General features: G+C 36.7%; 3 protein-coding genes across 3 annotated transcripts; 1 reads left to right on the top strand and 2 right to left on the bottom strand.

The window, feature by feature from the left end:
• Positions 1 to 35034: 35034 nt before the first annotated feature.
• Positions 35035 to 36000, bottom strand: LOC100762534 (olfactory receptor 4C15). Its single transcript, XM_027421098.1, has one exon. It carries the CDS (start codon positions 35968 to 35970, stop codon positions 35035 to 35037), a length of 936 nt encoding a protein of 311 aa, XP_027276899.1. The 5' UTR covers positions 35971 to 36000.
• Positions 36001 to 50804: 14804 nt separating this feature from the next.
• LOC100762238 (olfactory receptor 4C15-like) lies at positions 50805 to 51728 on the top strand. The gene has a single exon (XM_027421097.1). It carries the CDS (start codon positions 50805 to 50807, stop codon positions 51726 to 51728), a length of 924 nt encoding a protein of 307 aa, XP_027276898.1.
• Positions 51729 to 61644: 9916 nt separating this feature from the next.
• Positions 61645 to 62583, bottom strand: LOC100772650 (olfactory receptor 4C15). The gene has a single exon (XM_027421096.1). The coding sequence runs from the start codon at positions 62578 to 62580 to the stop codon at positions 61645 to 61647; it is 936 nt and encodes a 311-aa protein (XP_027276897.1). The 5' UTR covers positions 62581 to 62583.
• Between the last annotated feature and the right edge of the window lie 9506 nt (positions 62584 to 72089).

The following is a 72089-nucleotide window of genomic DNA, read 5'->3' as shown; positions in this document are numbered from 1 at the left end:
TTGAAGGCAGATTTTCCACAGAGTACTGGGTCAAAAATTTTTATTGTTGCATTCCAGAGGGAATTTTTAACACATGATGATATAATGAATCAATCTTTTAAAATAATTAGTCCCTAAAGTTATCATAGTTTTACAGAAGAGACCTGAGTGATATTTTAAGTTCAACTTTGAGTTCTACTTATCCCACAAGAACATCAATGTAACCTTCATCTCACCTGAGAAACAGATGGAAACCAAGGTGTCGGGTTAGAAGCTTCACACACACACACACACACACACACACACACACACACACACACCAGAGACACAAGTCAATGATTAAAAAAAGAGAGTAGAAAATAAGAAACAATTTTATCAGTGAAAGAAGCAGTGGATAGTGAAAGAATATCACCGTTCAGACCAGTGCCTTAAGCTGCTATTCAGTGTGTGAGTAGATAAGCTTTGGAGCTCCTATAATATAATTTGTTTTCTCCTTTTATTTTGTCTTTAATTGTTATGCAATATGTATTTGACCATGTTTTCCATCAATAAACTGCTTCCAGATGCTTTCCAATACCCTACCCAGTCAACTTCATATTCTCTTTCAACAATAACCAAAAACCAAACAACAACCAAAAAATCAACAATATTAAAATTGTCAAAAAAAAACCCCAAATCCTCCCTAATATATATATATTGTGTGTGTGTGTGTGTTAGCCAAAGTTCCTGGAAATGAGGAGTGTGGTGTTGATACATAACTTATTGGAGTAAAATGATTATTCCTTTGCCAGTTGGTATTAATTTTATATAGTTTCTTGATTAGGGGTGGGAAGAAGTATTCATTCTTTCTTCTCATTTTTGAAACCTCATCTGGCCTGAACTTGTGTAGGTCCTATGTACTCTCATACAGTCTCTTTGCATTCATATGTGGATCTATTCTGTAGTTTTAGAAAGACACCATTTCTTTGGATTCTTCAACCATCTCTGGCACCTAAAATTTTTCCACCTCCTTTTCCATATTAATCTCTGACCCTTGAGAGTTGATGTTTGATGAAGGCATTCCATTTATGACTAAGTGCTCAAATTTTTTTACCATCTGAATTTTTTCAGTTGTGTGTCTCTGTGTTAATTAGCATCCACTGCAAAACATAGTTTCTTTGATGAGGGTTGAGCAAGGCAATATCTATGAGTATCATAGTGGGTAGGTCATCAGGAGTGATTTTATTGCTTTTTCTTGATCTAATTTTGTACCTTTCATTTGTATTAACAATTCATATCAGTAAAAATCATTTACAGAACAAATTTAATGACAAATTTTCTTTCACGAAATATTATTTGATTATTTTATATAACTATTAAAATTATATTTTTAATTTACACAGTTGTTCCATAATGTAAAAATTAACAACAGCATTCTAAATACAAGAAACTACAGTCCATAGGCATAAGCAGTTACTCTTATTGTATATTTATGCAGCTTAGTACTTAGACATCCACTAATGATTAGTGGGCTGTGATTTTCTCTTTCCATGCATTTTGCTTTCTTTGACGAAAATGAAAACTGGAGAATTGTAGAAAGTAATAGTGATTATAAAAAATTTATTTCTAGTAGGTAAGAAATGGTTATCTCAGGCTTAATAATTACAAGGCAATGAAACAGATGTCACTGAGTCAATGAGACTCAGGTCACTACATTATACACAAATGAAAATATTCAGCAGATAGATTACTACATTTAAAGTTTTGAGTTCCTGCTGGTGAGATGGTTTAGCACACAAAATAACTTGCCACAAAGATTGACAATGTCAGTTTGATATAGGAGATAGGATCCATATAGGATAAGGAATGAATTATCTCCTGAAAAGTCCGCCATTGACTCCATTGACATCTATGCAATTTTTGTGATCAATCCCCACTCTCTCAAATACACACACACACACACACACACACACACACACACACACACACGCGCGCGTGCCTATAAATAAATGTTAAATTATTTAAAGTATAGATTTCCAAGCAATGATGAATAACTTCATTTGGATATTACTTTTAAAATCATACTTTAAATAATTAAACTGAGTGAAGTCTCAAAGAAGACAGTTAAGGAATGAGTGAATCAACAATGATCTATAAGGTTTCACCAATATTAAAGCAATTCCCAATGGAGCATAAGAATGTTTTGTTGAAGAGTAAAGAAAAAAATCATGCTGGGATAATGCAGTTGTTGAAATATCCTCATGATACACTATGTTCTTTCTCAGGAAAAGTGTAGATGGCAGTATCAATAAAGAAAATAGGTTTAGTTAAATCTTTGAGGTCATTTGTTGCTTTCCTATACATTTTTTTAAAAACATTTTTGAAGCTATGTCCAGACTGCTTAAGGATGTTGATAATACAATTTGATAGAACTCTCTCAATCGATCCTGATTGTTCATACCTAACAATATTTTCATTTTAATAATTTGGATAAATGAAATCTTTTAGGACTGTTTTCACTATTTATCCTGCTATGTTTTTATTGTTTTAAAACAATTCACCATTTTTTAAATTCATTTTATATGTTCTCCCTCCCTTCCCTCCTCCTGCTCCCCCCTGCCACTGCCTCCTCAACCGACCTCCCATTCATTCCTCAGAAAGGGTGAGGCCTCCCTTGGGGAGTCAACAAAAACTTGCATATTAAGTGGAGGTAGGATGAAGCCCTTCCTCACTGCTTCAAGTTTCAGCAAAGCATCCCATAATAGAAAATGGGATCCAAAAAGCCAGCTCATGCACCAGGGATAGATTCTGGTACCATTGCCAGGGACACCACAAACAGACCAAGCTACACAACTGTCACACATATGCAGAGGGTCTGGTTTGTCTGCATGCAGGCTCCACAGTTGTCTGTCTAGAATCCATGAGTGCCTGTCAGATATTTCTGTGGGTTTCCCCACCATAATCTTGAAGCCTCTTATATACTTCCTCCTCCCGCTATTCTGTGGCCTGGTGTTTGGCTGTTGATCTCTGCAGTCAAACTGCAGAGTTACTGTCAGTTACTGGATGAAGGTTTTATGATGACAGTTAGGGTTGTCACCTATCTGATTAGAGGGGAAGAACAATTCTGGCCTCCTCTCCACTATTGCTACTAGTCTTAGTTAGGATCATTATTGTGGATTCTTAAAAAAGCCTTTGACAAAATTCAACACCCTTTCATGTAAAGGTCTTTGAGAGATTAGGGATACAAGGAACATACCAAAACATAGCAAAGGCAATATAAAGCAAGCTGACAGCCAACATCAAATTAAACTGAGAGAAACTGAAAGCAATTCCACCAAAAGCAGAAACAAGAAAAGGCTATCCACTCTTTCCATATCTATTCAATATAGTATTCAAAATTCTAGGTAGAACAATAAGAAAACAAAAAGAGATCAAGGGGATACAAATTGGAAAGGAAGAATTCAAAATTTTGCTATTTGCAGATGATGTGGTAGTATACATGATTGACCCCAAAAATTGTATTAGGGAACTCCCACAGCTGATAAGCACTTTCCACAAATGTGATGTGATACAAGAATAGCAAATAAACAACAACAACAAATAGTAGTCCTGCAAGGCGCTGGTGGTGCATTCCTTTAATCCCAGCACTTGGGAGGCATGCACAGGTGGATCTCTTTGAGTTTCAGGTCGGCCTGCTCTATAGAATGAGTTCCAGGACAGGCTGCAAAGCTACAGAGATACCCTGTCTCAATACAAACAAACAAACAAACAAACAAAAAACCCAGCTAAGAAATAAATCAGAGAAATACCACACTTTAAAATAGCCACAAATAATATAAAATTGGGGGTAAATCTAACAATGAAAGACATGTATGATAAGATCTTTAAGTCTTTGAAGAAAGAAATGAAAGAACGTAACAGAAAGGGGGAAGATATCACATGCTCCTGTATAGGTAGGATCAACATATCAAAAGCAATCTACAGATTCAATTAAATCCCCATCAAAATCCCAACACAGTTCTTCACAGACTTCAAAAGAACAATACTCAACTTCATATGGAAAAACAAAAAAACCCAGGATAGGTTAAAAAAAATCCTGTATAATAAAGGAACTTGTGGAGGCATCACCATATCAGACTTCAATCTCAACTACAGAGCTCTAGAAAAAAAAAAAAAAAAAAAAAAAAAACAGTCTGGTATAGGCATAAAAACAGACCTACGGACCAATGGAATTGAATTTTAGACATTAACATCAATCCACATACCTATTAACACATGCTTTTTGAAAAAGAATACAAAATGGTAAAATGGACAAAAGAAATTATCTTCAGCAAGTGGTGTTGTCCTAAGTGGTTGTCAACATGTAGCAGATTAAAAATAAATCCATATCTATCACCATGCACAAACTCAAGTCCAAGTGGATCAATCGCCCATTATGCTGTTGATAAAAATTTGATTACTATGAACACTACAGTCATAAACATTTTAAAGCATATGTCTTTGGAGTGCAATTCCTAAACTGCAATAGATGGCAATGCTTAACAGTCTGATGATATTACATATTTTATATGTAGTCAAGGAAATTTTGTCTACGGACAACAGAGAAAAAGAGCAGAGATATTTGTAATCCCACTTGGCAACCTGTGTACTATGAGAAAATGAGTGATGTAATGAATACTCTGTTATGTTCTTGTTCTTTTAAATAAGTAAATAGATGAATTTAAAATCCATAGCAATCTTGAATTTATATTTTCAGACGTCAACAGAAATACTTTTGAAATACTTCTTAAGCACTAAAACAGACTAATGTCCTTGTAAAATATAATTAATTTGAGATGCAAAACCTTACTATTATTCATTAGAATATTGATATATCTGATCTGGAAAGTTAAATTTGTTTATATTTTTATTATAATGTGTAACTTAAAACATTTATTTCATAATTTCCTTATATTTATAAAAATGCATTAATTATAGATGACTTGCCAAGCCTACCAGAAATATAAAAATAGTTCTTTCTTTCCTATGATGTCACCTCAGAACTTAAATTAGATAAACAGATGAACCTCCTAATTGTATATTTAATAGACCTGATACCTTCTAAAGTCAGATTCTGCATGCAGTTTTTAAATGTAAGAAAATGTTTAGAATGTGAAATTAGGACATCCATAACAAATGAATTATTTTCAGTGTATATCATAATTTAAAAATCACTACTTCACAGATAATTAGAGATGAGTAGGTATATGCCCATTACTTCTCAGTGATATTATTTATTTGGGCTGTAAATTGTATGCAGGGGATGCTCATGAAGATGCATTTTTAAAATTAATCTCCTGCACAGAAATCTTAGAATGTGTGGTCTGTTTCAGGCATATGCAGAATAGAAGGTACAGAGCAACCCCAGAGATGCCTAGCACAGTGTGGTCAGTATCTCCTTCCCACATGGTCTCTTGATCTCCAGGGCTGATGCAATGCTTTAATTGTTTGCAATACTTGTTGCCAAAGTCATTTCTACACTAACAGGCCTGTTGTTTATCAACTCCCCAGTGATGGATTCTAGCAACCAATAGATTTGGCAAGAAGTTTCAGTTGGGCTACTGAAAATGACTCTTGCAAACAGGGCCCAAATCCCCAAACATAACAGAAGCTTCTCTGAGCTCATTATGTTGGCAGCCTTGTGTAACGTTTTGGTCTCCAGTGTCCTGCCTGGTCAAGATCTCTCATTAAAGCAGTTTACTGGTTTCCTTTCTTCTCATCCATGAATCCATGCCAACCCAGCTTTTACAATAACTAGTTCCTGATATGGCTCTTTTCCCTTCCCCTCATTCAGAGCATGGCACATCACTACCCTCATTAAAAAACTATATGTTCCTAGAAAGTTCCTATATTTATATCCAAGGCACCTAAGAACATCTCATGATTTGTACACATTTTTTTCCTTAAACTTGAGGTTTTATTGAAATTCTCTAAATAGTGATGTCATGAAGTTTAGCCTCAGCCAATTACCAATCTTAACTTCAAAATTTGATGGTGTGAAATTGAAATGACTACATGAATAGAGCAAAGGATTACCAGCCTACAATCCACACCACCAGAGAAGCTAAGAAACAAGGATGACCCTAAGAGAGACATACAAAATCCCCCAGAGAAGAGGAAAGGGTCAAGATCTCATGAGCAAATTGGAAGCATATGGGGGATGGGAGAAGGAATTAAGAGAAGGGGAAAAGAGGAGGGGAGAGGAGGACAGGAGGAAGCAGGAAGATTGAGTCAGGGGAAATATATGGGAGAGCAAGAAAAGTGGTACCATAATAGAGGGAGCCATTATAGGTCTAAAGAGAAATCTGACACTAGGGAAATGTCCAGAAATCTACAAGGATAACCTCAACTAACAATGTAAGCAATAGTGGAAAGGCTACATTAAATGCTCTTCTCCAATAATGAGATAGATGACTACATTATATGCCATCCTAGTGACTTCAAACAGTAGTTGATGGAAGCAGAAGGAGACACCCTCAGCTAAAACACTGAGCTGAACTCCTGGACCCCAGACTGATATCTAGGAAACCAGCATATAGCTGACCCAGCCCCCCTGAATCTGGGTGCCAGTTAGGAGGACTGAGCAGTCTATGGGGCCTCTGGTAGTGGATCAGTATTTAACTCTAGTGTACAAATGAACTTTTGGAGCCTGCTCCACATAGAGTGATATTCTCTCAGTCTAGACATCTGAGGGAGGGACTTGGCTCTACTCAAAATGATGTGACAGACTTTGAAGATTCCCCCATGGAAGGCCTCACCCTCCCTTCAGAGCAGAATGTAGATGAGATTGGGTGTCAGTGGAGGACAGATGAGGAAGAAAGGGGGAGGGAACTGGGATTGACATGTAAAACAAGACTGTTTCTAATTTAAATAAAACATTGTATATAAAAAAGAAATACCTACATGACTGTCATTTCTTCTACCTCTGTATCCCAACAATGCAACTGCATATGTTACTATAATTTCCAAGCTCCACAATTATACTATTTACCCTAGTCCTAAAGATTTTATTTGTTTTCAATCTATAAATATGTATTTTCAAATATTTAACCACAATCTGCATGTAACTTGAATATAGGTCTTATTTTTATATTTTCTAAATGTGCTTTTATATCAAGCATTAACTGGATTTATATTCTGGCAGTGATAATTAATAATAGTAATAATAACAACAACAATAATAATAATAGTAATAATACAACTTGATTTCTAACATTCAAGCATAATCAAGGCAAGCATAACAGTTTTGACATTGAATCAGATCAGGGTCAAATATTAATAAAGTCACAAGCAAATGGAAATTGTATCACCCTCCTTTTTTTTCAGTTTTTAAAGAATGAAAAGCAATGGAATACTTTTTATGCTCCTTTAACAAGATAAGTAATAAAATATCCTAGTGAAACAATGACAGTATTGTGATACTGGTCTGTATTAAAGTTTGGACCAGGAGTGCCCTCTAGAATGCCTTGCTAAAGGTTGGTGAGTCTAATGGGGAATGTCATAACTTTCCGATAGTAAGTCTTACATTCTTGAAGGAATTTGCTTCATACATGTGTACTTTTGAAGTAAATATGGGGATTTTTCCTTTCTCTTCACATTTCAAGAAGTAAATAAACCCTCTATATTAATGCTTTCAAGGTAATTTACTGTTCTGCTATATGACCAAAGAAACAGATCCAAGGAATCATGAAAGGCAACCTGTAAAATTATGAATAAATGTAAACCTTTCTTCTGATTAAGTTGTTTACATCAGATATTTTGTGAATGTAATGCAAATTTAACTAACATATATATTTACCCATATATATGCATGTGCAGACATATATAATCCCTGAAGGGACATATAATTTATACTGTATCAAGACTTTGTTTTGGTTTTGATAAAGAATGAGAGTATTAAAAGGGAACTATTATTCTCCCAATAATATTATGTAAAAATATTTCCAGAGTGGACTAGAGAAAACACAAAGAATAAAAAAAAGTATTGTTCATTTCCTACTTATACCACACAAATGAATGGAAAGAAGAAAACCATATTATCATCTCATTAGCTGCACCAAAGACCTTAGGCAAAATCCAACAGTTTCATAATAAAAGTACTGGACAGATTACATATACAAGGGATATACCCAAACATAATAAAGGCAGGCTACACCAAGCCTATAGCCAACATCAAATTAAATGGAGAGAAACCCAAATTTATTCCACTAAAATCAGAGCAAGACAAGGTTGCCCACTCTCTCCATATATATTCAATATAATATTTAATGTTTTAGTTAGATTAACCAGTCAGCTTAATGAGATAAAGGGGAACAAATGGGAAAGGAAGAAGTCACGTGTCATTATTTGTAGATGATATGATAGTATATATAAGTTACCTGAGAAATTCGACAAAGGAACTCCCACAGCTGATAAACACTTTTAGCAAAGTAGCTAGATACAAGAATAACTAACAAAAATCATTATACCTCTTATAGAGATGACAGACAGAGAAAGAAATCAGGGAACCACTAACTTTCACAATATCCCCAAATGACATACAATATTTGGCATAACTCTAATCAACAAGAGAAAGACTTGTATACAATAAAACCTTCAAGTCACTGAAGAAAATATATGAAGATGGAAAGTTCTCCCATACTCAATGATCAGAAGGATTACCATAGTAAAAACTAATCAAAGCAATCTAGTCTCAATGCTATCTCCATCAAAATTACACCACAATTTTTCAACCTTGAAAGGACAATTCTCACCTTCACATGGGCAAACACAAAATTCAGGGTACTTAAAACTAGTCTGAACAAAACAAACAACAACAAAACTGCCAGAGGCTGCTCCATCACCACACCCTCAGACCTGTAATCTACAAGTCCCATGCTTCCCCAACCTCACTCATCCTTCCCTGTCTGCTGACCTGTCCCATACCAAGGTGAGTGAACCTCTGCTCTTCCCCAACTCCTGTCCAAAACCCTATTCACCCTGATCTCTCTAGGCCTGCACCTGCTTGGAGTATACCCACCCAGCCAGAGAGGAGCTCCCTGAGTCTGGAAACACCCCACTCTTCTGTCCTGCTCTGGGGACCTGACCCCTACCTAGGCCTAACCCCTTCAGAGTGAGTAGAAAACCGGGAGAGGCAAGACCATCCAGAGCTTTGGACATTGAAGTCCTGGCCCACACAAACCAATGGGTCACAAGAGGAGATAGAGAGACCCCACCTGCACACACTGGAAGAAAATATGTGAAGAAGACAGAATAAGAACTCACTCAACAACATAAAGACCAATATGACACCACCAGAATCTAGGAACACCACACCAGCAAGATCTGAAAAGCTCAACACAAAAGATGAAGAAGAGATAGACATCAAAAATTATCTCGGGAAGATGATAGAAACCTTTAAAGAGGAAACAAGAAAATCCCTTAAAGAAATAAAAGAAAAAGCAAGAAAAAATTACATGAAATGGAGAAAAAAACAAACCAAAAAATTCAAGAAATAAACAAATCTCTTAAAGAATCTAAAGAAACCCAAGAAAAAAACCAACCAGACAAATGAAGGAAGCACTCAAAACAGTTCAAGGCATGAAAGCTGAAAGAGACACAATAAAGAAAACACATAATGAGGTAATGCTGGAAAAAGAAATGCTCAATAAATGATCAGGAACTAAAGATATGAGTATAACCAATAGAATATAAGAGATGGAAGAGAGAATCTCAGTTATTGAAGACTCACTAGAGAATATACATTCATCGATCAAAGAAAACTCAAATCCAACAAATCCCTAACACAAAATATCCAGGAAATATGGGACACCGTTAAAAGACCAAACCTAAGAGTAATAGGTCTAGAAGAAGGTGAAGAAACACTACTCAAAGGTACAGAAAACATATTCAACAAACTCATAGAAGAAAACATCCCCAACCTACAGAAGGAAATGCCTATGAAAGTACAAGAAGCTTACAGAACACTAGACAGACTGGGGAGCAAAAAGAATTCCCCCTTTTTGATAATTGATAATATTATCAATTGATTATAAATTGATAATATTATCAATTATTTGATAATAATCAAAACACCAAATCTACAAAATAAAGAGAACATATTAAGAGCAGCAAAGGAAAAAGGCCAAGTAACATATAAAGGCAGACCTAACAGAATCACACCCTACTTCTCAATGGAAACTCTGAAAGCCAGAAGGTCTTTGATAGATATCCTACAAGCACTAAGGGAGCATGGATGTCAGCCCAGACTACTGTATCAAGCAAAACTTTCAATCACTAAAGATGGAGAAAACAAGATATCCCATGACAAAAACAGATTTAAACAATACATATCCACAAATCCAGCACTACAGAAGGTTCTGGAAAGAAAACTCCAACCCAATGAATATAACTACACTCACAAAAACATAGGCAAGAGATAATCCAATTTTACCAAACATGAAAAGAAACAGGAGGACGAAATCCACACACAATGACACCACCAACAATAAATCCAAAACAAACAAGAACCAACAATCAATGGACATTAATATCCATAAATGTCAATGGTCTTAACTTACCCATAAAAAGATATAGACTAAAAGAATGCATACTAAGACAGAATCTATCCTTCTGCTGTTTACAAGAAACACACCTCAATTTCAAAGACAGGTAGAATATAACTTCTTTCAGCGCCACATGGAACCTTCTCTAAAATTGACCACATAGTTGGCTGCAAAACAAAACTCCACAGTTACAAAGAATTGAAATAACCCACTGTATCTTATCAGATCACCATGCTTTAAATCTAGAATACAACAGAAATACAAATTGCAGAAAACCTACATATTCATGAAAATTGAATAACACCCAATTGCCCCATTACTGGGTTGAGGAAGAAATATAAAAATGAAATTAAAGACTTCATAGAATTTAATCCCACACTTATGGGATGCTCTGAAAGCAGCACTAAGAGGAAAGTTCATAGCACTAAGTGCCCACATGAAGAAAACTCACCAAGGAGGAGTAGACACCAGGAAATAATCAAACTGAGGGCTGAAACCATAGAAGTAGAATCTAGGAAAACATTACAAAGAATTGATGAAACAAAGAGTTGGTTCTTTGAGAAGATCAACAAGATAGCCAAACCTCCATAAAAACTAACCAAAAGGCAGAGAGAGAGAGAGAGAGAGAGAGAGAGAGAGAGAGAGAGAGAGAGAGAGCATGTTAATTAACAAAATCAGAAACAAATGGGGGGATATAACAATGGACACTGAAAATCCAGAGAATCTTCAGGTCATACTTTGAAAACCTGTACTCCACAAAATTCAATAATCTAAAGGAAATGGACAGTTTTCTGGATAGATATCACTTACCAAAATTAAACCAAGAACAGATGAGCAGTTTAAATCAACCTATAACCCCTAATGAAATTGAAACAGTCATCAAAAGCCTCCCAAACAAAAAAAGCCCAGGGCCAGATGGATTCATTGCAGAATTCTACCAGAAATTCAAAGAAGAGCTAATACCAGTATTCCTCAAACTGTTCCACACAATAGAAGCAGAAGGGACATTGCCAAACTCTTTTTACGAGGCTATAATCACTTTGATACCCAAGCCACACAAAGATACAACTAAGAAAGAGAAATACAGACCAATATCCCTCATGAACATCGATGCAAAAATACTCAATAAAATATTGGCAAATCGAATCCAAGAACACATCAGAATAAACACCCACCATGATCAAGTAGACTTCATCCCAGGGATGCAAGGATGGTTGAATATATGAAAATCCATCAATGTAATCCACCATGTAACAAACTGAAAAAGAAAAACCTCATGATCATCTCACTAGATGCTGAAAAGGCCTTTGACAAAATCCAACATCCCTTCATGATAAAGATGTTGGAGAGAACAGGAATAACAGGAGCATTTCTAAACATGATAAATGCAATATATACCAAACCAATAGCCAACATCAAACTAAATGGAGAGAAGCTCAAAGAAAATCCTTTAAAATCAGGGAGAAGAAAAGGCTGTCCACTCTCTCCATATCTCTTCAATATTGTAGTTGAAATTCTAGCTAGAGCAATAAGACAAGAGAAGGGGATCAAAGGGATACAAATTGGAAAGGAAGAAGTCAAACTTTCACTATTTGCAGATGATATGATAGTCTACATAAGTGACCTGAAAAACTCTACCAAGAGACTCCTACAGTGGATAAACACCTTCAGCAACGTAGCAGGATACAAAATTAACTAAAACAAAATCAGTAACCCTACTATATACAGATGATAAATCCAATGAGAAAGAAATCAGGGAAATATCACCCTTCACAATATCCACAAGCAACATAAAATATTTTGGGGTGACACTAACCAAAAAAGTGAAAGACCTGTACAGTAAGAACTTTGAAACTTTAAAGAAAGAAATTAAAGAAGATAACAGAAAATGGAAAAATCTCCCATGCTCTTGGATAGGTAGAATCAACATAGTAAAAATGGCAAACTTCTCAAAATTAATCTACAGATTCAACAGAATCCCCATCAAAATCCCTACACAGTTCTTCACAGACATTGAAAGAGCAATACTCAACACTATATGGAAAAATAAAAAACCCAGGATACCCAAAATAGCTCTGTACAATAAAGGATCTTCTGGAGGCATCACCATCCCTGACTTCAAGATCTATTATAGAGCCATAGTTCTGAAAACAGCTTGGTATTGTCACAAAAATAGACAGATAGATGAATGGAATTGAATTGAAAACCCTGATATTAACCCACAGATCTACGAACACCTTGTTTTTGACAAAGATGCTAAATCTATACAGTGGAAAAAAGATAGCATCTTCAACAAATGGTGCTGGCACAACTATATTCAGACATGCAGAAGATTGCCAATAGAGCCACACCTGTCACCATGCACATAATTTAAGTGCAAACGGATCAGAGATCTCACCATAAAGTCAGCCACAATGAATCTTCTAGAAGAGAAAGTTGGAGTTATCCTTGAACAAATTGGCACAGGAGACCTCTTCCTGAACATTACACCAGTAGCACAGACACTGAGGTCTGCAATTAATAAATGGGACCTCCTGAAGCTGAGAAGCTTCTGCAAGGCAAAGGACACAGTCAGTAAGACAAAATGACCACCCACAGAATGGGAAAAGATCTTCACTGACCCCACATCCAACAGAGGGCTGATTTCCAAAATATACCAGGACTCAAGAAGCTAGCCACCAAAACACCAAACAATGAAATTAAAAAGTGGGGTGCAGAACTAAATAGAGAATTCTCAATAGAGGAATCTGAAATGGCTGAAAGACACTTAAGAAAGTACTCAAAATCCTAGGCCATCAGAGAAATGCAACTCAAAACAACTCTCAGATACCACCTCACACCTGTCAGAATAGCTAAACTCAAAAATACCAATGATGATCTATGCTGGAGAGGATGTGGAGAAAAAGCAACACTCCTCCATTGCTTGTGGGAGTGTGAACTTGTAAGACCACTCTGGAAATAAGTATGGTGGTTGCTCAGAAAAATGGGAATCAGTCTACCTCAAGATCCAGCAATTCCTCTCTTGGATATATACCCAAATAATACACGTTCATACAACAAGGACATGTGTTCAACCATGTTCATAGCAGCATTTTTGCAATAACCAGAACCTGGAAGCAGCCTAGATGCCCCTCAAATGAAGAATGGTTTGAGAAAATGTGGTACATTTATACAATGGAGTACTACACAGCAGAAAAAAGCTATGGAATCTTGAAATTTACAGGCAATTGGATGGAACTAGAAGAAACCACCCTGAGTGAGGTAACCCAGTCACAAAAAGACAAACATGGTATGTACTCACTCATATATGAATTTTAGACATAGAGCAAAGGAGTACCAGCCTATAATCCTCTTCACCAAAGAAACTAGGAAACATGAAGGACTCTAAGGGATAAATGAATGGACCCCAGGAATGGGAAGGGGCAGGAACCACTGAGCTAATGGGGAGCATGAGGGTAGGGAAGAGGGAACTGCCAGGATGAGAGCAGGAGAAGAGGAGAGGAGAGGAGGAAATGGAGGAGCAGAAATATTGAGTTGGGGGAAGAATAGAGGAGAGAGAGCAGGATGAGAGATACCATATTAGAGGCAGCCATTATAGGTCCAAGGAGAGATCTGGCACTAGGGAAATTTCCACAGACCTACAAGGATGACACGAAATGACAATCTAGGCAGTGGTGGAGAGGATAATCTAAATGCCCTCCCCCTAAAATGAGATTGATGACTACATTTATGCGATCCTAGAGCCCTCTTCCAATGACTGATGGAAACAGAGACAGACATCCGCAGATATACACTGAACTGAACTCTGGAACTTAGTTGAAGAGAGGGAGGAATGAAGACCAAAGGGGTTGGTACTAGGTTGGAGAAACCCAGAGAAACAGCTGGCCTGAACAAGGGGGAGCACATCGACCTTAGATGCTGTCTGGGAGGCCAGTACAGGACGGATCCAGACCCCTGAACATAGACGTCAATGAGGAGGCCTCTGCACTCCAGGGGGCCCCTGGTAGTGGATTAGTATTTTTCCCTGGTGTAAGAAGGGACTTTGAGAGCCCATCCAGCATGAAGGGATACACTCTTGGCCTGGACACATGAGGAAGGGCCCGTGCCCAGCCCATGATGATGTGGTGGATTTGAGGGTCCTACCCTGCCTGGGAACTGGAGAGTGGATGAGTGGGGGGGGTAGGTTGGGAGGGGTGAGGAGGGATGGGGGAGAGGGAGATATGATTGACCTGTGAAACAAGTTTGTCCTAATTTGAACTAATAAAAAATTTAAAAAATAAACTCCCTGACACACAGACAACAATTGCAAGGATCTGCCCAAGAGAGGATCCCTGAGACCCAGACTCAGACTGTAAAGATTGGACCTAGAGCCTGTACCAATTAGGAGAAGAAATGGGTAGGCACCAAAGGAAGAATACATTCAATAATATAGTAGTCCTAAAACAGGAAGAACTGAACATAATAATCCAGGTGAAACAGAAGAAAACAACCCTAAATTTAGCTTTATGTAGATGATAGAGACACAGAGACAATGAAAAAATTCCCTTAAAAATGGAGGAAAAGACAAACAAAAAATTGGAAGAAATCAGTAAATCTCTTAAATAAACCCAATTAATTTTTTTTTGGTGAAGCAAAGGTGAAGCAAAGAGTTCAAACAGTTCAAATTTGAAAATTTAAATGGATGCAATAAATAAAACACAAACTGAGAGAATTTTAGAAAGGGAAAACCAGAGTAAAAGAACAGGAAGTAGAGATACAAGCATAACCAACAGACTGCAAGAGATGGAAGAGAGAATATCAGGAGTTGAAGATATAATAGAGGAAATAGACTCTGGCAAAGAAAATGTTAAATCCAAAAAATTCTTAACACAAATCCAAGAAATCTGGGACACCATGAAATGACTAAACCTAAGAAAAATAGGGATAGAAGAAGGAGAAGTTCAACTCAAAGGCAAGAAAATAAATCCAACAAAATAATGCAAGAAAACATTCCCAACCTAAAAATGGATATGCCCATGAAGGTACAAAAAGCTTACAGAAAACCAAATATATTGAACCAAAAAAAGAAGTCTACTGGCCATATAATAATCAAAACACTAAACACACAGAATAAAGAAAGAATATTAAGAGTTGCAAAAGAAAAAGGCCAAATAACTTATCAAGGCAGACCATTACACCAGACTTCTCAATGGAAATGATGAAAGCAAGAAGGCCTTGGACAGATGTGATGCAGACACTAGGAGACTATGGATGCCACCACAGACTACTACACGCAGCAAAACTTTCAACCACCATAGACATAGAAAACAAGATATTCCATGACAAAACCAGATTTAAAAATACCTATGTACAAATCCAGCCTTACAGAAAGTACTAGAAGGAAAACTCCAACCCACATAAGATAGCTGCACCCATGAAAACATAGGCAATAAATAATTTCACACCAGCAAACCCCAAAGAAAGGAAACACACAAGCACTGCCACCAAAAAAATAACAGGAATTAACAATCACTAGTCAATAATATTTCTTAATGTCAATGTATTCAAGTCACCTATAAAAAGACTCAGGCTAACAGAGTAGCTATGAAAATAGGACCCATCCTTCTGCTTCATACAAGAAACACACCTCAGCTTCAAAGACAGACATTGGCTCAGAGAAATTGTCTGGGAAAAATTAACAAATCAAAGGGATCTAAGAAACAAGCTCTTGTAGATATCCTAATATCTAACAAAGTGGACTTCAAACTAAAGCCATTCAAAAGAGATGGAAGAGCTCAATTCACACTCCTCACAGGAAACAATCATCAAGACAAAGTTTCAATTCTAAATATCTGTGCCCCAAATGCAAGAACACCTACATATGTCATAGAAACATTACCAAAGCTTAAATTGCACACAAAACCACACATACAAATAGTAGGAGACTTAACACCCCCCCCCCAACTGTCACCAATGGACAGGTCTTCCAGACAAAAATTAACAGAGAAATAAGAAAACTAACAGATGTCATGACTCAAATGGACTTAACAGACATCTACAGAACATTCCACTCACAACAAAAGAATCTGCCTTCTTCTCAGCACCTCATGGAACCCTCTCTAAAACTGACCACATTCTGGGTAACAAAGCAAACCTCAACAAATACAGAAAAAATTGGGATAATCCCCTTTATCTTAGGGGATCATCATGGTTTAACATTAGAATTCAACAACACTATTTGCAGAGAGGCTACAAACTCATGGAAATTGCACAATGACCCACTGATTCACACCTAGGTCAAGGAAAAAAGAAAGAAAGAAATTAAAGACCTCCTGGAATTCAACAAAAATGAAAGTACAACATGCACAAATATATGGGACACTACGTAAGCAGTGCTAAGATAAAAAATTATAGCAGTATCCACATAAAGAAAATGGAGAAATCTCACAATAGTAACTTAATAGGACACCTGAAACTCTTGAAAAGAAAGAAGCAGACTCACCCAGGAGGAGGAGATGTCAACAACAACAACAAAAAATTGGGCTGAAATCAATAAAATAGAAACAAAGAAAACAATACAAAGAATAAATTAAACAAAGATGGTTCTTTTAGAAAATCTACAGGATAGACAAACTTTTATCCAAACTAACCAAAAAAGCAGAGAGAATATCAAAATTACAGAATCAGAAATGAATAGAGATACATAGCAACAGACACTGAGTAAATTCAGAGAATTATTAGGTCATATTTTGAAAACTTGTACTGCACAAAATTGGAAAATCTAAATGAAATGGATAATTTTCTAAATAGGTAACTCATACCAAAATTAAGTCAATACCAGTTAAATAAATTAAATAGACCTATAACACATAAGGAAAAAGAAGCAGTCACTCCAAGCCCAGGATCTGATGGTTTCAGTGCAGAATCCTACCAGAACTTCAAAGCATCGCTAAAATCTATACTCCTCAATTTGTTCCATACAATAGAGACAGAAAGAACATTGCCAAGCTGTTTTTGCAAGGATACAGTGAATCCTGATACACAAACCACATGAAGACTCAACTAAGAAAGAGAATTACAAACTAATTCCTCATGAACATTGGAGCAAAAACACTCAATAAAATAATGTCAAGCTGAATTCAAGAACACATAAAAAAATCATCCACCATGATCAAGCAGGCTTCATCCTAGAGATTCAATGATGTTTCAATATGCAAAAATCTGTCAATGTAATCCACAATATAAATAAACTGAAAGAGAAAAAACTATATGATCATCTTATTAGATGCTGAGAAAGCCTTCAACAAATAAATTAACTTCACAATAAAGGTCTTGGAGAGATCAGGGACACAAGGAACATTTCTAAACATAATAAAAATAATATACAGCAAGTCAACAGCCAAAATCAAATTAAAGGGAGAGAAACTCATATCAATTCCATTAAAATCATGAAAAGATAATCCTGTTCACCCTCTTCATATCTATTCAATACACTACTTGAAGTTCTAGGTAAAGCAATAAGTCAACACAAGGAGATCAAGGGGATACAAATTGAAAAGGAAGAAGTCAAACTTTTGCTAATTGCTAATACTAATATGATATATACGAATATGATAGTATTGTGACAAAATTTCTACCAGGGAACTCCTACAACTGGTAAATACCTTCAATAATGTGACAGGATAAAAGATTAACTAAAAAAATCTCAGTAGCCCTCCTATACATAAATGACAAATGGGTTGAGAAAGAAATCAGAGAAACATCACCCTCTACAATAGCCAGAAATAACAAAATACCATGGGATAACTCTAACCTGTTTGACAAGAACTTTAAGCCTCTGAAGAAAGTGAAAAACCTGTTTGACAAGAACTTTAAGCCTCTGAAGAAAGAAATTGAACAAGATACCAGAAAATGGCAAAATCTCCCATGCTCTTGGAGAGGTAGTATCAATATAGTAAACATGTCAATACTAACAAAAGTAATCTACAGATTCAATGCAGTCCCCATCAAAATTCCAGCACAATTCTTCACAGACCTTGAAAGAATAATAATCAACTTACATGCAAAAGAAAAAGCCTGGGATAGCCAAAATAATTCTACTTCTATTTCAAGTCATCGCCATTCTTCTATAGAGCCATAGTAATAAAAATAGCTTGGTATTGCCATAAAAATGGACAGTTGAACAATTGGAATTGAATTGAAGAACCTGATATCAATTCACACAACTATGAACACCTGAATTTGACAAAGAAGCCAAAATTATACAAGGGAAATAAGAAAGCATATTCAACAAATTGTGCTGGCATAAATGGATGTCAACTTGTAGAAGAATGCAAATAGATCCATATCTGCCAGCATGCACAAAACTCAAGTCCAAATGGTTCAAGGACGTCACATAAATCCAGCCACACTGAACTTCATAGAAGGCAAAGTGGGAAGTCGTCTTGAATACATGGGCACTGGAGAACACTTCCTTAATATAATGCCAATAACATAGAAACTGAGTGAAACCATCAATAAATGTGACTTCCTGATTCTGAGAAGCTTCTGTAAGTCAAAGGACATGGTCAATAAGACAAAATGGCAACCTACAGAATAGGAAATATCTTCATCAACAACCCCCACCCCCATCTGAAAGAGGGATAATCTCTAAAATATATAAAGAACTCAATAAATTAGACATCTAACTAACAAATAAACCAATAAAAATTATGTTACAGATCTAAACAGAGAATTCTTAAAAGAAGAACCTCAAATGGCTGAAAGACAATTGAGGAATTGCTCAACATCCTAGCCATCAGGGAAATACAAATCAAAACGACTCTGAGATATCATTTTACACCATTCAGAGGGCTTAGATCAAAATCAACAATGATAACTTATACTGGAGAGGATGCAGAGTTAGGGGAACACTCCTCCATTGCTGATAGGAGTGCAAACTTGTGCAGACACTTTGGAAATAAGTATGGTGATTTCTCAGAAAATTGGGAAGCACTCTACCTCAAGATCCAGCAATACCACTCTTGGGCATATACCCAAATGATGCACTCTCAAACCCCAGGACATTAGCTCAACTGTGTTCATAGTAGCACTGTAGCACACAGGAGCCAGTCAAAGATGGTGCTGAGGGGAAGTCAGATTGGTGAGTCCTGAGTTGTTTACAAAAAAAAGGTAATTGGTTGCCTAGATTGAACCAGATGAGGTTACTGCATAAACAGCTCATGTTCACTAGGTAAAGCCTAGGTTTTCTAGGTGCATGATAGGCTGACCTGTTTTCCCACTCTCTGGTCTTTTCCTTTAAATGATGCCTGCTGTGTGGTAATGAACAAGTTCCTGCTTGACTAGACTCCCTGCTGCATCTGATTGTCTCAAGGAGGCTGGGAAAGGGCAATCAGTGCACTTACTCTTCCTCAGACCCACCTCAACCTTCCATGGTTGGGCTAAACCCTGCATCTGTTGCTCAAATCTGGGGAACAAAGGACCTAAATCTTGGCTGAGGCCAAGCAGTCTCTCAGGGTAAGTGTGACCCTCAGTATGGGTAACTCTATTTTCAGTAAGAATGGAGAAAGCCTGGGGAGGTCTGCCAAAGATGAAGTTGAGGAGGAATGGGCCAAACCATCCACCCCAGATAACTCCAGAACCATGCCTTATGCTTGAAGGAATGAGGAGACTGGGTCCCCCTATACCTCCCTCAGGGAAAATCCACAGGACCTGGACCCCTATGATTGACAGGACAATGGCAAGTCAAGACCTGGAGGCATGGTTTATGCAGAGGCCTACCTAATTAAGGAGGGACAGGAGTATGCAACAAGGCCCCCCAAGCCTGCTTGGCAAACTTGGCCATTGGACAGGCAGGCCTCTAGACTGGTATCCTCGGAAGGCCATGGATCTTGAACTCCCAAAGGCTGTGGCAGAAGATGGCCCTAATTCCCCTTGGGCACAGACCCTGTTGCACGACATTGCCTACCACCCATGCATCTCTAAGGGCTTGCTGGATGTGGCTAAAGCAATCATCCCTAGTTCTCAGTTTATCAAATGGTGTGCCTTTTATAAGGTGGAATGTAGGGTATAAGCTGAGGCAAATAGACAAGCTCACCCTGCCATCTCTATTACCTATTCTATGCTGTCGGGAATGGAAGATGATTACTCTACTAGGGTTTATCAAGCAGGGATCCCTGAGCAATATTGGGCTCAGGTGAGGCAGGCTGGGTTAAACACCTGGGCTAAACTGGATGATGGGCCTACTGAGTCCCCCATAGCTAGGGTGAGGCAGAAGCCTGGTGAGCCTTTGCCAGAGATTATAGACCAGGTCCAACAGAGTGTTCAGTGCAAGCTGCTAGTTGAAGACCTCAGAGAACAATTTATCAAACTGCTGGTATGGGAAGGGATAAATGGGGACCAGAGAATGGCCTGCACAGGATTAAAAGACAGTTCCCTGACAATATTGGTGGTAGCCTCCCAAGATGCAGGTACCAACAACACCTATCCCAGTCTCTGGACTTGACCTTACAGGCACAGATGACCATGATGACAGAGGCCATCACCCAGGCCCTGGCAACCTAGAATCATGGGTCCATAGGTTGCTGGAAAAAGGGACATGGTTTAGATGTGGGCAGAGAGCATTTAAAAAAAGACTGTCCTTAACACCCTTCCTGCTAACAAGCCAGGAGGGGCTAAGCACCCCTCTACCCTATGCTCTCAGTGCAGGAAGACATACCATTGGATAAAGGACTGTAGATCAAAATTTGAGCTGGAGGGGAAGCCTTTAAACTAGAGTAGGGGCAGCCTCTAGCCCTGTTTTAAAAAAAAAGGCGGGGGAGGACGCCTCTCCAAAGGTAGGATTGGAAGGACTCATACTCCAAAAACACAAGCCTACTGGACTGTCCCACTGATTGAAGGACTTTGTCCAAAAGCAATCATTTTTATAGGCAGTAAGAAGTTTTACTGTTTGGTAGGGGCAGTAAGAAGTTTTACTGTTTGGTAGACACAGGGGCAGACAGGACAGTAATCCGGGAGGAGGAAGTACCTACCACCTTTTAGCTTGCACCTGGAACCTCAGTTTTGGGGATGGGAGGTAACTCCGAATCAAGAGAAACAATGACTTTAATGCATCTGGACTAGCCCAGATGGGGGTCAAGGAACGATACACTCCTTAGTAGTGAAAGGCCTTACTGCTAATTTGCTGGGACAGGACATGCTAGGTCAAATGGATGCTGTTGTGACCACAGATCATTGGGCTTATGAGGATATCCTAGAAGAGAAAGAGGCACAAAGGGTGGGAAAGGACCTAAAGGGGTGACAGAGAAGGATTTTTTTCAACCTCCATGACTACAGGGTTGCGCTTGAGAGGTCTATCTGGGCATCGCCCCAATCATAATGGTCACTGCCCCTTCCCCACATTGCTGCCTATCAGATACTGGGAAAACCCTAATGGGTGGAGCAGTGGCTGCTGAATAAGCCTAAGCTGCTAACACTCCATCAGCTAGTGGATGAACAATTAAGCCTGGCACATATCATCCCTTCTATGTGTCCATGGAACACTCCTGTGTTTGTAGTTCAAAAGGTGTCTGAGGCCTGGTGCATGCTCCAAGATTTGCACAAGATAAGTAAGAAGATGGAACTAGTAGGCAGCCCCTTAAGGGGCATACCCTCAGCTTGCTATTCCAACAGAATATATACTTATGGTATCGATATTAAGGATTGCTTCTTTTCTGTACTGCTACATCCAGAAGATTGTGATAAATTTGCCTTCTCTGTCACTTCACTTAAATATTCCAAACCTGATTAATGTTTTCAATGGGTAGCGCTACCACAGGGAATGACTAGTGGTCTGGCTTTCTGTCAACAGTATCTCACTACTCTCTTAAGGCCTTTGCTAAAGTCAAAGAATTCAATAATATATGCTTATATGAATAATTCAATTTAGGACACTGGGATCCAGAATATCTGAAAGGCTTTGTGACATGGGTGCTCCAATTGCTTAAAAAGGGGACTTTACTGTGGCTCCAGAAAAGGTCCAAAAGGTGCCCCCTTCAAAATATTTGGGTCATGCTTCACACTGACACAGGCTAGACTGCTTAAGCCTGTTCTGGAGGCTCCTGAATCTATGACCATGACATAGCTCCAGATCTTTCTGTGGGAGATTAATTGGCTGAGACCCTGGGTGTCAATGCCCACAGAAGACCTGGTACCCCTTTTGCCATCCTGAAGGATAAGGTGCCTCATGATAGTATAACTATGAAAAAGAAACACCAAGAGATGCTTCTTGTCTTTCAAAAGGCCTTGGACAAATGCTCTCTAAGGAAGTATTCAGTGACTAGGCCTTTGTCACTCTGGCTGTTTTCTGGAGTCTCCATGATTACAGTGGTTCTAACCCAGGAAGGGGAGCCATTGGAATAGATCCATACATCTTTGGGAGAATACCTCAGGTCTACTCTCAAGTAGATCATTTCACTAAAACCATCATAAAGGGCAGTACCCAAGCCCAGTGATACCATGGGCTAGACCCCCATATTATTGTTTTCCCCTTCTGGGTGGCAGATGTTGAATGGCTTACTTGGGATAAAACAAAATGGGGGAATCAGCACCCATTTACAACTAGGAATGCCTTATTTACTATTAATATTTTAAATTTTATTAAGGGAGCAACCAAATCTAAGTTACAAAAACATCGGTGCCACCTAAACTCCAAACCCCAAGATAAGGTCAAATGGAAGGACCCTCTAACATCTCAATGGAGGGGCCCAGACCCGTAAATTACAATGGAAAGAGGATTTGGCCATGTCTTCCCCATAGGGAAGGAAGCACCCATCTGGCTTACAGCCAGAAGTCTAAAAGATGACCTGGATGGTGATCGATGCTGCCAGTGGAGATGTCCTCAACAACACCATAAATGAAGCAGTCCTCCAGACCTGATGGTCCACGATCTTCTTCAACCTCTGTGACATGGCCCGAGGATCTTGAGACGTGGGAGACTGGATTTCCCTTCAAGGGTGGCCTGAATGTGGAGAGTTGTGGGGATGCCACCTGCCCCACATATCAGACTCCCAATCCCTGGCCTGCTTGTATGTTCCCAATAGGGCAGCATTAAGAGACACAGATTTTTACATATGCTCAGGGAGCAATCGAGCAGCAACAGACATATCCAAATGTGGTGGGGTGGATGCCTTCTACTGTGCATAATGGAGGTGTGAGAAAACGGGAACGGAGTCCTAGATAAGACAACCTTCACCCTATTGGGTTCTGTAAGGATAGCTCTTTCTGCCAGCCACCTGAGTTCCACTGCCACATTAGGGCTCCCAAATAACACACAGAGTCTTATGTTAGTTACAATACTGCTGGCCAATGACCAGGATTTCTTATATGCTAGCTCTGTCTTAAGTATCAACTGTAACCATTAATCTACATATTTTATAAAGACATATTTTACTGAGGATGCTGGCAACATGTGTGCTTTCTTTACTGTATTTCCCAGAATCCTCCTGACTCCTAACCCCACCTACCTTGCTTTCCTATTTGCCAACAGTCTTTATTTATCAAGCAATAAGACAAACATATACACAGAAGGACTTCCCCCATCAGGGTTCTTTTATAGTAATAATCTTAATTTGTGTCTTTGGGCATTGCCTTTTCAATAGGCTGTTCAGAATAATCAGAAGAAAGACTTATAACCCCTAGTGATAGGCTTTTTTAGTGAACCTTGACAAAAGATGCTATTAGAGGTGAACCTCTGTGGAGGTGCAAGGCCCCTATACTTCAAAATGAGGTAGGCCATATTCTAAAACAAAAAGAGGGAATCTGTAGGGTACACGAGCCCGTCAAAGATGGTGCTGAGGGTAAGTCAAATTGGTGAGACCTGAGTTGTTGACAAAAGATGATTGGTTTCTAAGTCAAAACAGATGATGTTACTGCATGAAGAGCTGATCTTCACTAGATAAAGCCTAGGACACCTAGGTGCATGATAGGCTATCCTTTAAAACCTGGCTGGCTGTTTTCCTGCTCTGTTTTTTTTTTTTTCCTTTAAAAGATACTTACTTGCTATGTGGTAATAAACAAGTTCCTGCTTAACTAGACTCCCTGCAGCATCTGATTGTCTCAAGGAGGCTGGGAAAGGGCAATCAGCGCACTTACTCTTCCTCAGACCCACCTCAACCTTCTAGGGTTCAGCTAAGACCCTGCACAGTATTATTTGCAAGAGCCAGAACCTGGAAAAAACATAGATGCCCATCCGTTAAATGAAGAATGGATTAAAAAAATGTGGTACATTTACCCAATTGATTACTACTTAGCAGTGAAAAAAAAGAATGACATCATGAAATTTGCCGGCAAAGGATGGAATTAGAAAAAAAAATCTTGAGTGAGGTAACCAAGACCCAGAAAGACAAGCACCATATGTACTCACTCACAAGTGGATATTAGACATAAAACAAGAGATAAGCAGCCTATACTCCATGACCACAGAAAAGCTAGGTAACAAGGAGAACCCCAAGAGAGACATGCATGGATCTCCTTGGGAATGGGAAACAGACAAGATCTCCTGAAATAACCGGGAGCATGGGATTGGATGAGGAAGAAGGGGATAGAAGAGTGGGGGGGGGCAGAGGAGAACACAAGGAAGGGGATAATCAAGATGGGGAAAGGACAGAGAAGGGGAGGAAGGAAAAAGAATTTTGATTGAGGGAGCCATGATGGGACTAGCAAGAAACCTGTTGCTAAGGAAATTCCCAGGAATCCACAAGGATGACCCCAGCTAAGACTCTAAGTGTTAGCAAAGAGGATGACTCAACTGGCCTTGCCCTGTAATCATACTGATGACTATCTAAATTATCATAGATCCTTCATCTAGTAACTGATGGAAGCACATGCAGAGATCCACAGCTAAGCACTGGGCTGAGCTGCCAGAGTCTGGTCGAAGAGAGGGAGGGGTGATAATATGAGCAAGAGGTCAAGATCCAGACAAGGAAAACCACACAAACAGCTGAACTGAGCTATTGAGAACTAACTGACTCTGGACTGAGAGTGGGGCAGTCTGCATGGGACCAAACTAGGCCCTCTGAAAGTGGGTAACAGTTGTGTGTCTTGGGTATTCTGTGGGGCCACTGGCAGTGGGACCAGTATTTATCCTTAGTAACTGGCTTTTTTGTGTGTCCATTCCCTTAGGAGGGATGGCTTGTTCAGCCTACATATAGGGGGAGGGCCTTGGTCCTTCCTCAAAGTGATATGCCAGACTTCCTTGACTCCCCATGGGCAGACTTAAACTCTCTGAGGAATGGATGGGGCATGGGGTAGGGGAAACGTGGGAAGAGCAGGAGGAAGGGAGGGAGTGGGAACTAGGAGTGGTATATAAAATGAGAAATATTGTTTTAATTAAAAAAAAAACTTCTTGAGCTATTAAAATCCCTGACTACAAGTTGTACTACAGAGATATAGGATTGCAGACTACCTGATATTCACACAAAAAACAGACAAGCTAATTAGTGGAATCAGATTGAAGATGATGACACACACACACACACACACACACACACACACACACACACACACACACCTACCTACCTAAGGACTTCTGATTTTGGGAAAAGAAGCCAGAAATACACACCAGACAAAAGGTAGCATGTACAACAAATGATGCTGATCAGACTGGATGTCTGCACTTGTAAGAATACAAATAGATCCATACTCATTACCCTGTATAAACCTCAAGTCCAAGTAGATCAAAGACTTCAACATAAAAACAGATACACTGAAATTGATAGATGAAAAAAGGGAGGGAATACCCTTGAACACATTGATACATGAGAATAATCTTTTGAACAGAATTGAGATCAGCAATTAATAAATGGGACCTCAGGAGACTGAAAAGCCTCTGTAAAGCAAAGGACACTGTCATTCAGACAAAGGGGCAGCCTATAAAATGGGAAAAGATTTTTGTCAACTCCATATCTGATATAGGATTAATATATAAAACATATAAAGAACTCAAGAAAGTAGATATCAAAAATAAATAATCCAATTAAAATGGTATATGTATAAAAACAGAGAATTCCCAATAGAAGGAATTCCCAATAGAAGGCTAAAAAATACTAAAAATAATCAAAATCCTTAGCCATCATGGAAATGTAATCAAAACTTCTTTGAGATTCCATCTTATACCTGTGAAAAAGGCTAAGAACAGCAACATGAAAGATAGCACATGTTGTTGAGGTTATGGAATAAGGGACTCAGCACTCATATTGCTGGTGAGAGTGCACACTTGTACAACCACTATGGAAATCAGTGTGACATTTCCTCAGAAGGTTGGGAATCAATCTTCCTTCAAATCCAGCTGTACCACTCTTGGGCATATAACCTAAGGCTGCTCCAGCCTATCATAGTGTCTAGAAAGTGTCCACTTGATGACATATGTTCATTGTAGTTTCATTCATAGTCACCATACAATGGAAACAACCCAGATACTCCTAAAAAGAAGAGGAAGTAAATAAAATGTGGTGTGTTTAAACAATGACTTATTATTCACCTGTTTAAAAGTGACATCCTGAAATTCACAGGCAAAAAATGGAAGTAGGAAAAGCCATTCAGAGTGAGATAACCCAGACCTAGAAAGATAAATATGGTGTGTGTTTGTTTATAAGTGGATATTGGCCATTAAGTAAATGAAAACCAAGATTCTACAACCAAATGCATAATATCTGTGTATTTTATTTGAGGTTGACATTGAATGACTTCACCATTTTGACATCTGGGAATGGCATCATATTAGATGGCATGAGGAGTGGCAGTGGGCATGGATTTACAGGGAATATAGTCACATTATAAAATAAACATTCATGAGTCACATGACATAGATTCATTAGTCAGTGTCTTAGAGTTTCTATTGCTGTGAAGAGAAAACATGACCATGGCAACTCTTATAAAGGAAAAAAAATATTTAATTGTGGTGTCTTACGTTTTCAGAGCTTTAGTCCATTCTCATCATGGTAAAATATGGTCGTATGCAGGCAGAAATGGTGCTGGAGAAGTATCAAGTATCATACATACCTTCGAGAAAGTGGTCTGCCTCACTGGGAATGACTTGAACTTATATGAGAACTCAAATCCTGTCTCCACACTTCCTTCAACTAGAGCACACCTACTTCAACAATGCTACACATCCCATTAGTTCTATTGCCTTTGGGAGCCATTTTATGCCAAACCACCACAGTCAGTGTCTCAGTTAGGCTTTCTTTGCTATGCTGAAACACCATAGGCAAAAAGCAAGTTTAGAGGAAAGAGTCTAAATAAAGCTTACACTCCTATAGCACTGTTCATCAACAAAGGAAGTCAGGACAGGAACTCAAACAGGGAAAGAACCTGGGGGAGCTGATGTAGAAGCTATGGAGGGGTGGTGTTTACTGGCTTGTTCCTCATGCTTGCTGATCCTGCTTTGTTAAAGAACCCAGGACCACCAGCCTTAGGGTGTCACCAACAACAAAAAGGTATGCCATCCATCAATTACTAATTAACATAATGTTGTACAGGTGTGACTTCAGACTGATACTATGGAGACATTTTCTTAACTGAGGTTCCTCCTCTTGGATGACTTTTTCTAGTGACAAAAGTTGACATAAAACTATCAGGCCCAGTCCCGCTTGCCCCTTTACCAACAGACCACTCTATGGTATAAAATTCACTCTACAAGAGCAAGTTCTTGAGTCCAAGCCAAGAAACTGTACAAGGAATCTAGGAATAATGGCACACTTATAATCACAGAGCTGTTCAAGCATACACAGGCAATCCCTAGGGCCCACTGGACATCCAGCCTAACTAATTGGAGTGTTCTTCATCAGTGAGAGACACTGGCTCAAGAAAACCAGAAGGATGACTCCTGAGATAAAATGCTGGATCTTGACCTCTTGTCTTCATGCACACAAGCAAGCAACTGAATATGAACAAATGTAGATATTTGCACATATGTGTAGACATACACACACACACACACACACACACACACACACACACACACACACACACCTCTTGTATTCCTTTCAAAAATTTGATTCACTAATGTGGTTCAGATGGTTGAGTACTTACCTGACATATAGTGAAGTGCTGGCTGGGTTCTTTGCCAGCACTTCAAGAACAAGTCATAATGCCAACTGTCTCAATATTGGCACTTTGTTGATGGATATAGGATATCAAATTAAGAGCATAGCTAACTAAAACAATCAAGGAGAACCCGAGCTTTTTGAGACATACTCTTTCTCTCTCTCTCTCTCTCTCTCTCTCTCTCTCTCTCTCTCTCTCTCTGTGTGTGTGTGTGTGTGTGTGAATGTATGTATGTATACATACACACATATATATTCAATATATGTTGAATACATACATAAATATAGTACACTCTAGAGATTTATATGTCCCCAGACATTTTTAAATTTACACTTTAACATTGAAAATCAATTATTTAAAGTTATATATAATATATATATAATAATATATATAATATAAATACTTATAGTACTTGCAATGAGCTAATTTATTGTGAGCTCCACAGATGTGTTTATTGTTCAAGAACCAAAAGAATGAGAGTGGGTTTCAATATGCTTATGGAAACCCAACTTAGAAAACAAAGTGAAAACCTAAATTAGCAGTAGTTACAGAAATAATTAACCATTAATTAAACTAGTAAGAATGAAAAGTATTGAGTAACCCTCCCTCAGGATTTGTTTATCCCTATAAAAAGTATTATGACATCCTCTCCTTGTGTATCATTGGAAAAGTCTATGCAGAGGGGTGGAAGGATAAAATTATTATAAGCAGGTGCTTGCTTTTTAGTGTAGATTAACATAAATCTGTATACATCACTACAGTCTGGCCTGGGTAAGGTTTTGTTTTGTATTTTAAAATGTGGATTCAAAGAATCATAAAACAATTGAACCAGAATTAGTTTTCCTCATTAGTACTCATAAATAAGTGAAGTGATCAGGAGGAAATCATATCATGTGGAGGAAAAAACATGTCAAGCATCAAACCTTGTTAGGAGGAAAGAAGATACTGGATGTTGGAACACAGAAATAGAGAGGTGAGCCCCATTTAAGTCCCTGTGTTTTGTTACAAATGGGGTCATATGTAATGTACAAGTATGTTTCAGGTGATTGTTTAGACCCTAGTCACAAACCCTCATGAACTCTTCCTTTCAAATACTGATGAAATCTTATTCCACATTCATTTTGATGGGAAAATTGTGCTCCTTTACTTTGAACTGGCATGAATGATTAGGGAAAGGAGAGAATGGATTTTTCAGTACTGTTTTCATATTACTTGTTTAATTGGCATTTCTTCAATGATGATATAACAAGAAAAATTCATTTTTTTCTGAAAAATACATTCATTGCAGAAACAACATAGCTAGGTGAGACTAATGAGACTCAACTAAGGGTTTGATATATGTTGGGAGCCAAATCTCAAGGCTTGGCATGAGATCCTAGGCCATGCTTGGCAGGCCATATAGTTAACCTTTACATAGCAGCTCCTTAGAACCTCAGCTCAAGAAAAGAAACAACTTGACCCAGTCCTCCACACACAGGTTCAGTCTCCTAGGCAATCCCTTCCTGGACCACTTACTCATGAACTCTTTAGCCTGAAAACATCTTCTTTGTGGCTTCCTAATATCCTGCCTATACTAACACCTGGCACACAAACAACCCATTCTGTGCCTCCTCATATCCTGACTATATAAGCTAGCCTGAGAAAAGTAAAGTTTGTCACTTGGTCAGAATCCTGTCTTGTGTTCACTCTTTCTACATCTCTTGTCCCCTTTCCCTATCCCTGACTCTCTTGCCCCAGGTTGAAGTCCTGGATGTCAGCACAATTGGCTCCCAACATGCGGCTGGATAGATTTGAGGATCTGGGAACCTCAGTGCTCATTAGAGGGACTGGCCTGTCTATGCAGTGAGGCATCCATGACAAGGTCGATTGTGAGCCTAGGTCGGAGGAAGACCCAGCAGCCTGCCCAGCACTTGAGACTTTTCATTCATGAGCACCACCTACATGGAAAAGGTGAGTAATGGGACAAGCATTTAGCAAGGAAGATTTATTTCTTTCTAGAATCACAGAATCCCTCAAGATGCAGGGAACTTTAGTTAAGAAAAACAATTGATAAAATTAGCAAGAAAGACTTATATCATTCTGGGATCAAAGAATCACTCAAGGCTCAAGAAACTCGGGTTAAAAAGAAAGAAACAAACAAAAACGTTCTTCCTCTATATTGTGGATCTTTGTCCGTGGTTCCCCCAGGAAGGAACCATTAATTAAAAGAAATGGGCTATATTTGCCAACTCCCTCCAAGATTTGATCATCTGACAACATGGCAGACCAGATGGGTTTGTAAGACATGAAGTGCAACAGTACATTGTGGAATGGGGCCAGGTTAGGGAGGGGTCACTAGTGAGAAGCCCATGTTAGGTTTGTTTGAAAAGTAAAAGAAAAAAAGCTTCACACGATCTTCTTAATGGTATTACGTTTGAAACTTCCAGTGTTTCTTTGCTTCTGAGCCTGGCTTGTGGATCCATGGTGAGTTCGTCCACTGTTTCAGTGGCCAATGGTGGGGGAGAGTTCAACATTCTCCTTGTCGATTCCTGGGGAATAATGGGAAGTTGCCAGTGAGGTCATGGAGTTAGAGAGGTTAAGGTTGACAATGATACTAAGCTGGCTCTGCAATGCAGGAGGGTAAGGAGATGTGGATCTCAGAAGAGATTCCTATTATGAGACTTTTGGCCCTGAAAAAAGTCCCTATCCAAATCGCCACTCTTGGTGTTTTCACTTTGCTTTTTGCATGGGCCAGAAATGTTTTCAGTAGTTTCTTTTCTTCTCTTTTTTTCCTAAAGGAATGGTGATGTAAATCTAATATAATGCTTAGGAATAGAGTAAACATGGGGCCTGTAAGTGAGACCTGGCAAAGAATTGAGCTGTGTAGCAACACCTCTGGATCTGTAGTTTTGTGCAGAGGCCGTTCTGAAAGTCTGTCTGAAGGGTTGCCTGTCTTCTCATTCTTCTCACTTAACCATTCATTGACCAAGTGCTTCTTTGTTTTGGGGTACTTTGTGGGACATTTATTAAGTGCTGGAATTTCCACTTCAGTAATTATTTCTTCTGCTGCAATTTCAGTTTCTGGCTCTACAGCAATACAGTGTTTTCAATATCATTCTGTTGTGACGTAACTTCAATGCCAGAAGAAGAAGGCTGTATGTCTGAACACATGCTAATGATCCTTTGTCTCTGACACTGCTGTCCAGTATCCTGATCAATCCATTCTACACTCCCCTGAAAATGACCTCGATGACACTGACTCAACGATTGGCTTGACTGGCTTCGCTCATATGGGAAAATAACCTCCTGTTACTCCTTTTTGCTTCCTTCTACCCATTCCTACTACTTCCCCATGGCTAACCACCCTCCTCCCTTCCCTCCTTGGACCCCTTACAGGACTCCTCTTATTAATTTCCTTCAGCCCTTGAGCCTTCAATTGACTTGTGGCCTTTGTCAAGCAACAAGTGGACTCTGCCACGAAGCCTGTCCTGGTCCAGTACTAACCCACTTACCCACGGCCAGCTTCAGAGGTGCAGACCTGGATGGTACTGTAAGGAGACCTCATCTTCTGAGGAATATGCCTGCGTGCAATGGGGTCGATGTCCTAAAGCTTCTCCACCCCACAAAAGTCATCCGATGGTACTGCCTTTCAGATGACTCCAAAAAGACATCCCCGAGGTCAGAGAAAAATATCCTTTATAAAATCCACATAGATTCTCCTATTGCGGGCCAGGCCTCTATCCCCCTTTGCTGAAAAAAATGGTCACTTCTTTTTATACAAGGAAGGGGGAATATGTTGGGAGCCAAATCTCAGGGCTTGGCATGTGATCCTAGGCCATGCTTGGCAGGCCACATAGTTAACCTTTACATAGCAGCTCCTTAGAACCTCAGCTCAAGAAAAGAAACAACTTGACCCAGTCCTGCACCCACAGGCTCAGTCACCTAGGCAACCCCTTCCTGACCCTCTTACTCATGAACTCTTTAGCCAGCCAAACATCCTCTTTGAGGCTTCCTAATATCCTGCCTATACTAACACCTGGTGCACAAACAACGCATTTTGCCCCTCCCCATATCCTGACTATATAAGCTAGCCTGAGAAAAGTAAAGTTTGCCACTTGGTCAGAATCCTGTTTTGTGTTCATTCTTTCTGCATCTCTTGTCCCCATTCCCTTTCCATGACTCTCTTGCCCTAGGTTGAAGTCCTGCACGTCAGGACAGATATGTAATATGTGGCTGAATTAAAAGACATTTTACTGATAATTGTTCCATTATAACTATTTTTATTTCCATAGGCAAAGATAAAATTAAAGCCACCAAGAAAAATGAAATGATGACTTTTTTGGTTTTGGATCTTTGGCTACCTTTTTAGTATGGGATTTGGGGAAACTGGGTTACTCTACTGTCATATATTGCTAGTACAGTGGTTAGTTAAGTGTTCTCTTTCTTGATTTTTGAATAATAAATATCTCCCCCAATCAAGGGAGACTCACCTGTAACTGGAGGAACACACACAATTGATTTAATCAATAAACTCAAGATGGTACCCACACAATGTAGCTGCTTCTAAGAAGCCCACACTGAATGCTGGCATCCTATGACAAGGAAACATCTATGGCTGAAGTTCTGTGAGTTCTTTGATGTCTGTCTGTCTTCAGCCCTGCTTATTTCCAGGAGTCATTGAAATCTATAAAATTTTTTGAATTGTGCTTAGCATGGAGTGAATGACAAAAAAACTAAACATATGAATTATCTTTTCATGTTTCTAAAATTACTACAATATAAGGAAGCACAAATTTCAAAATTCTTTAATATACACTTGAAGATAATGAGATGAGTTCCCAGCTAAGACTTGACACTCAATATAAGATGAACACATCATTTCTGAAGCTTTTAAGATATTTTGTTAGTGACAGACATGAATTATTCTATGCAAAGGAAAATCCAGAACATTTTTATCAAAATTCTTTAGGCTTCTTTGCTGATATGGTGATGCCTAATATCTTGAAGGTACTGCTTAAAAAAGAAACTTACAGTGGGTGGACGACTTGGTCTGACCCTTCACTGCCCTTATTGGAATTTGCTATACAACTTTTGCATGTGTTTGTGAGATTTTAAATATTTGATTTCCTTGCTGTTAAGGGCCCCTCACCAAAGGCCAGTGATGGGATGATTTAACAATTCTTATAAAAGCTGATATTAATAAGAATAAAACTCATGGTAGTCCCTTAGCTATGCAAGAAATTGATTCTACTGTAGAACTTATTGCTTAGGTGGTATGGTAAGCATGAGACACAGGATCTGGAAAAAAATCATTAGAGAAGATAAACTTAAAATTTTTAGAATATGACAAACTATAGCGTCAGAAACACAAAACTAGCTTGGACAGGAAAAGTTTTTTTATTATAAAACTAATGAAAAGCCTTGGTACTCTCTTGCAGGCAAAGTAAGCAGTTTCAGGAATTTTGATTTTGTTTTGTTTTGTTTTGGTTTGGTTTGGTTTTTCAAGACAAGGTTGCTCCGTGTAGTTTTGGAGCCTGTCCTGGCACTCACTCTATAGACCAGGCTGGCTTCAAACTGACAAAGATCTGCCTGCCTCTGCCTCCCAAGTACTAGAATTAAAGCCGTGCTCTTATACCTTTTGCAGGATTGCATTTAAGACAGAAACTATATTTAAACAAGTGTTTATGACAGAGACACAAAAGTAAATATTCTGGCTCAGTGGCCTGGCTTCCTGAGTAGACTTGTCAGATCAGGACTTTTCTGGTATTGTAGGAAGAATAAAGAGCAGAGCATAGAACTTCAAAAGTCAAAGGAAAGAACTCTGGTCTTATGACAAATATAAAAGAAAAACAGAAAAATGAAGAGAAAAAAATTAAACACAGAAGTGAAGGTTTAGGCTTCCATAGAAAAATCATATATGCATTATAATAAACTAATATAATACAGGATAAGATTTATATAAGAGGTAGTAGGAAATAAGTTCTAATCTATTGGCTTAGTTGAACTTAAATAAAGTCATCCTGTATAGTATTTCTGGAATCACAAGGCTTAAGGATTGATTTTAAGGAAAAGACATTGAGTTGAAATAACTGATTTTATCATAATGTTAGATTTTAGTTCTCATGATAATTGTTGTTTTCTCATTTTGCTTCTTTTACTTTGATATGTTTACATAATCAATGAACACTTCAGAAAGTATATACATCATGAAAAGACGTTATAATCAGTGACTAAAATCTATTAGGAAATGATTCTGTGAATAAATAAAACCCATAAAAGAAGCAGGTTGTCAGAGAGGGCAAGCCATAATGAGATGTGCTTCCTATTTGTCTATATCTTGAATCTAAAAGGTGTCCTGTTTCTGATTTCTCCATCGCTGCTCTTGCATCAACCTGCTTCAGGACCTGCCCTCTTCTGGAGCTGAACTCTGGAACTGATAAGATTCTATTTCTCACTTTCCATCAGATACCATTATCAATCTCTTCCACAATTTCTTCATGGCACTTTTCATGTCCTTATTTCTAAAAGTGTAAATCACAGGATTGAGGAAGGGAGTTAGGATAGTGTAAAATATTGCCACCATTTTGTCAAAATAGAATGCAGATGGAGGCCGTGCATATATAAATATGCATGGAACAAAGAACAAAACCACAACTGCAATGTGGGATCCACAGGTGGAGAGAGCTTTCCATCGCCCTTCAGAGCTATGGGATCTCAGAGAGAATAAGATAACACCATAGGATACAAGCAAAATTGAGAAGATTATTATGCAGATAGACCCACTGTTGGCAACCACCAAAAGGCCAAAGATATATGTATCAGTGCAGGCAAGTTCCAGTAATGGGAACAAGTCACACATGAAATGATCAATGACATTGGGTCCACAGAAGGGTAACTGCAAAGTAAAGATAATTTGTATGATAGAATGCAAGAATCCTCCTGTCCATGCTATCCCCATCAGCATGACACAGAGCTTCCAGTTCATTATGGAAGAGTAGTGCAAGGGCTTGCAAATAGCTACATAACGGTCATAGGCCATAGCTGTCAAGATGATCACTTCTACTGCTGCAAGAAAGTGTTCAGCAAAGAGCTGTATCATGCATCCTTCAAAGGAAATGGTTTTCTTCTCATAGAGGGAGTCCACAACCATCTTTGGTGTGATGACAGAAGAGAAGCATGCATCCAACAGGGACAAGAATGCCAAGAAGAAGTACATGGGGCAATCTACCAGTGTTGGGCTACAGACAATGGTCACCACAATTATCATGTTGCCTCCAACAGTTGCAATGTAGACAAACAAAAATACAAGAGAAACTATTTTCTGGACTTTAGGGTTCTGTGAAAGTCCAAGGAATATGAATTCTGTTACAAAACTCTGGTTTTGCATAATTTCAAGGAGAATGTAGAAGTGAAATCTATAAATATTGGGAAAAATACTTCAAATAAGTGTATGTCATCAACAAGTAAGGACACTAGTAAATAAATTTTTCTTGAGAATAGAAAAACCAAGTGTATTGCTCAACACATGTACATATAATCAACATTAAGTAAATTGAACAGGTTGCATATACATTTGTGCAACATACATATGTGTGTGTGTGTGTGTGTGTGTGTGTGTGTGTATCTGTGTGTGTGTGTGTGTGTGTGTGTGTGTGTGTGTGTGTGTGTGTGTGTGTTAATAATAAGTAAAGATCATGAATTTGGGGTAAGTTTACAGCAGGACTTTGAAGAGGAAAGAGGGAAGCAAGAGTGGGAATAAAGTAGATAAGGTGTACATGTATGAATTTGCTTTTAACAAAGGGAAAATGTCATTTCCTGAAGGCAGTATTCAGAGATCATGTAGAATTAAATTGCTGGCTGCTTTTATTCTGCAAAACACCCATATGCAGTTTGTCCTTGAAATGTTGATATTATGATTCTCTAGTGTATTCCTGAAGTAGAATATTAAAAAAATATTGTTTTTTTACATGTTATACATATAAAGAAAAGACTATGTATTAATCATATCTACTATCTGTTTGGACTGAGGCAGAAATGAAAAATCTGTCATGGCTGATCAGAAATTTCATCTGCCAACAGAAGAATGAGGAACATATAGTTTAGAATGCAATTGAAAATTCTCATCACATTTTAAAACTGTCTTGAACATTCTGCGGATAATTTGAACATTAAGTTAATTAATTTATTCTTAAAAACCATGAAGACCTAATGAAAATATTTGTCTCTATTTATAATATTCATGTTCAAAGTGTAGAGGTTTTCCTTTTAATTTATCATTTTAAACTATGCCCAAAATGTGATATAATAAATTCTTTTCTGAGATAATACAAGTTAAACAACTGTTTAGAATTTAGGTAACAAGTAATTGTAGGTTAACTAACTGTTCCAATTATCATGAAAAATTTTTTAGTAAAAGGTGTTATATTCAAACTCAGAAAAGATGCTTAGCCTGGTATTTAAACACAGACTTTGTGGTTCTAAAGTAAAAGATCTCTCCTTGGTATGAACAGAGAAGAAAGGGCATTTATGTTTTCAGACAGGAATTTTAGAGTAGGGGTGATCTTTATACACTCTACTTCTGGGGATAAAAATTAAAATGTCTTATTACCTTGTTTATGTGTGATTGACACATCCTGATCAAGCTAACAGATGAAATGAAGAAGAATTAAAAGTCAATGTTCAATCACCCACATATAGAAATTGGACACAGTCACATAATTAAGGAAGACAAATTGTAGGTGAAGAGTCTTGAAAATATGTAATTGACAATAAATGATTCAATTTTGGCCTTGTTTATGTAAGCAAAACTTTCAAGATAAATGATTTGAAATTTATAAGACTTTCCTTTAGTGGGGATGTTTATAAATAGCTTACCTGCTCAACTACAAGGTATATGAAAAACATCAAATGTGAACATGTGAAACAGGACCCACATTAAATGTCCTTACCAATTCTAGTTATATATCTCTAAAGTAAGTTATCTTACTTTCAGATAGTTATCCCATGAGACCACAGATAAATATTCCAGCTCTCAAATTCATTTTCCACCAGCAGAGACTGATTCAACTCTGAGTCCTCTCTTGTGTAGACAACTGAAATATATTGAAATACATTACTTAAATATTTTTATGCCCACATATTTTCATATACATACATATAGGTTTATAGGTTTGCATAGGCATTTGTAAAAATGTCTGAATACAAGATATATATATATATATATATATATATATATATATATATAGAGAGAGAGAGAGAGAGAGAGAGAGAGAGGCTGATTTCAAGGAATGGCACACTCAGCTGACACGCTATTGAATGTTTACAGAACTACAGGACTCAGGTATACACTTTTGCCTTAAAGCAATAATTCCCATGTGTTCTCAACTCCAATCTTCATCAGTGTCTGTAACAAATGCTCCACCTGCACTCTCCAGTTAAACATGAAGGAAGAATAGTTTAAAACAAACAACAGGGGGTCATTAGATCAGATAATACCCATTTTTAGCAGTGTGAAACTTCAATATATAATCAGCAGTGGCCAGTTTAGTCTCAGGCCAAAGGCCAGACAAAGACTTATAAAAAATAAGAAGACCACAAGGCATGCTTCATGTTAATGCCACAATAAAACTCATTATTCTTTACAATGAACATATACACAGATACACAAACAAAAAATTAGATTTTGGCAAACATGCTCAAATCCTAACTCCTCTGTCTATTATGTATCACCTTACTTCAAGTCTTTGAAAGCCTCAGATTTCAGATATGCAAATGGATATAATCATTAGAGTCATCACTAATTTCCATGTGAGAATCACATGTAGATACTAATAGAGTCAAGAGCTACAAGAGAAGTGTATGGCAAATGCTTATACATAGCTGTTGCATACAGATACATAGAAAACACATATTTAGTTCCAATTTCTGTTTTTGTATGGCCAAGCCTGGTGAGTGCTTTCATTCATATGTATTAACAAATGTAAATATTTTTGTTTCGTAATTACAATGAGAGACGGCATTTTAAAATAAAAACACATTTTATGTCTTTAGTACTAGGTCCAGTACTATAGTACACAGACCCACCACAACTATTAATATAGCCATGCCATGCAAATGTAAGACAAATTGGATAGGAAATCTAAATATTAATCTCAAATACTGTAAACATTAGCTTTCAATAACATATCTTATTTTCTCCTAAGAGAAACAAAAATTAATATAAATATTCATTATTTATGGCCTATGGGCATAGATTCTCAGCAAAGTGCTGGCTGCTGAAGACTTAAACAAGCATGAAGCCATTAGAATTCAGATACACAACACAGGCATGATGGCCCACAACTGTTATTTCCTATGCTTTTGTCAGTGGTGACAGGATGATCCTTGGAGCTTGCTTACCAGCCAGGCTTGTATATAGGTAAGCTTCAGGTTAAGTGAGGAATCCTGTTTCAAACAGATACTGAGGTGCAGACCAATTAGGAAAGACAGCTGACATCAACATCAAACCAAGGCCTCCAAATATAGGTGCACACATGTATAGGCATGCTTTCACACATATGAGCATATTGACATAAGAACACACAACTCACACACAGAGACACACAACACACACCAGGAGCAAGTGAGGGAGAGAGAGAGAGAGAGAGAGAGAGAGAGAGAGAGAGAGAGAGAGAGAGAGAAAGATAGAGAGGAAGAGAGAGAGAAGACAGCAGTCAGGAAACACTTGAGAAAACAAGGGGGATCAGCAGGAGTTAGAGGGAAGTAGGAGAGTGTGACATGAATATTATCATAATACATTGTATATAAGTACATATATATGTACTTAATATATATATACTTAATATATGTACTATATATATATATATATTACTGTCACATAAATTGTTGAAAACGAGGTGAAATTGACCAATTAATTAAATAGGAAATGTAAATAAAACCCATAATAATGGAAACTCAGTCAAACACAAAATTTTATATTTAGTTAGGAGAAATATATTTTTATTTCATAATTATGACAAATGAATCACAGTGATATATGATGACACTATCAAATGAAGCTAAGTGGAAATGAGTTGGAATGCTATTATATTCATTTTCTCAAATTTAGTAAAAATTAAACATTGGAGAGAAATAAAAATGTCCTCATTTCCTATTAATAAAAAGATAGCAATTGCCGGGCGTTGGTGGCGCAGACCTTTAATCCCAGCACTCGGGAGGCAGAGGCAGGCGGATCGCTGTGAGTTTAAGGCCAGCCCAGTATTTAGAGCAAGTGTCAGGATAGGCTCCAAAGCTACAAAGAGAAACCCTGTCTTGAACCCCCCCCCAAAAAAAGATAGCAATAATTAATGGTAAAAGAGCCCATCAATTTGACAGGAATCAGGGAGGTGGACTTAGCAGTGATTAAAGCGAGAGGTGAAATGATGTAACTATATTATAATACCACAAATTAAAGTAACATTTTTTAAAGGTAGCAAAATGATTATGGGGCCTAATATCCAGGTACCAGTGAACAAACTACTGCACCTCAAACTCATTGGTTCTTAAGAGATTATGGACAGAGTCCTTCAGAATAACATCCTGAAGAGTTTAAACCCAAAGGACAATGTGAATATCTGCACATGCAAATCGATATAAAACTTTAATCAATCCTAAAATATACTCATAAAAATCATACTTTAAGTGCTATACTCACTATAAAATGTGTTCATTCTAATAATGATTTTAGAAAATGTATCTGTAAATAATTTCAAATCATGAACACCTTTGTTTGGTTTAGGCTAGTAACCCAAGTTCTAAAATTTTATTCTACAATTAAAATGAGATGGGGAAATTTCATGTCATACTATGATACTGGCCACAAATATATCGAAAACATCTTTATCATTCAATAGCAGTGATATCTAATTAAACAAGAGTGGCATTAAACTACAAATCATTAACATAAGTAAAATATCCATAGTATGAAGATGGTATTAATAGACATTTTAATAGTACATGTAAGGAGGTAGAAGAAAACTAGCATAGATGTTTTACATGTAATTTATAACCTAGAAGCTAGTATGTGATAATAGTGGAGACTTTTATTTTCAGAATTTGTCATCTTGCTGGTGACATAATATTTAGAGAAGAACATCTAGTCTTAAAATCTACAAAATCAACTTTCCTTCTCTTAAAAATGTGGGTGGGCAGGGAAGTCTGGAGGTTCCAGGATGAACTGGAAGAAGGGAAGTAATATATATATAGTCAAAATATATTGGCTGAAAAACTTTTAAATAGAAATTGAAAATTCACAATCTTTTTTTTTAAGTTCAGAAAAAGTATGTGAAGTGTGGAGCTCATTGACTAGCAGAAAACTGAAGTCAGGTTAGTACTACACAAGTTTTCCTATTAACAGTGCAAAACTGTTATAAACTTTACATAAACCCAAGCACCCAAGCCCCAACCATGATACATTATTGATAAAGATTTCAAATACACTCTCTTGTTCTGTCCTTGTCTCCAGAAATATTTCATTTGTTTTTCTTAAGAACCACAATCTTGAATGTTCCACAGCAGTACTTGACAATACTCAGAGAAACTTCACAAAAGAAAATGTGGCATTAAACTAACTCCTGGAGCAGAGACCTCTGGGATTATGCTTTCCTGTGTCCCACTATACATATTAAGCACTATTTTCTTTTCATTAATTTCAACAACAAAGTTGTTTGTAGTGACATTGGTGTTCTTCAAACAACAGGATTCCTTTATTAATGAAGAATTATATGTAACATTTATGTTACATGAAGGATGAGTAGCAGTTTGTCACTATAAATACTATTCCTAAAATATGTAGTTAAAACAAATAAATATTGATTTTACTAAAAAATTAACAACATCCTGTTTGAAATAGTTTTTCTGTTAAATTATATAAACCTATCCTATTTTGATCTAAGATTATCACTAAAAAATAAATATTTGCTATGAAAGCAGGTAAGCAAACATTTTTCTGAGACTAGATGTGTTCCCTTCGAATACTGTCACTCTTTCTTCTCATTGTTTCACTTTAGATTTCCTTACAGGCGGCAGCTTTAGTGGTTCACAACTTATGAAATGTAGGGGAAAATATCATTCTCCATCTCCTTTTATCACCTTCTAATGATTGCCTGAACTTCCTATTTTTCTGCTCTTAATAATTTATCCTTCTTTTAGAAGGAGACCACATGATGCCTAAAGCACTATCCTAGTTCAAAATATCAACCACTTCACATTCTGCTGAACAGTCCCAGGATGAGGATCTGATGATGTCTATAGGACCAACACTAAGGGAAAGTTAATTGAATGTAGTTAACACAATAGTTTGAGTCACTCTGATATTAAGTGTTCATCCATGTGCTGTATGTTAATATATAGATGTAGAAAGAATGCACTTTATATTCTCGAAAAAACTATATAGGGTGGAGCATCACTTTAATCTCTGATACAGTCTCAAACCATACTACATTTATTAAAAAGCAGTAGAATGATGAGAACATTAGTATACCAGACTAATGAGACTGTGATTGCTAAAACCAAACTCCTATTTAGAGAAAGAAAATATAATGTTTCTGTAGCAAATTTTTAGTTTTCCTAGTTTCAAGATTAAAATTTAATATTATAACAGTTGAAGAGCTTTTGAGACATGTATTCAGAAGGAAGAAAGGGGAAGAAGGAAATATAGAAGAGAGGAAAGAAGGAATGGAGGAGTGAGGGAGGGAAGAAAGGAAGGGAGAAAGGAAAGGAAGGATTGAGGGAAGAAGGCTAAAAGAAGGAAGGAAGGAAGGGAAAAGAATGAGTTTTCACTCTAACAGCTATCATATATTTGACACTTACAAAATTCTGTTCTGTGGGCTCCACATGTTCACGTTATTCTTGTGTATATCTGTTTTGCTTGTCATGCAATCCATACTAAAGATGAAGAGTCTAAACACCAGAGTTTATATAACTCTTTCAAAAACACTTACAAAGTCAAAGGCCCATGACTATATTAAACACATCAGCTTGCCCACACATCCAAACTTTAAATCATTTTTCGTAGTTTAAAAACTTGTACAATCCAACTCTGTGAAAAATTGAAGATAGCCTTGTCCTCTTCTATGTGGAAAAGATGTCATTTGAAGGTGACCAAAACACTAAATTTGAATCCTCTTCTTCCTTTTCCTCTAGAGGAGAGAGAAGAGCAGTTGTGGGATGCAGATGGAGATGCTATCATCCTCTGGTGAGCTCTCCACCATGGTCTTAGACAAAGGAAAATGAAGGCGTGAAACTTTCCTTCTTGATTCTGACTGGAGTTTAAGGAAGTTTCCCTGAGACGTCATGAACCTGTGAGATTCATTCTTAGTTCCCCAGGGTTTGGAAAAGAGCTGGCAGCACCGGTTTCCACAGTTCGATTTGCCTTTTACTTGTCCAAATGTTAATTGTTTTGTATGCCACAGCTGAATGACAGTGTAGTTTTTATTTTGTTTTAAATATTTTGGGGTTTTATTTGATAATTCTTTAAAATCTCATACAGTTCAAGAATATACTTTCCATAGGGATGTAATATAGTGTCTCTGAAAAATTCTACATGAAGTCCTATGATATCTCTCAAGCCTAAGATCTGAGATCTGTAATACACAGCCCATCCATAATTAAGAAAATATACAATATTTTCATGATAATTTTTATGTGAAATATGAATGACATGGGGAATGTGGAGGATGGAACTGCTACTAAAGAAAATATTATAAAATATATAAATAAATATAAATTAGAGTTATTTTCCTCTACAAAATTGAACTTGAGGATTCATAACTTTAAAAGGCTGAAATACAATTGCTTAAAAATTACAGGTTTTGCTAGTAGTTGTTAGAACACGCCTTTAATCCCAGCATTCGGGAGGCAGAGGCAGGCGGTCTCCAGAGCGAGTGCCAGGATAGGCTCCAAAGCTACACAGAGAACCCTGTCTAGAAAAACTGCGCTATTGAATGTGCTAGTAACACTAGTTCTTGGGAGGCAATGATGGAATCAACACGGCGAGCTCAAGGCCAGCCTGAGTGAAATCACAAGTTCCAGACCATCCAGGAAAGTTCTTTTCTCAAAACAAAGATATTGTATCAAGAAGATGCTTAGTCGATGAAGATGCTTGCTGCCAACCTAACAACCTGAGATCAAACTCTCCATTTTTCCATACTATCTGGTCCCCTTTTAGTTTTATGACTAAAACTCCACACATGCACACACACAAACCCCTACATAGACCTATTTTTTTAAAGTAGAATGTTGTGTTATAAGGCGTGGTATTTGTATTTCTGGTACTAACATAATTCACTTAAAATGATTTCTAGCTCTATAAATTTCCCTGAAAAAAATGTTGCAATTTCATTTTTTGCAGATTATTTTCTATTTAAAAATTCTCTCTCTCTCTCTCTCTCTCTCTCTCTCTCTCTCTCTCTCTCTCTTTCATACATCAATTGAGGAAAATGATGTATTGCATACTACAGGGTATGTGCAGAGGTCAGAGGACAATCTGCACGAGTCAGTACTCTTTTCACCATGTAGGCTCTGGGTGTTCTGGGGATTGAACTCAGGATGTCAGATATGATAGAAAGCACATTTACCAGCTGACCCATCCCACTGGCTCTTCTTTACAAATCATTTTCATAGTCTATTTATTTTCTGGTAGTGATTTCCTTAATCTATTTCTTAGCTATTGTGAAAACTGCAGTTAATATAGATGAACAAGTATCACTGTGTTACGACTTAGAAATCAGGACTGAGATTAATAGTTTCATTCTTCATTTTCTGAAAAAATACCCATACTTTCTTCCATTATAGCTGCACCAGTCAATAGCCTGCCAGCCATGAATAATGATTCCTCATTACTCACATCCTTACCAGCCTTTGTTTTCATTTGTCTTCTTGATGGCCACTCCGACTAAAGCAAAGAGGAATTTTTAAATGTAATTTTAATTTTTTGTATGAACATTTTGCACACATGTATATGTGTACCACATGTATGCAGTGCTCTTGGAGACCAGAAAAGAGTAATTGACCCACTGGAACTGGAATGACAGTGGGAGATGCTTGTGAGCCACCATGTAGGTGCTTGAATTAAAAACTTGTCTCCTTTGTAAAAGCAGCAAGCATGCCTAACTACTTAGCCAGTTCCTGGGAACTGGAATCATAACAGTTTTAATTTGTCTGTCATGGTGGCTAAGGATGTAGAACATTTTTCAAGCATCTATTGGCCATTTGTATATCTTCTTTGGGAAACTCATTGATTTTGAGGATTAATTTTTGTAGTTCATTATATGTTGTTGTTAGTTCTTTGTCAAGTACAGCTGGCAAAGGTTTTTGCTTCTTTGATTATTCCCCTTAATATTCAGAAGCTTCTTAGTTGTTTTGTGTAAGGCAGACTCTCAGTACATAAGCTATGTCTCTGGCTGCCTAGGAATTCACTATTCAGACCAAGCTGTCCTCAGACACACAGAAATTTATATGAAATTAAAAGTGTGCATAACCATACCCAGCTCTGGAAGCATTCTCATTTATTATGTTTTTATTTGTCATTTATGGATATAACTTTCTATGTGACCAACATCTTTTCCAGAAAGTTTTTGCCTAAATCTATATCTTGAAGTGTCTAGCCAAGTCTTTCTCCAGCAGTTTCAGTGACTCAAATTTTATGTTAAATGTTTTGATCCGTTTCTAGGTAATTCAATACAGATTGAGAGAAATGGGTTTAATTTTATTTTACTTCATATCATATCCAATTTTCTGACCACTGTTTATTGAAGAGGCTGACATTTTTTTCAAATGTATTTTTGTCATTATTCTCAAGTGTTAATTCTCATGGTTCCACATGTTTATTTGTGAGTTCTAGTTCTGTTTGTTGTTGTATATACTTTTTGTGATGATGTCATGCTATGTTATCCCTTAGGACTTCCTAGAATGATTTGAGGTCAGGTATTTGATATATCCAGCATTTTCACTTATACTTGTGATTACTTAGGCAATTCAATGTCTTGATAATAGACTTGACACCAATATTAGCTAAAAGATGTATAAACACTGTTGCATATTAATAAAGGCAACAATTCATCAAGATGTTAAAAACAAGTGTAAATATTTATTCATTAAACACAGTGGATCATAATTTCATTAAAAACACCAAGGGAAATATAGATCAATAGTAGAGCCTGAGGTAATAATTCTGGGAGAATTTTATACCTGATTCTCACCTTTAGATGTTTCTTCCAAAACAAAACAAACAAAAAACCCCACATGATATGCAAATGGAAGATAGAGGGAGTGGGTATAGAAACTTTTAAGCAGGGATGTAGGTAGAGGATTAATGAGTTGAGTGGGTAAGGAATAATATATACAAATCCCAAGCTAAGGATGTTTGAAAGGGCCATATACAAGCCCACTATTTTGTAAGCCAAATCAACATATTATTTAAAAGGGAGTTTGACCACCAACCAGAGAACTGGCATAAGATGGACCTGGCCCTTCTGCATACATATTGCAGTAATGTGGCTTGGTCTTCTTGTGAGATTCTTAGTAGAGGGAAAGGAGTTTGTCTCTGACTCTGTTGCCTGCTCTTGGGATCCTTTCCTCCTGCTGGGTTGACTCATCCAGCCTTAATAGGAGAGAAAGTATGTACTCTTACTGCAACTTGATAGGTCATTGCTGGCTGATATATATAGGAGGCCTTCACTATTCTGAAGGAAATGGGAGAGGGAGTGAATGGGAGAGGCTTCTCCCATAAGCCATGGATTGTAAAATAAAAATCCCAATGTAAGTTACAGAAAACAGTATAGTCTGTTACTGATAATGGTTGCTCATCATCCCTAGATAGTAAGACCCTAATGCTGAAAAATCACATACTTTGTATAATACAGAAATAAAGCTTGTGCTGAGCTGAGAATGTTAACTCATTCCAAAATAAATGTTAAGAATAGGGTTTTTTTTTTTTTGCAGTGTTAACAATGAATGCAGACTCATAATGAAGGATGAGAGACATTGAAGGTTTTTGTGACAACTTAGAACTTCTCCCACAAAAAAGAAACAGTCTAGAAAAGAAGCAATTGAAGAGAGTCCTTAAAAACTGAGAAAGATGCTGAAGATTATTTCTATATAGTTGATGGCCTTTGGCTGAGGTGAGGGTAGCAAAGGACTACTTGGTGGTTTTTAATTGGTGGATGGGGGGAGGATGGCACAAAGGTGGGAGTGTGGCCCTGGGAGGAATGGGAAGCAAGTGTGATCTGGTTTCCTTGTACAAAATTCCCAAATATTTAGTAAAAATATTATGTTACAGAAAAATAAAATAGTAGGCAATATATATAATCCTAATTTATGTTTCAAATCCCAAATTGCTTAAATTTTATTGGATATGGTCCACTTCTTTTAATAATTTGAACTTAATGACTCTCCCCAATTTTTGTAATTGTACAAAATAATTCTTCCTTTTTGTTTCCATTCATTTTCACAATATCATTTCTTTGCTACTGCACTTTGCTTTTCTAACACACAATGAGGTAATTGAGGATGAATTAAAGCAATATAAGGAACAGAACATAAGATGGTTTCTGCTCCTTACAGAAAGGGTTAGTATTATAAATTAGAAGATATCAAAAATAATTTAAATAAAACCCAGGGGTACATAATGAAATCTGTATCAGGTTATTATGCTGTATCACAATAATACTTAGTATTTAAATTAAAAGAAAATAATATATTATCTTAAATTTATAGACTAGGTAGATGATGGTTCTCCTAGGTACCTTTTTAATTACTTATTTAAATGAATCACTTAAATTCTGCATTTTCTTGTGGTGTGTGAATTCATATAAAATGAATATGCTGTGATACTTTAAAACTGCATAATATGAGGCTGGAGAGATTACTCAGAGGCTAAGAGCATGTAATGATCTTATAGATGACTCAGGCTTGGTTTGCAGCACCTGTGTCAAGCAGCTCACACCTGCCTGTGACACCAGCTACAGGTGATTCTGATATTTCTGGCCTCCAAGATACTTGCACTCATGTACACATGCTCCATACACACTCACATAATCATACAGTTAGTTAAAAATAAAATAACTCTTTAAATATAAATTAAAACTGTGTAATTTAACATATTATACAATTTTATACATTAGTTCTTTTAAGAAGTGATATCTAGGTTTTGCCTCAAGCCCCTTCTCAATGCTGCTTCCCCTTACATTAACACATCTTCCACAACATTGTTGATTTTCCTCGACCTATGCGTATCTTGTTTGCAGTACCTAGGATCTGAAGATCTGAAACAATGGAGCAGACTACACTCTAATGCTGTTGTCAGACTACCTTACTTTAGTTTCAGTATACTTTTATGCAAGAATGAAACAAAGAAAGTGATGATCCAAAGAAGGTTGAGTTCAGAAAAATATGTAAATTAATGTCAGTAAGCACATATTAAATATTAACAGTGCAGCATTTTTCCAAAACTTTCTCATGACAGAGCAATTTAAACACAATTGCCTGGCATGTACTATAAATTATATCTCAGAACCCATGATACCAAGGCAGAAGTGTTAGTATTCATGCATCTGTACTGGCTTTTCCTTGAGAGTGCTGACAGGATACACCCTCAGTTGCAGCCGCTAAGAACACCACCTTGTGCATATTCATTATGCTACATTTTAAAAAAGACTCTGCCTACCTCCCATCCTTCTCTTTCTTTCTCTCCCCCTCTGTTTATTTCTCCTTCTGTCACTTCCCCTCTTTCCTTTCTTCTCTCTTCTGCTACTCCTGTCTCTGGAGGCTGGTCTCCCCACTTCCATTTCCCATTTTTCTTATCCCTTTCTATAACGGAAAAAAAAAAAAAAAACCTCTGCTTGAACCCTGTCGCATGCCCTTTCTCTTGCACATTGTTTTTCTTAAATTACAACAGAAGGCTGTATCCAGATTCAGGGTATGCTGACCAGATTGGGTTCTATAGCTATGATCTGGCATCCAACAACAAACATGCCTTATGAATTAAATGTAAATATTTGTCACAGGAGGAACAAAATATCATCCAATACCAATCCAGAGAACAAAATGTATCTGAGGTAAGAAGTCCTCTGCCTTTTTTCTTGTATGTCTCTCACAGTTCTCCAAGGCATTGTTCACTATGGGTCATTCATTTTACTGTATTTCAACATGAGGAAAATTCCTTCAACTTCTCCAAACTGTGTTTTTTACTCTTAAAGTTATCATTCAATAATTAATTAATGGTACTAATTAATACACACATCTAACTCCAGCTCTTTGGAAGTTGAGGAAGGGTTTCTGTGAATTTCAGGTCTGACTGGACTGTATAATGTATCCTTTTATCCAGAGAATTAAACACACATTCACACACACAGACACACACAAAGAAAAAATACCAAACCCCATTAATGCACAAAATTAAGATTATTAAAGCAAATGAATAGCGTTATAGTTCATATACAGCTCTTAATACTTTCACATATAATCTTTTCTATTATTTCCTCATAATAAAACATATATTTCTAATCGGTCAATGGATGGATTCCTTACAATAGAATTCTGCTCTCCTATTTTCTAAGTATGTGAAACTTTTGCTTGAATTTGTCAATGAAACAAGACATTTCATCCATTATACAACAGTGAGTATATGGAAGCATCATTAAATAGAAACTCAAGAAAACTAAAACCAAGCAGTAACTTGGTTAGCATATCAAATTATTATAATCACTCCAGTAATTTAAAAAAGAATCAAAAATCTCCTCTTGAAAACCCATGTGACAAGACAGTTCCCAAATCCTGAGAGACTAAGAATCAATCTCATAGGCTCATTAGCTCTGAGGGAGACCTCTTTAAATTCCACTTCCTGTCAAGCAGGGAACTTTGGCTCCTATTTTTTCTTTTAACCTGGGACCACATTCAGGTCAGGACTTGATTCTCCACCTTCACTGCCAGAGGTGTTCATCCTCTCTTGGATGTAGAAGGAGGAGTTGGATATAAATATTGTTCTTTGATCACACTTTCTGCCATAGCAAACAGGGCTGTCTATGCAAACTCTACACAGAATGACACATAGTGAGACTTGTAAACCACAATTTTCCAGTCTACCAGTCTGCAATAATTTACTATATGTATTACTTATATGAACCAATTTTATTATAATTGGTAGAACTTTTAAAGTATGATTTTAAAAACACAGTAATTCTTACAACTAATTCAATTTTTATTTCAGTCCCTGCATTTAGGTACTGTTATGCAATTCTGACATTAATCTTCATATGCTTCCTTTTATCACAGTATATATAATATTGTCAGTGGGAACTGTGTTTTTGTCTGAGTGTCATGGCACAAGTTTGTAATCTCAGCACATGAGTGGCAGGAACAACAAGATCAAGAATTCATGGTCAACCTTGAAACATGGTGAGTTCAAAATCATGGCCAGCCTGAGTTAACGGGGATATATCTCAGTACCCTCTACAAGTGAAAATGAACTATCAGTGTTTCTACTGTTGTCCTAAATTATTGATGTAACATTTTTTCTTCAATGGCAAATGGGTTTCACATGAAGATTTTTTTCCTGCCTTTTTGATAGCAGAGTTAACAGTACTGTTCTTTCTACTTAACATTTTATTTATCCAATTTAAGATTAACAAAAGTACTAGGAAAGAAATTCCAGTATGTGTATGTTTTTCATTTGGTTTCACAGACACTGTCATACTATATTTAGATAAGAACAGATTATTCATGTTTATTTAGAATGATGACAATATTTAGTAAGTTTTTCATATCACAAATCTATTTGATCATCAACTGCTTCTTTCAATAAAATTACAATTTTTGGTCTAAACATCAAAGGAATTAAGCAGTATGCACTTGAATATAAATATACATGATTTTTAATAGTACTATAAATTTGTTTAAAGCAATTTTCTCATAATTGCAGATTTGAATGGCAACAATGTTAACCAGAGTGAAGGTTTAGTGGTAAAGATACTTGCTGTCAAGACTGAATAACTGAATTCAAACCCCCAAATCTGCACAGTAATAGAGAAAGAAGTTATTTCTGCTGATTGTTCTCTGATGTTTACACAAAGACTAAAGTACCTGCACCTGTGTACACACATCACAAAGGACACAAACACACAATACATAAATGACTAAATACATACATAAATAAAAGCAATTTTATGTTAAACTTGTCTTAGAATCATGCAAAATCAGACTATTGTAACTGAGTTCATCCTCCTGGGACTTTCACAGAACCCAAAAGTTCAGAAAATAGTATTTGTTGTATTTCTGTTTGTTTACATTGCAACCATTGGAGGCAACATAATAATTGCAGTAACCATCCTCTGCAGTCCTGCACTGCTTGGATCACCCATGTACTTCTTCTTGGCATTTCTGTCCTTCTTGGATGCATGTATTACTTCGGTAATCACACCCAAGATGATTGCTGACTCTCTTGATGCCAGCAAAACCATCTCCTTTGAAGGCTGCATGACACAGATCTTTGCCGAACACTTCTTTGCTGCGGTGGAAGTGATTGTCCTGATAGCCATGGCATATGACCGCTATGTAGCCATATGTAAGCCATTACACTACTCTTCCATAATGAACTTGAGGCTCTGTGGCACTCTGGTGGGGGTGGCATGGGCAGGAGGATTCTTGCACTCTATCATACAAATAATCTTCACTTTGCAGTTACCCTTTTGTGGACCCAATGTCATTGACCACTTCATGTGTGACTTGTTCCCATTGCTGGAGTTGGCCTGCACTGACACTTATGTTTATGCCTTGCTAGTGTTTGCCAACAGTGGGTCTATCTGCATCATAATCTTTTCTATGCTGCTTATCTCCTACGGTGTCATTTTGTTCTCTCTAAGAAATCACAGTTCTGAAGGGCGATGGAAAGCTCTCTCCACTTGTGGATCCCACATTGCTGTTGTCATTTCATTCTTTGTTCCATGCATATTTATATATGCACGGTGTACATCTGCATCTTCTTTTGAGAAAAAGGTGGCGGTGTTTGATGCCATCATGACTCCATTGCTCAATCCTATGATTTATACTTTCAGAAATAAAGAAATGAAAAATGCCATTAGGAAAATGTGGAAGCGATATAAGGTGGTTTGACAAAATTTAAAACTTTATACTTACAAACCTTAATGTAGAGAATAAAGAAGCCAATATTTACTTCAAGTACTTTATGATTTGTTAATTATACAGAAAGAGATGACACCATAGGCTGAAAAGCTGTTTTTAACTTGAAATTAAGGCTTGCCCTATAAATTGACAACTTGATTATGGTAGTTTGAATTAGATGTGGCCTATAAGTGTAGGGCATTTAAATATGTGGTCTTCAGTGGTGGCTAATTTCAGAGAATTAGAAGATGTGGACTTGCTGGAGGAAGTATGTCACTGGGTGGTCTTTGAGGTTTCAAAAGACCCTTGGAATTTCAAGTTAGCCCTATGTGCTTCATGTTTGTGGTTTAAAATATGATCTCTCAGTTACAACAACTACTGCCACTTGTGACTGATGTTCTTTCCATCATGGACTCTAACCCTCTGGTACCAGGTGCCCCAAATAATCTCCTCTTCTGAAGGTTGCCTTTGTCATGTGTTTTACCACAGCTTTAGAAAGTACATAATATATCAGTATTGTTATATGATAATCTACCTTAGTTAATTTTATATACCTGTAACTCATTGAAATGTTGGATGCAAGTTACCTACTAAAATGTTTGCATGCAGCATTATGCTTTTTGAAACTCTTGTTGAAACTAAAGTGTATTGAAATAAGAAAAGACATATACTGAAAACTTGCTAAGGTATAATGTTCATTTATGTGACATTGTCACTGGAAAAGGCCAGAACCCAGAAATGCAGAAAGAAGAGTGCAATCAAGACTTAATGAATAGATGTTCTTGTACTACTTGACTTAGTTTATAAGGAGGGCCCATGAAAATATGGTAAACAATATGGTACTTATTGGATATTTTGACAGATAAAATATGATTAGCCCTACCTCCTTATGAATGAGTTTCTTCTGGTAAATGTAATTATGGCTTTCAAATCAGAAATGAGTGTAGATTTGTTACAGATAGAACCATAATAATCTCTCATTCTAGAATAACCAAAAGCAACTTCAAATGTAGCTTTACTGGCAACACCAAGCTGAAGATGCTTGTGTATTAGCATAATTGTCCACCCCCACAGAAAGTGAATAAAACCCATAGTAGCCAGTTAAAAGCAACTTGCAAGTGTATTACATTTCAGTTAATGGTAGATTTTTATATTCTTAACTCAACAGTACAGTTAATTTAATTTGCTTTTACTTCTGTAAATATATTTTATTAGTCTTAGATGTCAATTGTCTTCTACAGGAAATGTATTTAGAATAGTAAGTCTATTCCCGTAAAACTGCCAGCTCTATAAATGTCATTTGAACTTTTAAGGAATTTTTTTATTATTATGTTTGTCTGTTACTTTTACATTCCAGAAACAAAGTATGCTAGTGGGAGAAACTTAGATAAAAATGCATTGATCTCCTATTAGAAAGCATATGAAGACTTAGGATTTGGGTTTAACACAACTGAACAAAGTGTGTTCTTTACAAATGATCAAGTGTGTTAAAAGGGCTTGGACATGTGAAGATGCTTTCGCAGTCCTATTGCTTGCCCATGGTGGGTCACCTCCTAACAGTTTCTTCTTAATATCCTTTGCTTCACAGTTTCTAACTGTCAAGTAGTGAATTTTCATAAGGTTTAGCTTAAAGCGTTAGGATTAAATGCCCTCTGCTCAATTACTTTATGAATTTTGAACTTCAATGCCTGAAACAAAACTATGAAAAAGAGCTCCATTCTGATCACAGTGTAGCAACCAACACAAATTCATTCTTTCCCATTATATATAAAGTTTAAACCTGCTTTTATTGTTTTAACTCCAAGTGTCATTTTATGCACTATGATAATATTTACAGAGTAAGAAACATATAGTACCAAGCAGAGAAATAGTCAAATATAGTAACCAATTTTAATTCAGGTAAATATAAATATTAAACATTTTAAGGTTCTCCTAAGAAAATGTGTTGTCGCGGGGCATTGGTGGCACACGCCTTTAATCCCAGCACTCGGGTGGCAGAGGCGGGCAGATCTCTATGAGTTCAAGGCAAGCCTGGTCTCCAGAGTGAGTGCCAGGATAGGCTCCAAAGCTACACAGAAAAACCCTGCTTCAAAAATCCAAAGGGAAAAAAAGGAAAAGAAAATGTGTTGTCTTAGATTCACATTTTAGTTTTTGTGTTGATTCTGCTTTGGCATAGTCAATTCCTGTAATTACTAAAAGAATATATAACTGTTATTCAAATACTTAATTTGTTTATGGTAGCTATTTTATTTATTTAAAAACTCATTTTCAGTGTTAAATATGGAATGAAATGTGTATTGCTATCTGGAAAGCAGAGCCATACCTTGTAATGTAAATATTAAAATGATTCAGAAAAGTATTCTGCTAAAGAACCAGCTAGAAGAACTGCTTTCCCCAAACGTTAAAGTGATTTTCCTTCCCTAACTCTCCTACCCACCCTAGGTCTAGGCTCATTCTTATGTTTTGTGTATTACTTTGTCTCCTCCCCTGACTATTCTTCCAGTTATTGACTTTTGATTAATATTTTATTATTTCGTTTTTATTCCTTATCTCCCATTTTAGGAAATAGAAAACAACCACATCAAATAGATTTAGCAAATTACAAAATGAGATTACATTTAAATATCATGTCCATGGTGGGAAGAAAAATTCGTTTTTAGTATTTAAAAGATTTGCTTCAAAGGAGATGAAATACAACATGTAGGGACTAGAGAGATAGCCTAGTAAAATATACTTGCTGTTCTTTCAATTCCCAGAACCCACATGGTGGTTCGTAATCTCTTACTCCAGTGACAGAAGATCAGAAAGTCTTTTGTGATTTCTAGAGGGTCATCCATACATGGAATACATATATATATATATATATATTATATATATATAATATATATATATATATATATCCACTGCACACAATATACATAAGATAAAAATAAATGCAGCATAAGGAGAGAATGCAATATATAGGGGCACTAATGATGAGAAATATTAAATTAAGTTGCTATAGGTTTGAGTATGTTAGCAGAAAAGTGTGTGTTGTGCTGATATTAGAGCAAAATAAAACCACTATTAGACACATTAATTTATCCATGAAAATAAAGAATCAAGATAATATTCTAGCCAAAGATCATAAGAGGAATGTTTGAGCTGTAGACATCTTCTCAATGTTAAAGTACACAATTAGTAGTTATAAAGCAAAACAGCAATTTTTAGTAGAATTAATTTACCACCTCAAAACACCAGAGAAATAATTTAATTTAGTCATCATTTTATAAACTAAATTCCATACAGATGTATTTTTAGTTTATCTTAATGAAGAACTTGCCTCCTTAAAGAAGTCAGACAGCTACTGTACCATTTGGTTTTCTCTGCAGTTAAAATATCTGTAAAGTACACAAGAAGACTCAATGTGGTTCCTGCAGTATAATAAATACTTACCTTTCAGGGTACATGGAATATGGGTTTAGATGTGATAAATTGTTTCATTTATTTGTTTTATTATTTTCATTGGGGAGAGTTCTCTCTATGTATAACCCAGACAGTCCTCAAAATCAGCTTATTTGGCCTTTATGTGACTCTAGTCAGACATCTATTAATCTCTTACAGAAAGGTCAGAAGAACTTAACTACTTACTGGGTACGTAAAATGTCTTTACTCAGGGGTAAGATTCCATTTTTTCATATTTATAAACACAAAATCATTTTTGTACAAGATTTAGCACTCAAATTCTAAATAAAATCTTTCACACATATCATTTGCAGAATAAAATATCTTATTTTGCATTCCCATTGCAAAAATTTTGGGGTCATGCAGACCAATGTCGAAGGCTAGTATGTCATAAATGCCAGTATTATCAATGGTTAACACTAGAATATTTTTAATTCATTAAATTTTATTTTATATTTTTAATTTTACATATAAATCCTAGTTCTTCCTCCCCTCTCCCCTCGTCCTGCTCCCCTCATCTTTCCCTCACCATACCTCCCATTCACTCCTCAGAGAGGCTATGGCCTCCCATGGGGAGTCAATAAAGTCTCTCACATCACCAAGTAAGGCCTGACCAAGGACCTTCCTTCTGTGTCTAAGCTGAGCAAGGTATCTCTCCGTAGGAAATGGGTTCCAGCAAGGCAGTTCATGTACTAGGGATAGATCCTGGACCTACTACAAGTGGCCTCATAAGTTGCCCAGTCTTCCCACTGTCATCTACATTCAGGGGGTCTAGATTGGTCCTATGTAGTTTCCACAACTATCAGTCTAGAGTCAATGAGCTCCTACTAGCCCGAGTCAGCTGTTTCTGTGGGTATCCCCATCATATTCTTGACCCCTTTGCTCATATTATCACTCCTCCCTCTCTTCCACTGTACTCCCTGAGCTTGATTTTGAAACAGGCCCCCACAAGCCTTTACTGAGATACAATTCTCTTTGTCAATACAAACAGAATGGCCCCAAAGTTGCTTCCTCTTATTCTCACTTTTTAAATCCAATACTTTGTTTTTTTTTAACATTTGAAAAGAAAATTTGACTATGTGAAATTGTGATGATTAAAAAAAATAATAAAGTGATGACTATGGTCCCCATGTACAATGGCTGAGAAATTAAATAAGACTTCCTAAGTCCCTAACATGTGCCACCTCTAGCTTTCATAATTCTCATGGTTCTGCATACCCATTTTCCATCCATGCCCACCAAGTACATCAGTTTTACTACCTGATTGTTCCATATCTCACAGTAGAGTGGCCACTCATGTATTCTGACATCCATAAACTACATGTATTCTGATTAAAATAAAGCAATCCAAATGTCATCTTCCCAGAACAACTTCCCACATTATCACACCCAACTCACATGCCTGACACTCTTTCCACTATTAAAATCTTTGTGTTTTTAAAATTAGGTAATCTCTAAATATATCTTCATTTTTACTTCAACATCTTTTGGGAATTTAATATTATATTGTTTTATTTTGTTATCAATTTTTAGTTTTTAAAAGTTATATTCATTTATTTAGCACACTGAAGATATAGCAACCAGGGTGGTTATCAGAAGGCAGCTTGAGGAAGTTAGCTATTCCTTCTACCATGTGATTCCTGGGGATCAAACACAGGTCATTAAGCTTGGTAGCAACTGCCTTTACACACATTCACATACACACACACAGACACCCAAACAAACAAATAAAATAATCCAAAAAATTCAGAAATGCAGGATGAGAAGTCAACACAGTCTTAGAGTCATAGGCTTTAGAGTGGAACTGGGTACCATTGTTTTGTTAAGTGGTCTCTTTTTCAAACTGCTTTTCAAACAATCATAAGACCTGCATAAGATTGAGCCTCCAAGTAACCCATATTGGGGACCCTACCCTTTGGATTATTGATAGTTAATGTTGTTGTTGAGGTATGTCATTTTTTTCCATGGGTATAGTTACTCTTAATTGTTCCTGTAAGTAACTGATTACTCGAACTCTGGCAAGAAACTCTCATTATACAGAGTGAGCCACATACAAAAATTATGTGAGAGATGTAAGAATCAGAGGAAGATTTGTTGGGAACAAGGATTTGAGTTGGAAGGATAGGGAGAAGAAAGGGGAGAATAGTGTGTAAGATGACCAAAATCATTATATAAATGTAAGAAACTGACAAACATTAACAAATTAAAAAGTTCAATAAAGTTCAATGGTCTCTACTAATATTGCTTGAATGTAAAGATTTTCAGCTCTATATAAATCATTAAGAATATTAAAATCAATTTTGTCTTCCCGTGGAGATCCGGGCATTTCCCCATGAGTCCTCTTAAATGGAAATGAAGAGTGGACAGTGGTTTGGGAACAGAGCAGGGAGTTGAGAGGGACTGGGAAAAGAGGAAGAAGGACAAACCATAACTAGGATGTAAAATAAATAAATAGATATTTATAGGAAAGAATGTTAAAATCAACAAAATTAAAATGTTAAAGATTCTGCTGAAACCTGTTTTTTATTGGGAAATATAACTAATATACAGAACGAGAGAAGTGGGCTCACCATATCAGCCTTCTAGGCCTTGTGTTGCTAACAAAGTGATTCCCAAGATATGCTTTAGACTGTATTAGAATAAGAGACTTGCATGGATATTTTACTATAGAATGTGCTCTTTCATGAGATTTTAATGAAGTAGTCAAATGACCCAACAGAAATTCAACCATAGGCCAGCCAATCTAGTAAAAATTTATCTGCAATGTCAATAAACAACTTGGACTCTTTAATAGACAGTAATATATTCAATTTAAATAAAGTCAAAGGATAATAAGAATTGGTGGTAGTTACTCCATATTGTTTGTCACTGTAGGCTCTGAGGTCTCACAATTCTTTACAGAGGCTTTACCTTACAAGAAATAATTTCACATTGAATGAAATCTTCAAAAATAAATATTAAATCTGTTTATGTCAAATTTAAAAAATATATTCATATATGTGCTTGATTTTGATATAAAATGGAAAGGAGCATATCTCCATTGGTTACAGCATTGAAGACACAATGATGTTTATTTTATATTTTGTTTCAAATATTTGATTGAGAGATTCATTGGATATTGAGCTCAGGTGAGTCCAAGAGACCCCAAAGCAATATAGTCTGTTCCCTTTTGATTGCCTTCCAGAACCTGAAGATAAGACATGGTAGCTGAAGACACCACAGCCTTCAGATACAGGACTTGGAGGAATTGAGATGGAACTGACCTGACTTGGAAGTATCACCCTGAGGAATAGTTTTCACAGTATCCAAAGATGCTATTCAAGCTGCCATAGAAGAAAAGCAATCTGTAGTCCTAGTCAGCTGTAAAACCTGTAAACCGCAGCAAAGACCATACCAGCAAGATGTTCCCAGTTGTGCAATTGTGGTGCTTATATCTTGTGTGTGGCCAACAGCTATATAATTGGATGTAAAGCTCACTCAATATGAAGAAATTCATGACTGGTGCTCCAAAACTAGCCAACTACCTACATCTTCAGAGTTCATGAGCCCTAAAAGAGAATCTACTACAGCCATTTGTCTAAATCAATACAGTTTTTAAATGTATTCCAAAAACATATCCTAATATTTATGAGTAGGTGTAGCTCTTTCCCTCAAGAAAGAATCTTTTTTTCAGCAGAGAGGGAGATTATCACAGAAATCTTCAATAACCCAATGTTAAAAGAACAACTGATTGTAGAGTGTCCATCTCCAGTTGATGCATTATCTACAACACTGTGTGTCCTACACTGATGCATTAGGAAAAATTGTGCAACAGGGAAGGATGAAAAAACTAAAGGACCCAGAGGACCATATATCTGCTATAAGATTGTCCGCTAGATATGACAGGGAAGGTACATCATGGAATCTTGACAATATAGTTTCCTCAACAAGAACTGCATAATGACAATACCTACCAGTTGAGGTGTCAATATGAATGGGGGAACCTCTTAAGACAGCATCCCTAAATGAAGAAAAATAGACAACAGCTGATGATATATAATCAGTATTCTCCAGGGATGAGTTTCCTGATTGATTATCTAATCCCAAGTTGTCAACCTTAAACACACACACACACACACACACACACAGACACACACACACATGAATGCACACTCAAGCACACACATATACATGTAAATGGAGTTCTTAATTGATCTAAGTAATAAAAACCCAAAGTCAGATATAAAGGAAAATGCTGAGAGATCAGAGAGAAGGTGCAAAATGACTGCCACACCTTATCTCCTTAGTATCTCAGCAGACAAGAGTGATTTCCTGTTTCTCCCTGCTCATATCCAGCTACTTCACTTCCTGTCAGTCTGTACAGATCTCCAGACCTCTATGTTAGTAGAAAGCTCTGACCCCCAGAGAGGCTTTATTTGTACAATAAAGACATCACCACATACAAAACTAATGAACTAAACAGGTTGTATATATAATATATAAGATGTGTTTAAAACCACCATGGTTACGGAAGGGGCCATGTATTTGAAAGGGAGTGGGGTAACATGAGAAGATTTGGAGAGGGGAAACGGACCAGTGGAAATAATTTAAATATAGTACATGTGTAGAAAATATTCTTTTTTTTAAAAAAGTGGAATCAAAAGTAGCCCACGCTGTGAAACAAGAGATTATGTGGGGTTAATATCTTAGGAAATTTGATAGCTTTTGTAATATACCCAATCTGATGTGATCTGTACAGTTTGTTCAAATAATGTTTTAGACCCAAATCATAATTTTTCATAAATGTTCAAATTGAAGATCTGTATGTGTGTTTCAGCTCTGGAATATAAAATTAAGAAGCTTTAAGTTTTTGTTTTTATTTATTATTACTAAATTTCATACATGTATGCATTGTTCATTGATCATATCCACCCTTCACTCCCCTTCAACTCTCCATAAAATCCCTTCATGCCTTACTTTTATAACTATTTGTTTATATGTTTATCCCACTGAGTCTCACTAGTGCTACCAATAAACATATTTCCATATGATCATCCACTGGGGCATAGGCAAGGCTCCCTTTCCTCCATCCATCATCAACAACCAGAAATTCCTAAGCTAAGAGTGGGGCATCCAGAGTACTTCCTTCCATAGACCAATGGAATATTTCACTGGTTTGGTCTTGTGAAAGTCTTGTATAAGTGACCATAGCTACTGTGAGTTCATATGTGTAACTGACATGTCATATCCAGAAAAGAACATTTCAGAGCACTGTTATCTTCTTGTTTTGTATTTTTTCTATTCAATGATCTCCTTATAATTATCTGAATAGATTTTCATTTGAACACAAAATTACAAATATTAAAATTACCAAACAAATTGAAGTTACCTTTTTGTAAATTACTATTAACTTTGGTTCCTCTGAGTTCTAGTCTCTGCATAAGGGTTGGGAAATCTGTGTCACCATCTTAGGCCCATTGCTTCCCAGGAAGTGATAGTCAACACTTTTGTTTTGTTTCAATAGAGGAAGTCTTTAGATATTTCTCTGTGGATTAGGTCACAGAATCCACTGGAATGGAATATTCACAGGAGAAACTCACCCATAATCAGGTTGGTTAAATCATATTTTATATGTCAAGACATTCAGGAAGTAACTAAAATTGTGTACAAATGTTAATGGAGTAACATTAACACTGAACTCAAATAATAAAGAATACTTAGATTCCAGGTTCTGCTTATTTCATTTTATTTGTAATTCTAGGCTCTGATGATCACAATGATTTATGGAAAGATATTTTCTGTGTGATTGTTTTCCTAATTTCAAACACACATACATGTTTTTCAACAAATATTTTATTAAAACATAGTTCGAATGATAAACATTCTCATAGTTAAGTCTGATACATACATTTATGAGAGTATGTAAGTTGAACTGACTTTATTTTTCATAAAACAATACTGAGTAGTAAGTCCATAGTGGAAGTATTATCAGTTTTTCACCCGCATTGCTATTATACATAGAATGGTGCTATTCCATTTAAAAGAATGAACAATGCATTAAGTATTTAACATAGTAAATATTGACTCCTTTGTTATTTATATATTAACTATCCCATATATGATTGTGTAATCCTGCCCTGTGTGTGTCTGTGAGTGTACTTGCATGGCCAGTAGGAAAGGAGAATATATATATCCCTAAATGTGTACAGATTTGAAAGGAGAGAATTAAGTATCTACATATAACCCCTACTACCTTATTTCCTTGAAATAAGGTGTCTACCTGAACTTTTAGATTATTTCATAAAGTATCTGTCCAGTTAGCCCCTTGAACCTGACTGTCTCTACTTTACCAGCACTGGGTTTGAGTTTTGATGGAATGACTGGCTTTTGCCATGTTGTTATGACTCTGCATTCAGTTCTCAATGCTTACATAGGAAGTACTCTTATCAACTGAGCCATCTATCACATGTAGTATTTTAATATTTTATGATATACTATTGACCAATATCAATCTCTTCCACAATTTCCTGATGGCATTTTTCATTTCCTTATTCCTGAAAGTATAAATAATAGGATTTAACAATGGTGTCAGGATGGTGGCAAATAAAAACACGTTTTTTTCAGAGAAGAAGGCAGAAGAAGGCCTTGCATATATTATTATGCATGGAACAAAGAACAAAACCACAACAGTAATGTGGGATCCACAGGTGGAGAAAGCTTTGCGTCTCCCATCAGAGCTATGGGCTCTCAGAGAGAACAAGATGACACCATATGACACAAGCAGCAAGAAGAAGATAATAATGCAGAAAGAACCACTGTTTGCAAACACCAAAATTACAAACATGTGAGTGTCAGTGCAGGCAATCTTCATTAATGGGAACAGATCACACAAGAAGTGGTCAATGGCATTGGGACCACAAAAGGGCAACTGCAAAATGAAGATAATTTGTATGAGAGAATGCAGGAATCCCCCAGTCCAGGCTACCACTACAAGAATTCTACAAATCCTCCTGTTCATGATGGAAGAGTAGTGCAAGGGCTTGCAAATGGCTACATATCGGTCATAGGCCATGGATGTCAAGATAATCACCTCTACTCCAGTAAAGAAGTGGACAGCAAAGACTTGTGTGATGCAACCTTCAAAGGAAATGGTTCTCCTCTCATGAAGTGAGTCCACAGTTATTTTTGGTGTGATGACAGAGGAAGTACATGAATCGAGGAAGGACAGGAATGCCAGGAAGAAGTACATGGGGGAGCCCAGCAGTGTAGGGCTGCACAGGATGGTTACCACAATCATCATGTTACCTCCAACAGTTGCAAAGTAGATAAACAAAAATATAACAAATACTAGTTTCTGAACCTTTGGGTTCTGAGAAAGCCCCAGGAGTAAGAACTCAGTGACAAAACTTTGATTTTGCATGATTCTCAAAAAGACAGTGAAAGGAAAATCTTTTCATGTAAATCTGTAATTGGGAAAAATAAAAGTGTTTCATACAAGATTATGCTATTACTGCAAACCAGTTGGTCCATCCTTATTGAAATTGTCTGATTTTATTACCATTAAAGCAGAACATATATTTTGAAGTGTATAGTTGATTATTACACAGAATTGAAATAGAAAAAATTAATTGAACACTTGAAAAAGCCACAGTTTATACATTGGGTGAAGAACATATCTAATTGGGTTATATAATAGAAATAATTTGTCTTCAACTTTTCTAACTCCAAGTGAAATATATTTATATTTATAAATTTATAAAGTGAAATATTGAAATACATTATGAGTCCATATCCTACTTACAAACCAATATCCACAATTTATTACTCATGCCCTCCTTTGGCATGAACTGAAGCTCAGGTCCACAGTATACAGTGACTGATCACAAAACTGACTTTTCTACTAACAAAAGAATAGCTAAAATGTATTTCAGAGTGTACTTGAAATCTTGGTTACATTGCAAATTGTGTTTAATAGTATGAAGTGAACTAGAACTTTAGAAGAATAAATCTATTTTTCATAAAAGACAGGATTCTGGAAATTATCTTACATTATACATGATATATCTGTTGAAAGAGTTGAAATTTCACTTTCAGTTCATCATTTTAAAAAGCAACCAGAACTTCAGGAAAAGTGTGCTGTTGTCATGACAACTAAGTGAAAGAATACACAAAGTTACTACTCAGAACTCAACCTTCTTGTCAGTGATGTTAGAGGTTAATGTTTCCATTTATACAAAACCTTAACTACAGATTGTAAGCTTAAAGAAACAAGGGAAGCATAAGTTGGTATTTTAAGAGACACTGAACCTCTTTTGATGATCAATAGGATCAAATGAGACAATTTTTCTCAATAACAAAATACATGTAGGGGTATCCATAGAGCAGGCTTTCTATCTATATAAAGTTAACACATTCTATTACTTTGTTAATGTGTGAATAATGCATCTTGCTTAAAGAAATTGAGCAAATCATTATCAGAAGAGAATGAACTCACCAGCTATATAGGACAATTGTAGAAAACCACATAATGGAAGGAGGTAAATAATTCACTGTTCATGACTAAGGGCCTAAGATTAATTTATTTGACATTTATACAACATCACATCATTTGAGTAAATATAAATCTATAAAATTTATAGTTTGAAATTATATGAGTCTACTACAACACATATTGGAAAACATCCTACCTGCTAATCTCTGAGGATGTTGTGGAGGGACAAATTTAAAAATGTCAAACTGTTACCCATGATAACATTTCATTACAACAGCAAATGTAATTAATTCATTTGAAAATGCAGCTGCTTTAGAAACTGAAGGAGCTTCCATGAATCCTCTAGGTAAATATTCATTGTCAGAGGAAATCACAGCATCAAAATGTCTCTATACCTTCTGTATACACAACCAAAATGTATCAATAAAATACATTTTTTGTTGTTTTCTGATACAGGGTTTCTCTCTGTAATAGCCCTGGCTATCCTGGACCTCACTCTGTAGAGCAAGCTGTCCTTGAACTCACAGAAATCCACCTGCCTCTGGCTCCCAAGTTCTGGGATTAAAGGCATGTGCCACCACCTCCTACTTATGTAAAATATAATTTTGTATGTGAATATATATACTTATATACATGAATATATTGGTATATACATGAATATTTATATTCATAATTAAAGTAAAAGACTCAAGTGTGTACAAAGAACTAAGCACAAAGCAGTTTTATTTGGTTATCATATATATGATCAGACAAGATTGTACATCTTAAAATCTATCACAAAAAGATGCATAAATTTACTGCCAAACAGCTTTTATCTTGATATTCTTAGGTCACTGCCCTGCACCTGAACTCTTTATTAATTTTCAAGCTAAATTCAAGAAAACAATGTTATAAAATGAACCATATAGGGTCCCTGGATAATCAACATTTATAGTAGAGTAAGGAGTTCACAGTTCACTATATAATTCCCCAGTTGTCCTTTAGAAATAAGGCAGGATGGCTAAAGAACTACCATGAGTAAGAAGATCACAGGGCATTGTCCATGCATGAAATGTCATAATGAAACTCAGCATTTCTTATGTCTATAGTTGGGTAGGATTCTTCCAAATATGGATCATGTGTGACAGGGGTGAGGGAGTGTGGTTGGATGGCTGGAATGGAAGGAAGGAAACTGCTGTCAGGATGTATTATATGAGAGAAGAATAAATTTTACAAAAGACATGGTGGTTTCAGCACACAATGCTTTCTAATGTTTGTTCTTGGTAGTGTTTTTTTTAAAACAGGGTTTCTCTGTATAAAAGCCATGGATATCTCTGAACTTATTCTGTAGACCAGGCTGGCCTTGAACTCCCAGAGATCTGCCTGCCTCTACCTCCTGAGTGCTGAGATTAAAGGTATATGCTACCAAATCTAGCCTTATAATGTTTTTAATAATCAATGGTGCAGTGTGAAGACCCTCATATAGACACACAGGGACTTGTGTATCAGATACTTTTTCTGTACAAAGAAAACTAACTGAACAAGATATTCCAAGGAAAAGAGGCCTTATGTTAATTTCAAAATTAAGTAAATCTTACCTTCATTTTCATGTTCTATCTAACATGGATATTAGTGCTAAACAAAATGTCACCATTATTTTCCCAGGAAAGCAATTGTCAATTTTTCAGTGAAACTTCCACAGTGGAGAGAGTACGGTTTATAGTCACAGGGGTTACCAATTTAAATTAGAATCTAATTGATATAATACAAACTCTAGTCTAAATTGAATCACAATTCTTTACACAGCAAATAGTTGCAACTAAAGAAATCCAGAACTAATCAAAATGCAGAAAACAACTGACTGTTGGGTTGGGTTCCCAATGCAACCTGATACATTTACAAAATAATGAATAGTCCTAAGGCTCAATGAGCATTGCAGAAACAGGGCAAAAAATTGTAAGAGGCAGATGTCCAGGACATCTACTAAGATGTAGTTATCTTTTATATAGTTGAAAGATAAGCTAAAACAAAGAAAATTTGTTATATAGCTAATTAACATATCCACAGTTATTTATAATCCTTATTAATGCATGCATAGTAAAGTAATATGACAATATTAACAAAGTATATGTGTGATATCCTTCAACTTTCAATATTATCATAAGTGCATTCATCAAAAATTAGACCAAGAAAATTGTGAAACATATTATAAGAAGAATCTTTCACTTTCTGTGTCTAGTTAGATGACTGAGAACAAGAGGTAGATATGACCAGAATATACTGTATACATATATTAAATTCTCAAAGAATAATTAATATACTTAAGTTAGCAAAAATAACTTTACATATAATAGGAAGGAGAACAGAGTATCATATATAGTACATGTTGGTCCATGGAGGACAGGATTATAGTTCATTATTTTGGTGGGGGATTGACAAGATCTGATACAGCCCAAAATAGACACAACCTCATCATGTAACTTAGAATGACTTTGAACTCTTGATCTTCCTATCTTCATCTTCATGTGCCAGGGTTCCAAATTTATGCTACCACACCCAGACAAATTCATAACCTTTATGAACCTATTACACAAACTCTAAATCAAAAAGAACATAAGAATATTGGTGTTGATATTATTTTAAACAGTATCTGCATACTCAAACTTAGATAAAACATTGAATCAGTAAAAAGAAAATATCTTTTTTGATGGCATTTATAAAGCAAAGAAATTTAATAAAATCCTCCACTTAATATACTTAGAATACATATTTTATTTTTAAATTCTTCAGTTAATACATTAAAATATAGGTAATTACAGAAATATAAGCATGTAATTTAAGTCATAAGATTTAATTCTGAAACTAAAATCATATTAAGAAATTTTACCTTAGAATATGTCAAAATGTTGAAAACTAGCTTGGAGATTTTCCTAATAGGTTAAGGGAAGGGAAGGGAAGGGAAGGGAAGGGAAGGGAAGGGAAGGGAAGGGAAGGGAAGGGAAGGGGAAGGGAAGGGACTTTGAAATTCCTGTTGAGCACTTTGAGCACTTGAGCCATTATTATACATGAAGTACTGCTCTCTGAGCTTCTTGTATATCATTTCATCTATTTTTGGTTGTGAGCTTAGCCTTTAATGACTGAGCCATCTCTCTACCCCCATTTTATCTAATTTTGTTTCCACCAACTTTAATCATACAACTCTAATAAGGCAAGGAATCTGAGTACCCCAGTTTATGAAACTCTTAGAAAACATTTATGAATCAAAAGGTCCATAGTTGTTTGATCATAACATCCAAATCTTAAATAACTTTTTCACAATTAAAATCATCTATGAAGGTGAAAAACTATACCCGATGTGCCTTACCATTTGTCAGTTGTGTGGAAAATTCTGGTCATCATCTAATAGGTCTTGTGAAATGCCCATTCTGTGGTGACCAAAATGCTCTACCTGCATCCAGTTTCTACATCTAAGAGAAAGAAAAGCAAGTCTGGCAATGAGGTTGGGGAATGTTGTTTCTGTTTTACAAGTCCTATATTTATCATGGTCTTTGAAAACAGAAAACTCAATAATCTGAAATTCCTCCTTGACTGCTACTGGAATTTAAAGAGGTTTCCCGAGTATGTCATGAGTCTATGAGATTGACTATTAGTCCCCTAAGGGGGAAATTTTCTTCCCCCCTGAGATTCTGAGACATAGTTCTGTATAGTTTTTCAATTCCTCCTCCAGTGTGTAATAATACTTATATGCATTCTAAGTTATTTGTACTTTTTTAAAAAAGTTTACTTTGTATTCTATTTGTTAATGGCCTTATCATGTTTAAGAACAAAACTCTGTTTAATGATATATAGAATATGTTGCTTAAGTGCTGAATCTAAGAAAATTTCCTTCTGTCACAAGGAATTTTTCAATAGACATTTAAGTTAAATGTGCATTATTTTGGGAAAGCCTAGAAAGGACTGTATTATAAAGAACAGTTTATGTAAAAATACATAAAGAAAAGCATATGTTAATGGAAATATTACTTATTTACACAATAAATGTTTTGTTTTAATGTACTTCTAGATAATTTTATATATGTATACAGAATATTATTATAGTATGGACCATTCATAACTCTCTTATCCCCCTCCCAATTGGATCAACTCTTTTCTCCTTAACAACTAAGCCCCAGTCTCATGTCTTTTTATAACCTACTGTCTTTAATTAAAGTTTCCTTAATGAAAATCAATAAGGAATTATTTACTGAGAAATTTACATACAAAACTTACCTATGCTTAAATAGCTGTAAAAAATGATACTTATTCACCAGCAATAATTATCTGTGAATAGCATTACAGGGATAGGTGTGGGGAGGGTCTCACAAGTCCCTCTACTATCCTAGACAGAATGCTATATGCCCCAGTGTTATACAGGTATCCACAGTTAATAGCTGGTCATTATTGTAAGGACCAAGTCATATTCAGAAGAAAATATTTCATACCACTCCTGCCTATCCTCCAGGTCCTACCATACATTCTTCCTGCCTAAGATACTCCCTTGTCTTGGAGGTGATAAGCTGCTCCATTTGGAACAGAACATTGAACTAGTAACCTTCTTAGTACTTTCAAGAGTTGTATGTCTCTGCAATAACACCTACCTACCACAAAAAGAAGCTTCTCTATCCAAAGCTGAGAGATATAGTAGTTGCTATGTACAAACAAGAATGTTTAGCAGGCAGTTTGATACCTTATCCATTTATCAAAACAGTAGCAGTAGATTCTCCCCAAGGGCTTTTAACCAGGTTTATAACACCAATATGTGTTCATTCCTATGGAACTTTCCTTGAATCCAGTGTGAAAGTGGTTGGCTACTCCTGGTCTAAGCAGTCATGCCATTATTATGTAAGTGGGTAACTATTAGTTGGTTCATTATGCTAGAATTCAAAGTTACCATCTAAACAAAAGCTTTGAGGATTATTCTTACTAATAGCTTAACTTGCAAGATATCTTCTGAGACTTTAAACATTAACTATCAGAGAAGAATGTTGTAAAGAAACTCCACCCCATTCACTCATCTTCAGTTTCTACCCAGAAAAGGACAGGCCTCCCATGGATATCAACCATCCATGACATATCAAGTTGCAATGAGACTAGGTCACTCCTTTCCTCTTAAGGCTGGATGAAGCAACCCAGTAGGAGGAAAGGGTCCCAAAAGCAGGCAAGAGTTGGGGACAATCTCTTCTGTTACTGTGAGGAGTTCCCTAAAAAGACTGAAGGAACTCTAAAATGTTTCCATGAAACAAAATGCTGTTATATATTTCATAAATAGAAGGCACCAAATTAACATTGTCATTTCAAAATGGAGGAATAAGGTGATATGTAGGAATAAGAAAACTGAAGTAAGGATCTAACTTAACAAGGCAAATAGAAAATCTTTCAGATCCATGGTTTTTGGCATGTGCTGGATTATCAAAGATCAAAAACAGAAAAAGTGACCACTACCATCCATCTCAGCTACCAAAAAACCAAACCAACCAACCAAACAAACAAACAAAAAAACAAGCAGCCCTTGGTCCTTAGTGTGTTCCTCTCCCAGCATGTAAGTTTCCTCAGTGGGTATTCCATCTTGTTGGTGTCTTCCAGCACCGTGGCATTTCCACTAAAACATCAGCTTGACCTTCACAGCTTCAAACAGTGGCTCTACTGGGCCTCTTTCAGTGACCATAGCACTTGCATACATTGCCTGGCCTCAGCATTTCTCAAAAAGTATGAAATAAGACTCCATAACTCCAGATGTCTTATAACTTTTATGTTTAGAAAACTAGTATCAAATGCACAATGCACAATGTCACCTAGGTTTTCTGAAGCTTGAGATGTGGCTCATCATCCTAGGACCACAGCAATGTTAACTTCTGAAAGGTAGAATCTTGCACTTAGGGTTGGTATTCTATTACTCCAGTTTAGACCCAGATTTTTCTCTTTAACAGTTATATAGTCTTTTGCTAACATACACATTGACGAAATTTTTGTTTCCAGGGCACTTTCCTCCTCTAAAACCTCTATTTTGTTATACTTTCTTCCCTATATCTCTCTGTTTTTAAGGATATTTTGATGGGGAATGTACTACTGTGTATGTTTATCTTATTGATTGTTAAATAAAATACTGTTTGGCCAATGAGACAGCAAGTTAGATGGAACTAGGAGTCAAAGAGGATTCTGGGAAATGTAGTAGAGAAGTGCTGATCCTGGCAGGAAGTGACATAGCAAGGAGACTCATATTTAAGCGAAGGAGAAACAGGAAGGGTCCCTTTTTCCCGTTTGCCTCCTCCAGCAGCAGGATGTGAGCCACCGGCAAGAAGGGATGCCAATAAGGCGTCCAATAAGATAAGTCTTATAAAATATGTAGATGTATGATAATTGAGACTGAGCTAACAGATGAGAATCCTAGTCATTGGCCAAGCAGCATTGTACCTAATATAAGTTTCTGTGTATTTATTTGGGCCTAACTTGGGCAGGCGGTTGGCATAAAGCGTACACATGGGGCTCAGCGGCTTTTGCTGGAAAGATTTATCATAACAGTATTTCTTTATTTCTTTTTTAATGTAGACATGTGTATATAAATGCTGTAAAATATAGCCATAGGGCTGGAGAAATGGCTCAGTGGTGAAGAGAACTCACTGTGTTTCTACATGACTGGGGTCGAGTTCTTAGCTTCCATATTGTGGACCACAACTCTATTTGTCAGGGTTCTCTACTGGAACAGAGCTGTTAGCTGATTATTATTCATTCATTCTATTTATTGGAGTAGTCTACATATTGTGGTCCAGCTAATTCAACATTGGCTATCAAAAGAAAGTCTAAGAATCCAGTAGTTTTCCAATACAAGAGGCTGGATATCTCATTTGGTCTTCAGTACAAGATGGAGTACCAAAGAGGTGGGAACTAATGCATATGAAGAAGTGAACATGACAGAGAGGCAAAGAATAGCACGTTTTTCTTCCATGTCCTTTATATAGGCTTCCAGCAGAAAGTATGGCCCAGATTAAAGTTGTACCTCCTCACCTCAAAAAACCTGGCTAAATGGTGGGTCTTCCCAATTAAAATGATTTGATTGAGAAAAAATCATTTACATGTATACTCAGTCACTTGGGAATTACTTAATTCCAGATACAGTCAAGTGGACAACCAAGAATAACCATCACAAAACCATATGTAATACCAGTGCCAAGTTATTTAGCTCTGTCCTCTAACCTCAGTGACTACTACACACACATAGCATACATGTATACAAGCAGAAAAAGCATTCATACAAATAATATAAATAAATATAAACATTTTTAATATATCTGTGTCACTGACTGAATGGACTCCTGTCTTGAAAGATTCTCCATCTAATGAAGTAGTCCAGCATATTTAAACACTATTTATTATTCTTCTCAGAATATGGTTGTGATGACTGATTCTTGGTTGTCAAGTTGACTACATCAGAAGTTAACTAAAACTTTAGCAGATGGGTGTATCTGGGTGGGATTTTCCTTGATTAAATCATTTGAGGTGAGAAGACCTACCTTAACTCTGAGCCACAACTACTGACTATTACAATGATAAATATGAAGCCAGATCCTGGAAAAATACATCATACAAATGGTTCCTAATATAGCTCTTGATAAAGTCCTTCTTCATACTAGGGATGTTTTGAGGAATGTACCAGTCTTCCAAATCCACCCCAAAATCTGTCCCAAAAGCCTAAAAATAAACAACAAATGATTATGTTTATCAAAGTGAGAACCAAACTTCTTGAACCAATTTTATGTATCTAATTTTTTTTATTACTTCTGGATCAGAAATTCAGACAATTGTAATCTAATTAAGGAAACACTTCTTGTGGCTCACAGTTTAATGGTGAAGTCTACCATAGCTGGGGATCATGGCAACAGGACCTTCAGGTATCTGGTAACATTGCACCCACAATTAAGAATCAGAGTGATGAATATACTTGTTTGTCTGATAACCAAGCCCAGAGAACAATACTGTCCACTTTTCACGTGAATCTTCTATGTCAACAAACAGAGGTAAAGCTAATAGAGAGAAATCTACACAGGCATGCCCAGAGATGAACCTAACCCAAAATTTCCTCATGTATATCTGGAGGCTTAACAATGTGATGGTTATAAGTCCTGTCCAGTTAAGTGTCTGATGGGGGAGGTCCTTCTGTGTATATGTTTGCCTTATTAGTTGGTAAATAAAGCACTGTTCGCCAATAGGGAAGCAAGATAGGTGAGGCTAGGAGTCGAGGAGGATTCTGGGAAATGTAGTAAAGGGGGAGTCACCATGTAACTCCGGAGAGAGAGGACACCTGCTGCTGGCGTCCTCAATAAGATAAGTCTTTTTTTTTTTCACACCTGCACCATCTTGAACAATCTGTTGATAATTCTCTTGAGAAACATATAGCACAGAGGGTTTTACCAGCTTGACCTCTG

This window comes from Cricetulus griseus, chromosome 6 (assembly GCF_003668045.3).
Source record: "Cricetulus griseus strain 17A/GY chromosome 6, alternate assembly CriGri-PICRH-1.0, whole genome shotgun sequence".
Classification (NCBI taxonomy): Eukaryota; Metazoa; Chordata; class Mammalia; order Rodentia; family Cricetidae; genus Cricetulus; species Cricetulus griseus.
This window is presented reverse-complemented; position numbering and strand designations above follow the sequence as displayed.

Coding starts and splice junctions, on each gene's coding strand:
- LOC100762238 (XM_027421097.1), top strand. CDS start 50,805: ATGCAAAATCAGACTATTGTAACTGAGTTCATCCTCCTGGGACTTTCA.
- LOC100762534 (XM_027421098.1), bottom strand. CDS start 35,970: ATGCAAAACCAGAGTTTTGTAACAGAATTCATATTCCTTGGACTTTCA.
- LOC100772650 (XM_027421096.1), bottom strand. CDS start 62,580: ATGCAAAATCAAAGTTTTGTCACTGAGTTCTTACTCCTGGGGCTTTCT.